The 72,089-nt window shown below is 27.7% G+C and overlaps 1 long non-coding RNA gene across 4 annotated transcripts; it reads right to left on the minus strand.

Moving 5' to 3' along the window:
- Positions 1–6,782: 6,782 nt before the first annotated feature.
- Positions 6,783–11,075, minus strand: LOC127278995 (uncharacterized). Of its 4 annotated transcripts, none has more exons than XR_007842577.1 (4): positions 9,784–11,075; positions 8,617–9,018; positions 7,489–8,157; positions 6,783–7,335 (listed from the first exon to the last, which is right to left on the minus strand). It is a non-coding gene; the product is annotated as an uncharacterized LOC127278995 (long non-coding RNA). The 4 variants fall into 4 exon arrangements; XR_007842576.1 differs by having other exon boundaries at positions 6,783–7,238; positions 7,393–8,157; XR_007842574.1 differs by having other exon boundaries at positions 6,783–8,157.
- Between the last annotated feature and the right edge of the window lie 61,014 nt (positions 11,076–72,089).

The raw sequence follows: 72,089 nt of genomic DNA on the forward strand, positions 1-72,089 counted from the left end.
TTTTTCGTACTCTCATATATCAGACTTATTATTTTTTTAACAAGATTTAATTCATTATTTGTAGATACGCTTTCAACATTTATTTTGTCAGTAAATTCTTCATTACAATAAACACCATCATCTTCGATTTGTTCTGAATTTTTATTTTCTTCATTGTCCTCTTCTTCTTCATCATATTCTTCTTTTTCTTCTTCTTCGTATTCTGGAATGCAGCGATCAAACTTTTTCACATAAGTTACTGGATTTCGGGATAATGCATCCGCATTAACATTCATTTTTCCTGCCTTGTATAATATCTCGAAATCGTATTCTGCTAATTTTAATTTCCATCTTGTTACGCGAGAACAAGGATCGCTTGATTTTTGAAACCATAATAATGGTTTATGATCTGTAACAATTTTAAATCTCCTACCATAGAGAAAATGTCTAAAATGTAAAACACAATATACAATTGCGAGGGCCTCTTTATTATAAGTGTCATATTTTACTTCATGTTCGTTTAAAGATCTTGACGCATAAGCAATGGGCTTATCTTTACCAATTTCGCCTTGTGATAATATGCCGCCAATAGCATACCCAGATGCATCAGTTGTAAGTATAAAAGGTTTTTCAAAATCTGGTCTTTGTAGGAGTGGTTCTTCGCAAAGTTCATTTTTTAAAATTTCGAAAGCTACTTGTTGTTTATCTGTCCATTGAAAAGTTACGTCCTTTTTCAAAAGTTGTGTTAAAGGTCCAGATTTTTTAGAAAAATTATTAATGAATCTTCGATAATAACCGGCAAGACCTAAGAATTGTTTTATATTTTTTACGTTTTTGGGAACTGGAAAATTTTTAACAGCAATTATCTTTTTCGGATCAGGTCGGACTCCATTTTTATCAATTATGTGTCCAAGATAAACTACTTCGGGTCTGAGAAATTCGCATTTATCTGGTTGTAATTTTAAATTCGCGTTACATAAACGAGACATAAAATTATCAAATTTTTGTTGATGTTCTTCAAGAGAATTTGCAAAAATTACTACGTCATCGAGATATACAAATAGATCTGTACCTATAAGACCGGATAGACAACAATTCATTAATCTTTGAAAACAACTTGGCGCGTTCTTTAAACCGAAAGGCATACGGTCAAATTCATAGTGACCATATGGGGTTGAGAAGGCTGTTTTGTGAGAATCTTTTGGACTCATTTTAATTTGATGAAAACCGGAAGCTAAGTCAAACACAGAGAAGTATTGCGCATTTCCAAGGGTCTCGAGCACTTCGTTTATATTCGGTAGCGGAAAAAAGTCGGTTATTGTTTTTTCATTTAATTTGCGAAAGTCTAATACCATTCGCCATTTTTTATTTCCATGACTGTCATTTTTTTTAGGCACGATCCATACTGGTGTATTATATGGGGATTGAGAAGGTTTGATTATTTTATTTTTTAAGAGTTCACTTGTTTGTCTTAAAAGTTCTTCTTTATGCACTGGGGGAAATCTGTATTGTCGCGTGAATACTGGTTCGTCATCTTTAGTAGGGATGTTATGTTGGAGAACATTGGTAGCTGTTAAATATTCACCTGGTAAATGAAATCTTTCACAATATTCCGCGATTAATGCTTCTACATGTTTTAATTCATCTGGTTTTAAATGATCTAAACGAAGTGAATCTAATATTTTTTCAATTCTTTCTTTACCCGTAATATTATAAAATCCAAATTGCTTATCGCACAAGGTTTCTGAATATACAAAATTGTCAAATAATTTTTCCGCGGTGTTATTTTCAATATTTATTTTATTATTTTTAATTTGATTTGTGTCAGATGAGTTATTAAAAACTTCGTCATATTCTTGTAAAATTACTTTCGGAATTTGTATTTTTACTGAATTTGATAGAGTATTTGCTGCTTTTACGTATGCTTTACCATTATTATTTGTGACTATAGCGTTTCCTATGTAAACTCCAGGTTCAGTATTTAAAAGTGGAACATATCCTTCTTTTAAATTAGAATTTTTAACAAATAAAAATATGTCAGATATTGATCGAGGTGGGAGAGTAATAAAATTTCTTGATGCGAAATAGAACATTTTTCCTTTGACTTCTAAACATTTTTCAGCATAATTAATTTTGACATTATTATCTGTAAAATATTCTGATCCTAAAACTCCATCTTCTTCTATGGGAACTTCATTAGGTATTATGTTAAAAGTTGTTGGATAACCAAAGATATTTAATTTTGTTTGACCTAGTGTGTGTACAGGGTGTTCATTAATACCTGTAAGTTGTATTTTTTTAAATTTATTTAAAGTCATTGTGGAATCAAGCATTTTTTCTTTTAAAAGATTTAATCCTGCTCCTGTATCAATCATTAAATGAAGTGGTTTAGAAATTGTATTAACATAAATAGATGGTATCATATTTCCTTTAGTACAATTGATTTGAATGGTTTCTAAATGTTCAGATATTTGCTTTTTAGGCACGCTTTTTCTGTTAGCACCTGTCCCATCGTACCCGACATGGGAAGGTATTATTCGTTTCCCTGGTTCATTAATGTGGATGATCGATTCTGTTGACCTTGATTATAATTATTATATTCTCTTTTTCTGCAATTTTTAATAACATGCCCACGATTTTTGCAATATTTACAAGTAACATTAAAAAATCTATTTTGTTGATTAGTACGAAAATCATTTTTATTTGGAAATTGTGAGTTTGTTCTATTATGTAAATTTTGGGGAAAACCCGAGAATCGTAATTGTAAAGGGGAATGCTTTTGTTCACTAAACGAGGGGGACATCCCTCTTCTTAGATAATAGACAGGTGGTCTCTGCTTCATGCGGAATACGGAGCGCTGGTACCTATGCTGTGTTGAGTATTGATTTTTTTCTGACCTACGACAAGTGCGTGAAGTATGTCCTTCTACATTACAATTTTGACATACTACTATATCTGTACTAGCAAATGTAATTTTTGCATTATTTGGCCTACAAGAATTTTCTTTTCTAAGCTCTACAACCGCATTTAATTTTCGTTCTGCCTCTAATGCTTTGTTTGTTGTTTCTTTTAAAGTTATGCAATCTGGAATTCGAATCTCTAATTCTGGACGTAGCCCTCGACGAAAACAGGATATTATATCTACTTCTAAATTTTTTAACATCGTTTCGGATAATTTACCGTCTTTACTCGATAATCTGTATGAGTCAAAAATCTGATCCGATAATTCTTTTACTCGATTCGCATACGATATGACACTTTCATTTTCCTTCATAAAAATATTTCCTAACTCTCCTTGCAATTGATAGATACTTTTATTTGGTAAATATATCTTCTTTAAATGAGCTTCTAACTCCAAAATTGTTTTAAAAATATTTCCCGATATTGATTTTCTAACTTCTCCTATTAACTTTCCACGAATTAATTTTACTAAATTTTCCTCCACTTGGGGTGAATCTGGCAACATTAATTTTGCTTCATGGCAACCTTCTATAAATGAAACTACTGGAATATTTTTTCCATCGAACACAGGCACTAATTCTAACGCGTCGCGAAGAGATACTTGTTGATTATTTGGGAGAGACATTTTTACTGATTTCTCTAATATTGAAATAAAAGATTCTTTGTTTGGTGTAGATGAATGTTTTGATTTTAGTTCAAGAAGATTATTTTCAAAAGCATTAAATGTTTGTTCACTCTCTATTTCTGTGCTAATTTTTAAAGTACTATCGTTTTCGGAAATTTTTGAATCGAATGATTGAGTTTTAATAGGGGGAGAATGAACAACTTTTGGACGAGTTTCTAAATTTCCGGCTTTAGTATGACTTCTAAGACAACGATCAGGTGTTGGGTTAAAAATGGGATCATTTTTCTCAGACATAAAGTTTAATTAGAATTTTGCATATTTGAATTAATCACAAATATTTGACTGCTTTCACTTTTGGATCGACTTTCACTTATAGAATTATCACTTGTGTTTTATGTAAGTAGGAATTAAAGGAATTTTGGAATTGTTGGTTCAAGAATTTTTTCTTCTCTCTCATAAGGTATTTAAGAAAAATATGAATTTAATTTCTTTTTCATGATCACAAGGGAAAATGCACTAAAAATTATAAATTTTAAATTTATATTCTCTTTCTTGTTCACAGCGGTCGATGCACCAAAAATTATATTTTGAGTGCATAAATTTTTAAATTTATATTCTCTTTCCTGTTCACAGCGGCCGATGCACCAAAAATTATATTTCCTCTGTTACGTCTCAGAAATAGAGAAATAACTAACGAAATAATATTTTATTTTATTTATGGCCGCTCGGTGATTCAGTAAATTCCTGTTTCATTTACAGAGCAGAAGACTCTGAGCTAAGGGTACAGGAAAGAAAGAGAATAGAGATTTTTAATGTTAATGTTATACTTTATTTATGACAAACACTTAGGGTAAAATTGTTTTTAAGAGAGAGAGAATCTTGAAGCAACCAATCCAAGGAAAAAAGAGTTCAGCATTCCACTGAAACAAGGAATTCAAATGGTTACTACAGATTTATGAGAATGTAGGAAAAGTGGGGGTGTAAATATAAAACACTTACCTTTAAAATTAGAAGTAAGATATATGAATAGGACCACTGTGGTGTCTTCTGATTTGGCAGGTAAAAGGGCTGGTACCAGTAGATTTTATACGTCTCAGGAAGGTTGACGGGCCCAGGTAATGACCACAGGTCCGGAGTTCGGAATTGCCGTGACGAAGACCCACAATGAGATTCCTCCACAAAAAGGAAAGATGGTTATTTTCCAATTATATGGAAAATCACAGGTCCTTAGGTTGATGAGTGCTCCTTTTTGTGTAGAATTTTACGGCACTTGACTAGAATAGAAATCGTCCAAATGACTGGATTCCGTAAAAAGCACTATGAACTGGCACTGATATCCAAAATGACGAGTAGAAATAACGTAGATGAGGTGAAGTTTCGAACTGACGGTATCGGTGGTAATTTCTGAACTGAACTCTCCGTAAAAAAGTAGCCCTTTTATATCAAGTTTTTCATAAGGGAGACTATATGATTCCATTGGCTTGCATTGCTAAGACTATCTCTTTCTTTTTTATTATCCACAACGAGGGTTTTTGTGATTAAATTACAGAATTTAGAAAGAGCACACCACTGCGATGAAATCGCAGGTGTAAGCGAGAAACACTACAGGGGTGGTATATCTGATTATATTATAGAATTTAGAAAGAGAAAGTCTACGTGGTGAATCGTAGCTGTTAGAAAGGGACACTCATTTATGCCCTTTTAAGGTAATACTGAGTTTCTCGCTTCTAATTGTATATTTTTAGAAATACAATATGTGAACGTAGAACGATACAAAACGCAAGGGTCTTTATACATAAAAGAAAAGATGTTTGGCCACGCGACAAAGGGGCGGGAGTTTACAATTAAGTGAAAGGTATTTTAGATGCGTAACAAAAACACGGGTGTTAGTCGCAGAGACATTCAGCTTAGTATTGATTTAAAAAAAAAAAGAATTCTTACAATTTTGAATATAAAAGTTACGGTGACGTGACACTAAGGTGTCAAAATTAAAAAGCTCCAATTTCAATGTTATCGAATTTTATAAAATAGAATTTATATTGAATTAAATTTTCATATTTCAGAATTTTTATTTAACTCAATTCATAGTTAAAGAAACTTTTATATAAATATATTTCTATAGGGTCAGTTGGGGTAAATGGGGACAAAATCGCTATTTTTCACAAATTACGTAAGTTTCTTCCTTTAAAAGGTAATATTTGCGGGGTTTTTTTTTTAAGTTGTTATTTACATTCCCAGGATTAATTTTATGCAGCAGAAAAAAATTTAGATACAGTTTAAACGCATGAAACTGACTGTTCCCATTTACCCCAAAATTTTGAAAATTTCATAAAATTTGGGGTAAATGGGGACAGCATAGTTTCTAAGAAAGTTTTAAGAAAAAAGTTTCCTTAAGTATATTACTGTATATTAAGGGATGAAAAAACTTGAAAAAAATTTGTAGTAGATATAATAGTTGAACCAATTGAAATTTTTAAACTTTTTTTTATTTCAGTATTTTCTCTCGCATTTCAAAGAAAACAGACTTAAAAATCATACTAAATTTTTTTCTTATTCCTCATGACACCCATAACAGAAATTCACATGATTTTTGTTAATTTGGTTAATAATGACAAGCTGTCCCCATTTACCCCAAAAATTTGAAAACTCAGGGTAAATGTGGACAGCTTGTCATTATTAACTAAATTGACAAAAATTAAAATTTCAAGTGAATTTCTGTTATGGGAGTCATAAGGAATAAGAAAAAAATTTGATATGATTTTTAAGTCTGTTTTCTTTGAAATGCTCGACAAAATACTGAAAGAGTTAGACTTTGATTTTCAAGTTTTTATATATGCATTGAGTGATAACCGAGGGGGAATTTACTCAGGTAGTCAAGTGTAAACTCTTCCTGTAATACTTGTGTAATATCGTGTAATACCGTGTAATAATGCGTTATTACGGTACTGTAATATCTGTCTGTAATATCTCTGTAATAATGTGTAATACTAATATAAATTCTACTTTATAAAATTCGGTAGCATAGAAATTCAAGTCTATTAATTTGGAAACCGTAGAAATTCCAAAAAATTCAAATTGGGGAATATTCATGCGTCATATTCGTTTTCCTAAAAAATGTTAAAGGAAAAAAAAGATGCGCCTATTTATTTCCTACCCTTATTGTAGGTTTGACTGGCTTCAGAGCGTACAGTCGAGAGTAGCGCGAGTTATTAGGTCGGTGAAGTTCACATCGATTATGATCATCGAAAATTTAAAATCCAAGTTACTCTATAAACACAACAAAAACGTACAAATAACTTCAAAAAAAGAATATACATAACAAAAAAATTCAGTTCAACCCCAATTTCATTTAAAAACCACCCCTAGTATAACCCCCTATAATGACACATTGAAAAAAAATTCACCAAAAATTCAATTTTTCTTAGGCTCAAAATTTTTTTTCATATTCTCGCACTAAACACACCTACAAGTGTTGAAAAAAATTGACACCCCAAAAAAAGTGGGGGAAAGTCCCCAAAACCTACCCTAAAGACCCCATCTTTAATAAAAAAATTCCCAAAAAATTCATTTTTTCATAGGCTCAAAATGTTTTTTCATATTCTCGCACTAAACACACCTACAAGTGTTGAAAAAAATTGACACCCCAAAAAAAGTGGGGGAAAGTCCCCAAAACCTACCCTAAAGACCTCATCTTTAATAAAAAAATTCCCAAAAAATTCATTTTTTCTTAGGCTCAAAATTTTTTTTTCATATTCTCGCACTAAACACACCTACAAGTGTTAAAAAAAATTGACACCTCAAAAAAAGTGGGGGAAAGTCCCCAAAACCTACCCTAAAGACCCCATCTTTAATAAAAAAATTCCCAAAAAATTCATTTTTTCTTAGGCTCAAAATTTTTTTTCATATTCTCGCACTAAACACACCTACAAGTGTTGAAAAAAATTGACACCCCAAAAAAAGTGGGGGAAAGTCCCCAAAACCTACCCTAAAGACCCCATCTTTAATAAAAAAATTCCCAAAAAATTCAATTTTTCTTAGGCTCAAAATGTTATTTCATATTCTCGCACTAAACACACCTACAAGTGTTGAAAAAAATTGACACCCCAAAAAAAGTGGGGGAAAGTCCCCAAAACCTACCCTAAAGACCCCATCTTTAATAAAAAAATTCCCAAAAAATTCATTTTTTCTTAGGCTCAAAATTTTTTTTCATATTCTCGCACTAAACACACCTACAAGTGTTAAAAAAAATTGACACCTCAAAAAAAGTGGGGGAAAGTCCCCAAAACCTACCCTAAAGACCCCATCTTTAATAAAAAAATTCCCAAAAAATTCATTTTTTCTTAGGCTCAAAATTTTTTTTCATATTCTCGCACTAAACACACCTACAAGTGTTGAAAAAAATTGACACCCCAAAAAAAGTGGGGGAAAGTCCCCAAAACCTACCCTAAAGACCCCATCTTTAATAAAAAAATTCCCAAAAAATTCATTTTTTCTTAGGCTCAAAATTTTTTTTCATATTCTCGCACTAAACACACCTACAAGTGTTGAAAAAAATTGACACCCCAAAAAAAGTGGGGGAAAGTCCCCAAAACCTACCCTAAAGACCCCATCTTTAATAAAAAAATTCCCAAAAAATTCAATTTTTCTTAGGCTCAAAATGTTATTTCATATTCTCGCACTAAACACACCTACAAGTGTTGAAAAAAATTGACACCCCAAAAAAAGTGGGGGAAAGTCCCCAAAACCTACCCTAAAGACCCCATCTTTAATAAAAAAATTCCCAAAAAATTCAATTTTTCTTAGGCTCAAAATGTTATTTCATATTCTCGCACTAAACACACCTACAAGTGTTGAAAAAAATTGACACCCCAAAAAAAGTGGGGGAAAGTCCCCAAAACCTACCCTAAAGACCCCATCTTTAATAAAAAAATTCCCAAAAAATTCATTTTTTCTTAGGCTCAAAATTTTTTTTCATATTCTCGCACTAAACACACCTACAAGTGTTAAAAAAAATTGACACCTCAAAAAAAGTGGGGGAAAGTCCCCAAAACCTACCCTAAAGACCCCATCTTTAATAAAAAAATTCCCAAAAAATTCATTTTTTCTTAGGCTCAAAATTTTTTTTCATATTCTCGCACTAAACACACCTACAAGTGTTGAAAAAAATTGACACCCCAAAAAAAGTGGGGGAAAGTCCCCAAAACCTACCCTAAAGACCCCATCTTTAATAAAAAAATTCCCAAAAAATTCAATTTTTCTTAGGCTCAAAATTTTTTTTCATATTCTCGCACTAAACACACCTACAAGTGTTGAAAAAAATTGACACCCCAAAAAAAGTGGGGGAAAGTCCCCAAAACCTACCCTAAAGACCCCATCTTTAATAAAAAAATTCCCAAAAAATTCAATTTTTCTTAGGCTCAAAATGTTATTTCATATTCTCGCACTAAACACACCTACAAGTGTTGAAAAAAATTGACACCCCAAAAAAAGTGGGGGAAAGTCCCCAAAACCTACCCTAAAGACCCCATCTTTAATAAAAAAATTCCCAAAAAATTCAATTTTTCTTAGGCTCAAAATGTTTTTTCATATTCTCGCACTAAACACACCTACAAGTGTTGAAAAAAATTGACACCCCAAAAAAAGTGGGGGAAAGTCCCCAAAACCTACCCTAAAGACCCCATCTTTAATAAAAAAATTCCCAAAAAATTCATTTTTTCTTAGGCTCAAAATTTTTTTTCATATTCTCGCACTAAACACACCTACAAGTGTTGAAAAAAATTGACACCCCAAAAAAAGTGGGGGAAAGTCCCCAAAACCTACCCTAAAGACCCCATCTTTAATAAAAAAATTCCCAAAAAATTCAATTTTTCTTAGGCTCAAAATTTTTTTTCATATTCTCGCACTAAACACACCTACAAGTGTTGAAAAAAATTGACACCCCAAAAAAAGTGGGGGAAAGTCCCCAAAACCTACCCTAAAGACCCCATCTTTAATAAAAAAATTCCCAAAAAATTCAATTTTTCTTAGGCTCAAAATGTTTTTTCATATTCTCGCACTAAACACACCTACAAGTGTTGAAAAAAATTGACACCCCAAAAAAAGTGGGGGAAAGTCCCCAAAACCTACCCTAAAGACCCCATCTTTAATAAAAAAATTCCCAAAAAATTCAATTTTTCTTAGGCTCAAAATTTTATTTCAAATTCTAGCACAAAACACACCTACAAGTGTTGAAAAAAATTAGCACCCCAAAAAAAGTGGGGGAAAGCCCCCAAAACCTACCCTAAAGTCCCCATCTTTGATAAAAAAAAATTCAATTTTTCTTAGGCTCTCAATTTTATTTCAAATTCTTGCACTAAACACACCTAAAAGTGTTAAAAAAAATTGACACCCCCTAACAAGTTGTGGAAAGACTCCAAAAAATTAAAAAATTTCAAATAGAAAATTTATTTCTCGAAAACTAAATGAGAGACCAAAAATTTTATTCTTATTTTGACTTCCTATTTATAGTACACTCAGAAAAAAATTCGTTTAAAGCAACCAAATTTTGGTGAAATCAACAAAAGAAATGCATTGATATACAGTTAACCAAACATGTGATTCCATAAACCAAACGTTTATTTAGTTCAATTAAATTTTTTCTTTGTTCAAAAAATTTATTAAAATAATCTAAACAGTTATTTAGATCAAATAAATATTTATTTGAATTGAACAAATTTTGTTTGAACCAACCAAAAAATTGGGTAAATTTAAAAAAATGGTACATTTGGTTCAAATATATTTTTTTTCTGAGTGTAGATAACTTTAATAAAATGTAAACATCCAAGCCATGTGGGAAATTTGTCTTGTTCACACCCAAATTTTACGTAGCTGAAGTACGCAACGTTTATGACAAACGAAATAATTTGTTAAAATAAAAAATTCTTTAAATTTTTGTCTGAAAAATATTTCTTGTAGTTTTCATTAATCAACAAATTATAAAAAATATTTGTCAAGCAAAAAATTATAGAATTTTACATTTTTAAAAATGGTTTATCATAAACGTTGCGTAGTTCAGCTTTTGTCAAAAGTTGAAAAACGTGAAAAATTTCTATTAAAAAATTTATTTCTCGTAAAGAAAAAGCGAGACTAAATTTTCTGTTTGTTGATTTTACATTCTGGCAATAATTGACAATTGCCAAAATAGTTTGTATATGCAAGCAGTCGGGGAAGTTTGTCGAAGTTGAAAGTTTAAAATTTAGCAAAAAATCACAAAAATTTTATTTGTTTGTGAATATGATGTTTTTTTAAAATGTTTATTTACTAATTGAAACTAAAAACATCATTTTCTATGTGGAAATTTGTAGCCGCGTAGAGAATAAATGTTAAAATCTTTTCAAACAACAGGCGTGATTAGCCTTGAATTTGACTATAGTGTGAAGGCATGAATAGTGAGGATAGAGCCGATCGTGGATATTCGGTTGCGTTCGTCTTTGGTCGGCTCTTTGCTTTACGTTATCCCCACCGCGCCGCTCACTCCACAGACCCCGGCGAAAGTCTATGACTGCTTGGAAATCTGATGTTGCCTTTTTCGTCGTATTTTTTCTCTCTCCACTCGGACCCAATTTAAACGCGGTTGGGTGAAAAAGTGAAGATTCAACGAAGCTGAATTACGCAACGTTTAAATAAAATAAACGATTTTTAAAGAAATAATTTTTCAATTGAAATATTCTTAAAAAATTTTTTTTATAATATGTTGATTAATAAAAACTAAAAAAAATTTTTTAAGTAAAAATTTCTAGATTATTTTAATATATTTTAATAGTAATAATAATAATCTTAATAGGCTGAAGATCGCAATATTTATGATAAACGTTTTTTAAAGAAATAATTTTTTAAAATAAAAATTTTTAAATTTTTACTTTAAAAATTTCTTTGTAGTTTTTATTAATCAACATATTATAAAAAAAAATTTTTTAGAATTTTTCAATTAAAAATTATTTCTTTAAAAATCGTTTATCTTATATAAACGTTGCGTAATTCAGCTTCGTTGAATCTTCACTTTTTCACCCAAGCGCGTTTAAATTGGGTCCGAGTGGAGAGAGAAAAAATACGACGAAAAAGGCAAAATCAGATTTCCAAGCAGTTATAGACTTTCGCCGGGGTCTGTGGAGTGAGCGGAGCGGTGGGGATAACGTAAAGCAAAGAGCCGACCAAAGACGAACGCAGCCGAATATCCACGTTCGTCTCTATCCTCACTATTCTTGCCTCCACACCTTGCTCCACACAATAGTCAAATTCATGGCTAATCACGCCTGATTTTTGAAAGATTTTAACATTTATTCTCTACGCGGCTACAAATTTCCACACAGACAAAATGATGTTTTTAGATTCAATTAGTAAATAAACATTTTAAAAAAACATCATATTCACAAACAAATAAAATTTTTGTGATTTTTTGCTAAATTTTAAATTTTCAGCTTCGACAAACTTTCCCGACTGCTTAAATATGCAAACTATTTTGGCAATCATCAATTATTGTCAGAATGTAAAATCAAAAAACAACAAACAAAAAAATTTAAAAATTTTTTCAAAAAAATACTTTTTGCCAAAATTTTAAGCCTCGCCCGATCGTGGACAAACAATTTTTACAATATTTTTGAAATTTTTAAAAAATGTTTCAATTTTGAATTTTTTAAAATATTTTTGATTTTTAATACTTCATACTTTTATGTATTTTGATGAGCTAATTACGCATATTATAATAATACCCCAAAAATTTGATTTTTATAGCAAAAAACCAGAAAAAAATACTAAATGGTTTTTTTTGTTTATTGGATAAAATATGCAAAATTATAAAAAACTACATAAAATATAAAATTTTAAGCATGAGAAAAATTGAATTTTTTGGGAATTTTTTTATCAAAGATGGGGTGTTTAGGGTAGGTTTTGGGGACTTTCCCCCACTTTTTTTGGGGTGTCAATTTTTTTCAACACTTGTAGGTGTGTTTAGTGCGAGAATATGAAAAAAAATTTTGAGCCTAAGAAAAATTGAATTTTTTGGGAATTTTTTTATTAAAGATGGGGTCTTTAGGGTAGGTTTTGGGGACTTTCCCCCACTTTTTTTGGGGTGTCAATTTTTTTCAACACTTGTAGGTGTGTTTAGTGCGAGAATATGAAAAAAAATTTTGAGCCTAAGAAAAATTGAATTTTTTGGGAATTTTTTTATTAAAGATGGGGTCTTTAGGGTAGGTTTTGGGGACTTTCCCCCACTTTTTTGGGGGTGTCAATTTTTTTCAACACTTGTAGGTGTGTTTAGTGCGAGAATATGAAAAAAAATTTTGAGCCTAAGAAAAATTGAATTTTTTGGGAATTTTTTTATTAAAGATGGGGTCTTTAGGGTAGGTTTTGGGGACTTTCCCCCACTTTTTTTGGGTTGTCAATTTTTTTCAACACTTGTAGGTGTGTTTTGTGCGAGAATATGAAAAAAAATTTTGAGCCTAAGAAAAATTGAATTTTTTGGGAATTTTTTTATTAAAGATGGGGTCTTTAGGGTAGGTTTTGGGGACTTTCCCCCACTTTTTTTGGGGTGTCAATTTTTTTCAACACTTGTAGGTGTGTTTAGTGCGAGAATATGAAAAAAAATTTTGAGCCTAAGAAAAATTGAATTTTTTGGGAATTTTTTTATTAAAGATGGGGTCTTTAGGGTAGGTTTTGGGGACTTTCCCCCATTTTTTTTGGGGTGTCAATTTTTTTCAACACTTGTAGGTGTGTTTAGTGCGAGAATATGAAAAAAAATTTTGAGCCTAAGAAAAATTGAATTTTTTGGGAATTTTTTTATTAAAGATGGGGTCTTTAGGGTAGGTTTTGGGGACTTTCCCCCACTTTTTTTGGGGTGTCAATTTTTTTCAACACTTGTAGGTGTGTTTAGTGCGAGAATATGAAAAAAAATTTTGAGCCTAAGAAAAATTGAATTTTTTGGGAATTTTTTTATTAAAGATGGGGTCTTTAGGGTAGGTTTTGGGGACTTTCCCCCACTTTTTTTGGGTTGTCAATTTTTTTCAACACTTGTAGGTGTGTTTTGTGCGAGAATATGAAAAAAAATTTTGAGCCTAAGAAAAATTGAATTTTTTGGGAATTTTTTTATTAAAGATGGGGTCTTTAGGGTAGGTTTTGGGGACTTTCCCCCACTTTTTTTGGGGTGTCAATTTTTTTCAACACTTGTAGGTGTGTTTAGTGCGAGAATATGAAAAAAAATTTTGAGCCTAAGAAAAATTGAATTTTTTGGGAATTTTTTTATTAAAGATGGGGTCTTTAGGGTAGGTTTTGGGGACTTTCCCCCATTTTTTTTGGGGTGTCAATTTTTTTCAACACTTGTAGGTGTGTTTAGTGCGAGAATATGAAAAAAAATTTTGAGCCTAAGAAAAATTGAATTTTTTGGGAATTTTTTTATTAAAGATGGGGTCTTTAGGGTAGGTTTTGGGGACTTTCCCCCACTTTTTTTGGGGTGTCAATTTTTTTCAACACTTGTAGGTGTGTTTAGTGCGAGAATATGAAAAAAAATTTTGAGCCTAAGAAAAATTGAATTTTTTGGGAATTTTTTTTATTAAAGATGGGGTCTTTAGGGTAGGTTTTGGGGACTTTCCCCCACTTTTTTTGGGGTGTCAATTTTTTTCAACACTTGTAGGTGTGTTTAGTGCGAGAATATGAAATAAAATTTTGAGCCTAAGAAAAATTGAATTTTTGGTGAATTTTTTTTCAATGTGTCATTATAGGGGGTTATACTAGGGGTGGTTTTTAAATGAAATTGGGGTTGAACTGAATTTTTTTGTTATGTATATTCTTTTTTTGAAGTTATTTGTACGTTTTTGTTGTGTTTATGGAGTAACTTGGATTTTAAATTTTCGATGATCATAATCGATGTGAACTTCACCGACCTGAGTTATTATATCCAGGTGCTCATTTGAGGTTATGTAGCATCAAGAGATAATTTTTTTTAAATCAGAATTGACCCAGTACATCAGGTTTTTGAGATATTCTAACCTATAAGTGCAAAAGAAACGTTTTTTGATCATCAGGGTGTCTAACAAGGATTGAGAAAAAAATTCCCTGACTTTTCCCTGACTCCTCCTTGAAATTTTTTGATTTTTCCCTGACTTTTTAATAACCTTATTTCTGCTTTCTTTGGACAAAAATATGGTTACTGACATATTTAACAATAAATTAATATCTAATGGTAGTAACAAATGGTAATAAAAAAAAACCATTCAAGTTTTTTTAGATTAAAAAATTTTTAAATTCAGAAAAAATTTTTATTTTTGTAGAAATTTACAGAAATTTTCCTGACTTTGAATGAAATTTTCTGAAATTCCCTGACTTTTCCTTGACATTTCCCTGACCAACAAAATTCCCTGATGTTTCCCTGACCATTAGACACCCTGATCATATTTGAGGTCATGTAATATCAAAAGATAATTTTTTTTAAAAAAAGATTGTTACAGCATCTGAAAGTACCATTATTACCCTTTAAAATCCATTTTGAAACTTTAAAAAATCTTTATTTGCCTCTGAGTTACAGTCATTTGAATTTTTTGAAGTAGTATCTGATATACATGAATACTAAAGCATTCACCACTCAGAAAATTCAAATAACGATAACTCAGAGCCAAATAAAGATTTTTTTTAAGTTTCAAAATGCATTTTAAAGCGTAAGAATAGTACTTTTTAAGGTCCGTTAACCTGGCTTGTCCACATTGTCCGATCTGGATAAAACCTATTTGAAAATTAAGGGCTAATTTAAGGCTAATTTAATGCCCTAATGCCGAATTTAATGCTCGGCATTTTCTTTAAAAAACTTGTGGACAAGCTAGCTTAACATTAAGGTGGCTTGTCCACACAATGAAGGAGCACTCGTAGGAAGGTCTACTATGGGTCAAAATTTAGGGCTTTTTTAAGGCTCTTGAAAGCTCTATTGTAGAATTTAATGCCGGCATTATTTCGCGAATGATTTGCAAAAATGCAATTTTTACGTTATCTCAGTTTGTCCACATCATGAAGGAACACTCGTAGGAAGGTCTACTATAGGTCAAAATTTAGGGCTTTTTTAAGGCTCCTCAATGCTCTATTGCCGAATTTAATGCCGGCATTATTTCACGAATTATTTGCAAAAATTTAAGTTTTACGTTATCTCAGTTTGTCCACATCATGAAGGAACACTCGTAGGAAGGTCTACTATAGGTCAAAATTTAGGGCTTTTTTAAGGCTCTTGAATGCTGTGTTGTGGAATTTAATGCCGGCATTATTTCGCGAAATATTTGCAAAAATTCAATTTTTACGTTATCTCAGTTTGTCCACATCATGAAGGAACACTCGTAGGAAGGTCTACTATAGGTCAAAATTTAGGGCTTTTTTAAGGCTCTTGAATGCTGTGTTGTGGAATTTAATGCCGGCATTATTTCGCGAAATATTTGCAAAAATTCAACTTTTACTGGATAAGTTTGCCCATTTCTGCTGCTACTCAGCCACTAGTCAAACCCTAAATAGCGTCGCTCGTCTGAAAAGTCTAGCCAAAAAGGTCGTTAATCCTAGAAGTACCACTTCCACGAAAAAAGTTTTTATATATGCTAACATTTAGGGCTCAATTAGGGCTAATTTAGTACCTCATGCAAAAATTTAGGGCCCTTTACCTATTTAAAGTAACCCTTCGTACTGCTAGCTTGACGTCAAGCTGGATCTGAATTAGTAGTTTTCTACTAATGAAAGAGTGCGTATTCGTTTTTTAATTGAATTAGTAAGAGTTATGACTAATTTGTAGTAAAAAAAACTACTAATTGCTAGTAGAAAACTACTAATTTATGGAGTAAGTCGTATTTTTTACTATTTCAAATTAGTAAGCCGATTTACGCTATGAATTAGTAGTTTTTTTTACTAAAAATTTAGTAAAAACTGTTACTAATTCAATTGGTAAACGAATACGCACTCTTTCATTAGTAGAAAACTACTAATTTAGATTTAGAGAGTAGGGTTCTCAACTAAGACTATTTAAATTTTTCAAAAACCACCCCTAAGTTCAAAAAAACATCTCCAATTATTAAAACTTGATTTAACCTAACAATAATCATATAGGACATAGGAGCTAAATTAGTGTTCTTCAATAGCACTAAATTGACTTTTTAAAAATGCACTCCCAAGCACCCCAACCATGTAACTGATAGAAAACCAAACACAAAACCTACCCTCAAATAATTCAAACTTAATATTTTCAAAAACAAGTACTTATGAATTTAGGGCTAATTTAGGGTTCTTAAATAGCACTAAATTAGATGTTCAAAAATGATCCACCAATTTCAAAAACTACCCCTGAGTACTTCAAACTCAGTTTTTACAAAAAACAAGTACTTTGGAATATAGGGCTAATTTAAGGCTCATTATTATAGCACTAAATTGCATTTTCAAAAACGATCCACCAACTTCAAAAACTTCGCCTCAGTAGTTCAAAAATTTCTTTTACATTTTTTTATCGAAAATAACGATTTTTAATAAACAAATTAATTTTTTTAAACTATGAAAGCTATTATTTTTACTTTTTTTTATTTTTACATACCTGAAAATAGTAAGAATATTTTGCAAAAAAAAATTTCGAGTAGTCATCCAAAAAGGGTAATCAGGTTATCAGTAAAACATTTTACAAAGTATTTTAGTAGTATTTCCATGTATGTAAATATACAAAAAGTAAAACAACGGGTCTAAAGTTAAAAAAAATTATTTGTTTATAAAAAAATCGTTATTTTCTATAAAAAAATTCAAAACTAAATTTTTGAACTAGTCGGGGGTACACGGAGAAAAATGGAAAAACGAATAAAGTAACTTTTACTACTTTAAAAGTAAAATTGGACCTGTCCGAAGTTTCTGCGCATCTTTGGCAACTTTTACTCGAAAAATAGTAAAATTGACTATTTCTGTAGTAAATTTTACTGTTTCCGTAGTAATTTTTACTATTTCTGAAGTAAATTTTACTACTTTTGGAGTAAAAGTTGCCAGAGATGCGCAGAAACTTCGGACAGGTCCAATTTTACTTTTAAAGTAGTAAAAGTTACTTTTTCTTTTTTTCCGTGTAGTTTTTAGGATTGGCAGATCATTTTTAAACAGCCAATACAGTGCTATTTACGAGCAATAAATAAGCAAGTAATTCTTAAGTGCTTATTTTTAAAAAAAATCGTTTAGACTTGCTAAGATAGTGTTAAATTTGGCATAAAAGCATTTTAGAGTTTTAAATAAGCCCTAAATTTTGACACCTAGAAGACCTTCCTAAGAGTATTCCTTCAATGTATGGACAAACTAATATAGCGATAAATTTGAATTTTTGCAATAATTTCGAGAAATTATGCCGGCACTAAATTTTGCAGTAGAGAAATAAGGAGCCTTCAAAAAGCCCTAAATTTTGACCTACAGTAGACTTTCCTGTGAGTGCTCCTTCATTGTGTGGACAAACTAATATCAAGTAAAAATTAAATTTTTGGAAATATTTGGCGAAATTATGCAGGCATTAAATTCGTCAATAGAGCATTGAGGAGCCTTAAAAAAGCCCTAAATTTTGATCCATAGTAGACCTTTCTACGAGTGTTCCTTCATGATGTGGACAAATTGAGATAACGTAAAAATTGAATTTTTGCAAATCATTCGCGAAATAATGCCGGCTTTAAATTCTACAATAGAGCATTCAAGAGCCTTAAAAAAGCCCTAAATTTTGACCCATAGTAGACCTTCCTACGACTAATCCTTTGTTTTTGGACAAACTGTTGTAATGTAAAACTTGAATTTTTTCAAATAATTCGTGAAATAATGCCGGCATTAAATTCGGCAATAGAGCATTGAGGAGCCTTAAAAAAGCCCTAAATTTTGACCTATAGTAGACCTTCCTACGAGTGTTCCTTCATGATGTGGACAAACTGAGATAACGTAAAAATTGAATTTTTGCAAATATTTCGCGAAATAATGCCGGCATTAAATTCCACAACACAGCATTCAAGAGCCTTAAAAAAGCCCTAAATTTTGACCTATAGTAGACCTTCCTACGAGTGTTCCTTCATGATGTGGACAAACTGAGATAACGTAAAAATTGAATTTTTGCAAATATTTCGCGAAATAATGCCGGCATTAAATTCTACAATAGAGCATTCAAGAGCCTTAAAAAAGCCCTAAATTTTGACCTATAGTAGACCTTCCTACGAGTGTTCCTTCATGATGTGGACAAACTGAGATAACGTAAAAATTGAATTTTTGCAAATCATTCGCGAAATAATGCCGGCATTAAATTCTACAATAGAGCTTTCAAGAGCCTTAAAAAAGCCCTAAATTTTGACCCATAGTAGACCTTCCTACGAGTGCTCCTTCATTGTGTGGACAAGCCACCTTAATGTTAAGCTAGCTTGTCCACAAGTTTTTTAAAGAAAATGCCGAGCATTAAATTCGGCATTAGGGCATTAAATTAGCCTTAAATTAGCCCTTAATTTTCAAATAGGTTTTATCCAGATCGGACAATGTGGACAAGCCAGGTTAACGGACCTTACTTTTTAGATGCTCTAACGACATTTTTGAAAAAAAAATTATATGTTAATGTTCCACGTCAAAAAACGTCTTCTCTACACATTTAGGTTAGAATATCTCGAAAACCTGACGTCATTTCTGAGGTCAAATTCGGATTTAGCACATCAAAATACTTCGGAAAAGTATAGTCTGATACTTGGTTCTGAAGGTGGACAAAATTTTTGTCAACCTGTGTGTTTAGTTTGGCTGTATGATATTAAAGAATGTGAAAAGAAAAAAATAATATTTATTTCCTTTTCATGATTTTAATAGTGAGCGAGAAAGGGAGAGTGATTTGAATGTCTTCTTCAATCGTTCTCTATAATAGTTGTGACGATTCACAAGAGATATAATAACAAACGATTATGTCTCTCGATAATTTATGTGCATCGCTCGCATTTTTTAAGAAAATGATTAGTCATAGAGTTATAAGTGGTAAGTGACACTAGAAAATGTTTATTACAATTGCAAACGTTTGCACGTGTCGAACATTCACTGAAAACTTATGTACGAAGATGTATCAAATACAAAGATTATTATCGTTTCACTATATATATATATATATATATATATATATGAAGAAAAAAATATGTTTGCGTTATAAAGACAATTTATATCAACTTTATCTGAATAAAAAGATCTAAAACCCATAAAGCAGAAGGTAATATGTTCAATTGTGCTTGGAACCATTTTTGATTTTATAAAATCAAAATGATTTCTAAGGTTAAAAGAAAATAAAAAAAGAGTTACCATTTTCATTTTTAAATATTAATTAACTATTACAGTTTTTATTTTAAAGAGGAAAATTATGTTGTGATTGGTCAATTTTGGAATTCGCGCCGTAAAAAGTCGACCAAATGACAGTTCTGTTACATGTCAGGTCGGTTAAGTGACAATTTTGTTAAATCTTTTGTTGGTTAAATGACAATTCCGTTATAGACGTTTCGGTTAAATATTTTAAAGTTTGGTACTAAGAGGTTACGACATACCAAAATGCTATTTTTCATCTGTTAAATGTTATTTTTTTTACTATAAATATGCTGAACATTTAATATTAATTTATTTCAGGATACAGAAAGCAATATTTTTTTTATAATGAAATTTGAAATTAAAAAAGTAGTAAACAAATTTCTCGTTTATTTGAACGTTCAGAACCTAAGACCCATAGTTTAATGAACATAATAATAATAATTATTGTAATATTCCTTTATATCATTTTCTGTTAAACCACGATGACTAGGAATTAGTTTCTAAAGTTCGTTGATATTTGTATTTTAAGTGTACTAAATATAAGGTTCTTTCAGAGTTTAAGAAAGAGAGAAAAAAAAAGAAACAAATTCATTCATTCAAGTGTTTCTGAGAGAGGTTCATTCATTATATGTACTAAGAAAAAGATGATGAAACGATTTCTATTTATAGAGCACAATATTGTAAACACACGATATTTCCGTAAAATTAAATATATTTCCTTGTAGGACAATGTCATTTAAAACGAATTATATATCTGTAACGTTTATGTATATGTATATATTTCTATATGAGTGTGACGCTTCTCTTTTCGCATATGTACGTATATAATACAAAAATATTATAAACCAATGACTCTCTTCAGTTCGTTCGTTTCAATTTACAAGCAGCCAACTTTATTAACACCTTTGGATATTATTCTCTAGCCCATCATTTAAATAATATGTTGTTTCAAAAAAGTATAAAAAAAAAGATTGCCATCAGCTAATTCCTTTTCTTTTTTTCTGTTTTTGAAGACGTTTATAACATTTAAATCATTACATAGACTGACAAAATTTTGCCTTACTTCAGAACCAAGAATCAAACTATACTTTTTTGAAGCATTTTGATCTCAGAATTGACATTAGGTTTTCGAGATTTTCTAACCTAAAAGTGCAGAAAAGACAATTTTTGACCTATTTGAGGTCGTGGAACATTAACATATAATTTTTTTTCAAAAAGCTCGTTAGAGCATCTAAAAGTACTATTCTTACCTTTTGAAATTCATTTTAAAACTTTAAAAAAATTTTATTTGCCTCTGAGTTATCGTTATTTGAATTTTCTGAGTGGTGAATGCTTCAGTATTCATGTATCAGATAATACTTCAAAAAATTCAAATGACTATAATTCAGAGGTAAATAAAGATTTTTTAAAGTTTTAGATTTGATTTTAAAGGGTAAGAATAGTACTTTTAGATGCTGCAACGACCTTTTAGAAAAAAAATTATATGTTAATGTTACACGACCTCAAATATGATCAAAAAACGTCTTTTCTGCATTTTTAGATTAGAATATCTCGAAAACCTGTCGTCAATTCTGAGGTAAGAATTGGATTCATCAAGTCAAAATATTTCGAAAAAGTATAGTCTGGTTCTTGGTTCTGAAGTAAGCCAAAATTTTATGCCTGTTATTGGTGACACCAAGTGATCATTAATAATAATATAATATTTATCTATTTATAGTAATTTAGAATATTGAAAAATTTATCTATTTTACAATATTATTATTATATTCCAACAAAAAATGTAGTTCATTATACTATATTTGTAATCGTTTATTTATATTATCATTTTGAAAAACAAAAGAAAAATTGTATGTAAAAAAATATTTGGAAATTCCTCTCGCGCTGTTTTACTTTTCGAATTTCTAAAATTACATTACGACAGTCAATGTCATTGATTTCGTAGCTAAGGCTTTTATACTTGTGTCAATCACGGAAAATAAATCACGTTCACTATACTGTGAATTTTGTATATTTTTACGCAACGAAAAAATGAATAGCTGCGTCAAAAAAAAAAAAACAGTACTTAATAAATAAATAATAATTCTCCAATTATTTATAAAATAGAAAAAATAGAGTAGAAAAAGGAAAACAAAAAAATATTTTAATTGCCAAAAATAAAATATTCCATTGCTTTGAATGTTCAAGAAAAAAAAAACTTCAGGTTAATTATTATCTTATCAGAGTTTCATTATTATCAGTGAAATCCCGAAACTTGTGTACGTCAAAAATAGATTATTATTTTGCGTTTACTGCTGTTAATATGGGCAAATGGTAATTCCAATCAGTAATAACAGCAGGTTCTAAACTCTGTCGCACTTGTTTCGTTATTCCAAGAGAGAGATTAAGAATAAGAAAATAGCCGTGTGCTTATTTTAGCATCACACGTGCCATTTTTTTTTACAGTGCGGCTACTCATACTTATAAACACTCTCTTATATTGCTTTATGTAAAAATAAACGATATAAGAGAAACATTTATTAATATATTCTCGATAATTTTTTTTTTGTTTTTTTTTAATGAACAATTTATTCTACATTCTTAATAATTTTTTCTTTAATGAACAATTTTATTTATAAAGATAGTTTTCTTAAATTTTTCATTAGAAAATAAAATATATATGAGGGGTTCCATGCTCAAATTTATTTTATACCCTTCAAAAAAGAGCTTCATGATTTTTTTTTTTTAATTTTTTATCAAGTCATTTACGTGATATAAATTTTTCAAAATTGGAGAATTTTAATGATTTTTTATTTTTGAATGCTCATAACATGCAAAAAATGATAAAATTAAAATTAACTATATTTTTTTTGTAATTTAAAAGTTAAAATCTTGTTTTTAAAACTGCTTGTACCCTTCGATTTTTTTTTAAATTTACAACAAAACTACATATTCCTTTAATAAAAATTTTAAGCCTAGTCCGGTAGTGGAAAAACAATTTTTTTAATAAATTTTGAAAATTTAAAATAGTTTTTAAAATAAGTACGGTATTTTTTTGGACGCATGATTATGTTCTAAAATCAATATTTAAAATTTTCATTTTATGAAATTTCATTTGATATAATTATTTTTGAGCCGAATTTTTATTTGTTCGAATTAGTATATTGCAGATTTTTCATCAAACCGATTTTCTAAATTACAGAATATTTTTTTGTTCGAATTTTTATTTGTCAGAATTTTTATATTTGTTCGAATTTTCATTTAACATAAAATAGACATTTTAAAGAATTTTTATTGGGTAGAATTTCATTGCATAGAATTTTCTTTCAGATAAACTTTAATTTGTTCAAATTATTATTGGATATAATTTCCATATAATCGATTTTTCATACTACAGAAATTTTACTTAACCGAAAAATCATTTAACAGAATTTCTAATTGTTAGAATTTTTATTTGTCCTAAATTGCAAATGGCCGAACAAAAAATCGATAGAAAGATTTCGACGCGATTTTTAAAAGTAACCAATCACAATTTTATGGATGTTGTTCGGCCATTTGCAATTTCGAACAAATGAAAATTCTATCAATTATAAATTCTGTTAAATGATTTTTCGGTTAAGTAAAAATTCTGTAGTATGAAAAATCGGTTATATGGCAATTATATCAAATAATATTTCGAACAAATGAAAATTCATCTGAAAGAATAAAATGAAAATTCTATGCAATGAAATTCTACCTAATAAAAATTCTTTAAAATGCCTATTATGTTAAATGAAAATTCGAGCAAATAAAAATTGTGTGAAGTGAATTTTCGGTTATAAGTATAAAAATTGTGTAATATAGAAAATCATTTTGATGAAAAGTCTGCAAATACTAATTCGAACAAATAAAAATTCGGCTTAAAAATAATTATTATGACAAAAAAAATTTCATAAAATGAAAATTCTAACTAATGATTTTTAGAACATAATGATGCGTCATCCATACAAAATAGTAAGAAAAGTTTGAGCTAAATCGAAAAGGTCAGATGTAGTTGACCGATTTCAATTTTCTTTAATGCAAATTAATAGTAATTAAATATCTTATAAAAAAATATTTATAAATTTTTTTAATCAGTTTAGAATCTATTTATGAATTTGTCTGGAATTAGGTACTCATTATTTTTAACAAAATTTTAGAAAATGATTGGACTGTTTCTGTAAATTACGTCATAAAAAACGTTTTTACTTTTAATTTTTTTTTGAAAATTCATTTTTTACACTATTTCATTCCAAGCAAATCGAGGCGCAAAAAGTGATGATCTGCAACTTATTTTTTTCATAAGAAATTATATTTTGATGTACAGAAAAAAAAATTGGAAGTAAATTTGTTTTTTTATGACGTAATTTACAGAAACAGTCCAATCATTTTCTAAAATTTTGTTAAAAATAATGAGAAATTTCATACAAATTCATAATAAATAGCTCCTAAACCGTAATTCTAATTAAAAAAATGTTATAAATACTTTTTATAAGAAATTTAATTACCAATAATTAAATTTAATAATTTTTTTTCAATACACAAAAATTTGAAATTTAGCTATATCTTGAAAACTGTTCTACTTTCTTAATATCTGATTTCATATTCGGATTAAGGAGCAAATTTTTAAATAAAAAATGACAATGAAATGCCATGCTGCAGATCGAAATCTTTATGAACTAATGTTATATAAAATAAATTAAAATTTTTTTTTTTAATCTCAATAAATGAATAATAAGGAATTGAAAAAATAATTTTTGATTTATAAATGAATATTATAATTTAACATCTTTGGTTATTATTTGTAAGATTTTAAGAGAATTTAAGTAAGAAGGCAAGAGAGCAACACATAACGGGCGTATTTGCAGCGGCGGACGTGAATCGAGATAACGCATTAAAATAATACAGCAGCATGATAACATGTATTTATAATATCTATACACGGTTGTACTCCGAACGATATTTACAGAAATCACACAATATTGTATGTATGACTCTTTAAGTGGCATTTGGAAAGGAAAATTTTTTTATGTTACACTCAGAGAAAAGTTTTTTTTCAACCAATTATAACATTTTTTTTTTTTGTATTAACACAATTTTTTTGGTTATTTCAAACAAAATTTGTTTGATTCAAATAAATATAAACGTTTGGTTTATTTTAATAAATTTTTCTACTGAAGAGAATCAATTTTATTTATTGTATATAGCAATTACATTTATTTGGTTAGTTCAACCAAAATTTGATTATTTTAAACAAATTTTCTGAGTGTAGTTTTCGAATCTAAAGGAGGCATTATTGAAAAATAATAAAAATTTGTTTTAAAAAAACTACTTTATATTATTCTATTTCTCATTAATCAATTTTATATTGTCAAAACAGAATTTGCAAAAAAAAAAAAAAATTTAATTCTATTTTGTCTAAAAAATTAAATGAGATTCTTATATAGAGTTTTAAAAGAAGATAATAATAATGAACATCTGGATATAATTATTTTTGCAGCTGTCGAAGAAAATGACAAAAGTTATTTTTACTTTCTTTCAGAATATCAAAACAAATCAAGTTTATAATAAAATAATAAATACTAGCATATTTGATTTATATTGAAACAAATTTTTAAAACAAAAATTTATGAGGCTTTTTTTGAAAATTATTATCATTAAAGATTAACATTTTTATCAAATTTCGATATAAAATTAAAAAATGTATCTGAAGTTCTGAACGTTCAAATTAACGAAAAAAAAAAACTGGAAAATAATAAAAATGTTTGCCAATAAATTTTTCATTTAAAAATTATTAATTGAGTAATGTTAAAAAAAATTTTTCCACCAAAAATTATAATAATTTGCTTAGAAAAATATTTTGGGACGCATATTTATGTTCTAAAAATCATTAGTTAGAATTTTCATTTTATGGAATTTCTTTTGTCAATTATTTTTGAGCCGAATTTTTATTTGCTCGAATTTTCATTTAACATAAAATAGGCATTTTAAAGAATTTTTATTGGGTAGAATTTAATTGCAAAGAATTTTCTTTCAGATGAATTTTCATTTGTTCAAATTATTATATGATATAATTTCCATATAACCGATTTTCCATACTACAGAATTTTTACTTAACCGAAAAATCATTTAACAGAATTTCTAATTGATCGAATTTTCATTTGTTCGAAATTGCAAATGGCCGAACAACATCCATAAAATTGTCATTGGTTGATTTTAAAAATCGCACCAAAATCTTTCTGTCGATTGTTTGTTCGGCCATTTGCAATTTCGGACAAATGAAAAGTCTATCAATTAGAAATTCTGTTAAATGATTTTTCGGTTAAGTAAAAATTCTACAGTATGAAAAATCGGTTGTATATGGAAATTATATCAAATAAATGATGCTGAAGTCCGCAACGTTTTTATAAACGAAAACGAAAAAATAATTAGACAATATCTATTAATTTGGGTTAAAATTAAAGTTATTCGTGGGGAACTGGTTTTTATAAAAGTATTAATTTCTTGAAAGTTTGTGCAAATCAAAATTAGAGATAAATTGACATGAAAAAATAATTCTATTTTAATTTTTCGTTTTTAAAAACGTTGCGGACTTCAGCCTCATATCAAATAATAATTTGAACAAATGAAAATTTATCTGAAAGAAAATTCTATCCAATGAAATTGTACCCAATAAAAATGCTTTAAAATGCCTATTATGTTAAACGAATATTCGTGCAAATAAAAATTCTGTGAAATGAATTTTCGGTTATACAAAAGTTCTGTAATATAGAAAATCGTTTTGATGAAAATTATGCAAAATACTAATTCGAATAAATATAAATTCGGCTCAAAAACAGTTCTGACAATTGAAATTCCATAAAATGAAAATTCTAACTATTGATTTTTAGAACATAATCGTGCCTCCCGTGAAATTTTATAATTTTTATATACCTATCTAGTTTTTTTAATATACAAAAAGATGTCAAAAATGTATACAAAAGATCATGGAGAGAAATAGATGGTAAGAACTTATGATCTTAAGATGGTAAAAAGTAAATGTTATCCGCTACTATCATTATGCTAAAAATTTGATGATCAAAAATTTTTCCATAGAATTTGCAAGAAAAAAATCAAATTTTTTAAAACAAATAAATGAAAACAATGAAGAAATTTATAATGTCTAAATTCATTAATATTTTTATAAAATTATAATTATTTTAATTAATTACAATTTTATAAAAGATTTTATGCAAAAAGAGCAATTACATTTTTTTACGTATATTTTCAAACATGCAAACGCTTTCTGTTACATTTTGAACATTATAAAGGTATATATATTTTCTCATATATATATATATATATATATATATATATATATATATATATACATATAAATGAAAAATTAATTTTCATGAGAATTCGCGTGTATATATTTTGATTGAAATATGTCGGGATATAACAACTCTTGTTAAATTATTGTTATTATATACAATATGTATTACATTGTAAATATATATTCCTGTTATAAGTATATACGCAATTAAAGGGAATCAATTTCTAATTTGCATACAAGTATGTTAATAGTAATTACCTAAACAACATGGCAATGTAGCTTTAGCAAAAAGATTGTGAATATTGAGATGCTATCTCGTAAACATTCTGCTGCCAATCTGTACTCTTCGCCGATTCTGCCTGAGTGTCTAACGACCACCTGTAAATCAGAAGAGAGAAAAAAAGTTAATTTCAAATTCATATACGTAATTAGGTAAAAAGAGACCATTTCAATATTCATATAAACTTAAAAATATAACCTACAATTATATTTGTTTTTCTTATATATACGATAGCCTACAAATGCAACTTTGATTATATTTTTCTATCATAAAGATTAGATTTTAAGGTTATTTTTAACGTGCAAGAAGTTAGCAACGTCATTTTATTTTTTCAAAAAAAAAAAAAAATAATAATAATTTTAAGAATATTACACATCGAATATAAGTATAAAATATTCTAAAATAGATGTTAAGCATATATTCTAAATTTTAGAACGTTCTTTCGAATATATTAAATTATAAAATTGAATTTTAAAAATTCGCATTATAATTTAATATGATTAATATATTATAGTTCGGCATTCGAATATAGCTACTGTGAAAAAAAATGAAATCAGTGACATAAGTCAATGATGCAAGGACTTGAAGAGAGATGACGTCGATTACGCCACAAAGAGCAAACTCAGTGTATCTAACATCATATATTACAAGATGCTTAAGGCTGTTTTGACAAATGTCTCACCCACCCTCTCTTTCACGCAACACAAAACATCATAAACTCTCTCTCTCTCTCTCAAAAAAAAAAAAAAAAAAAAAATTAATAAAGATCCACTAAAAAAACAAGTCTCAAAATTTCTCAAATGTATCATCTAAAATTAAAAATTTAATTTTCAATAATAACATTTTCAAAAAGGACAAAAATCAATGTATCAATGTTCTATCGTTTTTTTTTTTTACAAAATAAATCAAAATAAATTTCTGAAAATATTAGATATTTATTTATTAAAGTAATAACAAAAAGATATAATTTTAAATTATGAAATATCAAAGTAAAATTTATTTATGAATGAGGAATTATTATTAGTCTCTGGGTATAGAGAAAATTTTCCTCATTTGACTTCAAGTATGAAATTAAAAAAAAATGAAGACACATTGTTTTGCTGAATACATGACATTATCTAGATCCTTTGTTGATAGATATCACTAATCAAATCTCATTTATCGTTTATTGCAAGTCAATAGCTCACTTCATACCTTAATACATTGTAACCTATAAAGATATTTGAAGGTATCAAGATGCATAAAAATAAATACATATATCTGATCTTTCGATTCTGCAATTGATTTCAAAGATTATAATGTATATGCTTCAATTATTGCGCAGACTATCCTTAAAGATTATATGCAGTGTATATATATGTATATGTAATATTGTCAACGGTCATATACATTTCATTACATCATTTACACGTCATTTTTAATTTAAAAGAAACTGCTATAGTTTAAACTTAACTCGAAACAAAAGACTATAATAAATTGTAATACACAATTAGATTTTCAACTCTTAGTAATTAAAAAAATAGAAAATCGGACTTACACTCGCATTAAAATCGAGAGTTCCGAAGCTGTCACTTTTTAATTATCGAATTGCACATTGTCTTTGATTTTCTGTTATTTTCATTTTCAAATTAAATAGTGAAATGGTCTCCGCAATTGTACTATTAACAAAATATCTGAAAATAATTCGTTCAATTTTGAGTCGATTCAATTCGGCCATGATTGATATAAATTGATTAAATTTTTTGCATCAAAAAATGAGACCGTTTCGTGTATCATTTCTAAAAATGATACACAAAACGATCTCTTTTTGATATAACTTATGTGCATCAAAACGTTGCAAAGATTTGATGCAATTTTTGCTCTCAATTTGATACTTTTAGGAAAACTGTGATACCAAAAATATCAAATTGATACAAATTTTTATATCAATATGATATTTTTGGTATCAATTTGATACTTTTAAATTAGTGTGTTGACAATGCTATAAAAATTGTTCCGAATCAAGTTCGCTATATTTATCCTGTAATTTTCACGTAAAAATACGTAAGTGTACCAAATTTGAGCTTTTTATTCTCAAAAGATGTGACCGTTAGGGGGGGAGTACATAGTTCGTAAAAACTCAAGGTTTTACCTTGACAACGCTACACGGAAAAAACAAACTAAATATTTTAGCACCAAACTGCTTTATCCTTTATTAGTATGCAATTTCGTTTACCTATTAAAGTATGAAATAATGCTTTTTTAGTTTAAAGTAAGTCCATACTAAATAAGTATAATGGTTATACTCTTATAGTAATAGTGACGTACTATAAAAGCATAAAATTGATGCCCGCGAAGTACGACATATAGTCTACCTATAATAGCAAGAGCTTCTTCCTTTTTGGTGGATAAATTCTTGCAACCTGCGTTTTGGCCTATATCGATATATCGATGGTTGGAAAGGGAGAGAGGCGTGGCCAAAACGCAGGTTGCAAGAATTTATCCACCAAAAAGGAAGAAGCTCTTGCTATTATAGGTAGACTATATGTCGTACTTCGCGGGCATCAATTTTATGCTTTTAAAGTACGTCACTATTACTATACACTGAGAGAAATGGATAGTAAGAATTTGATAGTAAAAAGAAAGATTGTACAAGGTACTATCATTGTGTTACTGACAAGAATCTACTATCAACATTTTACTATCCAAGATGTTACCCAAAGACGTAAAATATGTTAGCTTTTGGATTTTAGTCACTACTATCAAATATTGTAAAAATTAAATGTGAGCGCATGCGCTGATTGTGGTGTATACTTCGCCTATTCAATTGCGGTCCTTGTGTTTTCACGCACGTGTTTATATATAGTGAAAAAAGTTGTGAATAAAAAAATGGACGAGTTTATTAAAAATTTATTAATGTCGTGGAATATGGAATCTTTGATTCCATCTTTTGGAGGTACTTAGGTTTATTATTTTGATTGAATTAGCGAAAACTGAAGTGTGAACGTGTTTATAACCTCAAAACAATTTTGCGTTGTTTAGACGGTGAAATTGATGAAGAATCGTTTTACTTACTGAACAATGATACAATATCACTCATTATACCAAAACCAGAACCTCGCTTAAAATTTTTTAAAAAATTTCAAGATTACAAAAATCAAGTAAGTTTTTTTTTCGTTTGTATAAATGTACATGTGTTTATTGAAATTTTTTTTTGGAAAAAAAATTTTTTCATATTTTTTCTTACTTTTTTAAACTTAAAAATTAGTAAAATAATACAAATTCAATTGACTCTGTGAAAAAAATATACCGTTTGATAAATATATTTGTTTAAGCAAGTCCTTTTTATAGACGGAGTGAAAAAATAGACATACTCTTTTTTATGTAAAAAGTTTAAAGTTTAAATTCTTATCGAAATGTCTTATTAAAATAAAATGAAATTATTTAAGTTTACAAAAAAAGCGAGGTTAGGTTCGTGTATATTTGCCACTCGAGAACGTAAAGAGATCGTATAAAATTTTTAACATCAAAGATTGTAAATTGTACAATCAAATTTCTATAATAATCTGATAGTAAATACTACAATATATATCGCTGTCTGTATATTTAGCACTAAATATGGTTGCCCTTAACATCATTATGTTACCCAGTAGCATAAATTTCTCTCCGTGTATAAGAGTATAACCATTATACTTATTTAGTATGGACTTACTTTAAACTAAAAAAGCATTATTTCATACTTTAATAGGTAAACGAAATTGCATACTAATAAAGGATAAAGCAGTTTGGTGCTAAAATAGTTTGTTTTTTCCGTGTATGATAATCAATTCCGATCAGGTTCGCTATATTTTTCCTGTAATCTACACGCGAAAATGCATATGTGTACCAAATTTCAGTCCTTCAGATAAATTCGTGTGGCCGCTAGAGGCTAGGGTACACGATTTAAAAAAAAACCGATATTAATAGGGTTCCGAACCGAGTACGGAATCCTAAAAATAATAACCTACACGGAAATAAATGCTATCGAAATTTCAGCCATAAACTTATGGTTGAGATTTCTGGTTGAATTGGTTATACAGTCTGTCAAATTGGCAGGTAAGTTAGGTTATATTAGCCATGTGAAGTCTGATTCAGACATCTTGCTCTTTGGAAGTACTATTCGTTTGGTTGGATTATCCAAACTGTATGGCAGTAACAGTGCCATGTTAATTCAGTTATACGAAATGACAGAAACAGCAAGAATTATGTCAGTAATTAAGAAAAATTTCTTTCAATGTAACCTTCTAAAATTACCTTCTAGAATTAGTCAAGTTCTACTTAGCAGAAATTTTGAAAGAACTTGTTACTTGTCACAAATTTTTTGGATATACAGAAGTTAGGTTAGTTTTCCAAAATTCAAATTGGTTTGAAAATCGTTACTCGGCGGTTTTCGGGGTCTTTGATCCAGTTTAAAAGTTTATTATACTGTCACTTTCTAAATTTGAAATATATGACAAGTATACCATTAATTTCAATGAACGTATTTATTTTTAAGAATTTCTACAATTTTTCTCACTATTTTTGTATTGAAACAAAAAATTTTGAATTTTTTGATAGTATAGGGCAAAAAAAAAACCTCCTCGATACACAGTTTCGTATAAAATAGTTATTTATGATACGAGTGCGTAAAGTGAATCACTTTACACACCGTTTTAAAAAAAGATTCTTTACACACACTTTTCGGTGTGTAAAATTTAACTTTAGAGGTTAGTGTTGCAAAAATTAATTATCTAGTTAGAAATTTAAAGAATTGTTAATTTTCAAAAGTATTTTTTTTGTACCACTGAGGGTCTTTAAACTTGAGGAAAATATTATTTTGTTAGTTTTTCTTCGAGTTCGTGATAACAATAATCAGTGTGTCTATATATGTGTGTGTGTGTGTGTGCTCGTCTGGACCGATGGATTGTTTTATTTAACCACCTGGACAAATGAGTGAGTTGCTCCGAAGTTGGCTGCTACCCAAGATTCTAAGCTAGAACGTTTGTAGCATACAAGAATTCTTTAATGGTTCAACAACTATATACTCACACGATAGAGTACCCCGACATTCTCTCACGAGCTTTTCTAATGTGTTCATCAAACTTATTATCATGATTTTATTCGCGAGAGAGGGCAGAGCAATATGCGCACACAGATTATGTTTTCAAAATCAGATTATATATACGCTCATCTTATTATAGAGTATATTATTTCTTAGAATACACTCATTGTTAGTCATCTCATATTTATAACATTTGGAAACTTGAATGCCATGGCAAATAATTTTTGCAAATTAAGAATTAGCAAATAAACAATATTATTATTATTATTAATAGGTATGTCGACAGAGGTTTTTAAAAAAGGTAAATTTTTAATTGCTAGAAAAGCTTTTGACAATTACTGTCAATGATCAACGATGCCAAGTTTACGAGTTAAAATTTACATTACAAATATTATAATCATGATAATTTTAATTGAATCTCGTCACAATAGTATTCTAGAATATTATTTTTAATCATATTAGGTCTGTAATAGTATAGTCAACAATTAAAATTTTGTACACACATTTTTAGCAAAAAGCATAAATATAAAATGAATTGATATAGAATAACTTTAGGTTATGTTTTAGCTTGATTAAATGTTCCCTATTGGGGCGCCATAGGCCCCAAAGCCTCCACTGTTTCGCTTTGGCGTCCGTCCGTCCTACAAACCGGAAGTCAACTGCACGACATCTGAAATGTGACACTGTTACATTTTGCATCCTCCACCCATATATTAACGTTTTGGCGTCTGTTTGTTCGTTGTAAAAATCCTCCTACAGAACAAAATCGGAAGTCAATTGCAGGACTTCTGAAATGTGATACTGTCACATTACGGATCATCAACCCATATATTAACGTTTTAGCATAATAATTTAATTATAAATTATTTATTATATACAAATATCTTTTGATCTGAATTTAAAAAGCCACGAAACCCTAGATGTAGGCGCTTTACGTCTGCTTCTTCTTCTGACTTTTAATTATGTAAAAAAGCTGTATCTGCGCAGACGCCGAATATATCTACTGTCTCTAACCTCTCTGAAGATTAAATTTATCCACACGGTGAAAACGGGCTCTAAGGTACCTTTTCTCACACGTTGGGCTTGAATTAAATGGGATTTTCCTGTCGATTCAAATACTGGGGATACAAAATCATCAAGTGTAACTAAATATTATGTAAATACAAGTGTATACTTTAAATGTGATGTGTAAATCTTGTGTTCTTTCCAAATAGTTTGAAATTCAAAATGAACTATTTCCTAAAATTCAAGAAACTAGTTCCAGTAACAATTTCTGCATGGGTAAATGGAAAAAGTCAATTATATATATATAAAAAAAAAATTGGTTTACATTAACATCTGTGTGACGCTCTCAAGATTTAATATCAACACACTACTTGTGGCGACTCATTGTCAGAGTATTATAGTAGCGAGAGAGTACCTTATATACATGGCCTCCATTTGGCTTTGGCTTGCCAGCTCTTTGGAGTGGCAGACTTGCTGGCAGCAGTCACTTTATATACATGTGCACCAATACACATACACATAGACATTTCACTTCATTGGTCGTTTGCACTTGCAACTATATTTCTCTTTCTGTGTGAGTGTACATGTAGGCTGTAGTATTACACGCACGAAACTCGCACTCACATGTACTCTAAAGTCGCATATAAACTTAAGTAGTACCTGATATGCATGAATTACTTGTTCTTTTGAACTCTCTGTACATGTCTGAAATAATTGTTCACTTGAGATATATATATATATACAGAGAGAGAGGGGGGGAGGGGGACTTTTTAATTTTTTTTGTAGAGTTTGCCTGTAACCAGTTTGACGATGTAGAATTTGCAAATTTTTTATTATTTTGTATATAATATACATTTCTCTTTTATTTTGATATAAATTTCTTATTGACTTCTCAGTTGAAATAAATCTGTTTATTGAAACATTAAGATTAAGATTATTTATTAATCTAGTTTAAACTAACTATAACTTCTTTTCAATTATACTATATAATGTATTACGTTCCTTACTCACATATATATAGTATGTGGGCGTCCGCATGAAAAGGAGCCACTATTGGACTTATATCTGTATGAGCATATTATTAATTAAATTTCAAACATTTTGAATGTGTCTAAAAATGGAAACGAAAAATTTGTTTATTTATTTTTAACTTCAAATTTTATTATAAAATATTATTGTTTTCTGTATATCCACAAATAAATTAATAATTTCATGTGGGTCAGAATTTTTCAAACGAATTAAATAAAATTCCAAATAGTAATTAATTTTCAATTTTTAACCGTTTTTGTTTTACTTCTATACTGTAATTAAAATAAGTTTCTCAAAATTTTGTTCATTTGAATGTTCAGAAATTTAAACACGCACATCATTTTAAAAGTTCTTTGAACCCTCTATATAGGTGAAAAATTTGCGAAATTACAAACAAAAAATTTCCTCTTTGATCGTATACAAATAATAACAAAATTAAAATAATAATTAATATATGAGAAAAAAAAATTATTTCACCAAAAATATTAAAAAAGATTTTATTCAATATTGTACATGTATAATAAAGCAATAAGAAAATCAATAATGGAAAATTTTTAATTTTTATTTATGACACAAAAATAGCCTCCTCACTATACATAACTTGAAGAGATATGAAATAGGAATACACTTAAAAGTTATATCTTCTGATCATAAATATTGCTTTGGCAATATTTTTTGTTGTTAAAAAATACGTTTACAAAACTTCTCAGTAAATTATGAAATGCATATAATACAAATACAAGTATATATACACACCTCGAGCACTTAAATAAATTATATGCTATTTAATTAACTATCTGAATTAATTATTATTATCGCGGACATATAAGCTCTTTTATTTTTTTTATTAACAAACAGATAATAATTCATTGCAAAAAAATAAAAACTTAAATATTTGTAATAAATAAATAAAGTATATATTCATACTTTTTATATATATATTATAAGCGATAAAATGTTTAAAAAATATATATATATATATACTTATAACGAAAAAAAATTTATTTAAAAAAATTGTTTTTATTATGCATTCAATGCAACTTTAACGTTTTAGAAATATTTATTTCGACAGTAAAAATCATGAAACATTTTAGTTCTATTAAAAGCAGTAATATATAAATAGATTTTATATATAAGAAAAAGTATATAAATATTTCATTTATTGAAGAAAATCTAAAAATAGTTTAATAACATATATGAATGCTAATTTTATGTAGTTTTTATTACATTTATTTCTTATAAATCCTATATATGATAATGTTCCACTTTCTTTTTTTATATCTCATTTTGCTTAACAATCTTTGAATAATAATATTAAAATCAAATTTTTTTTATCAATGTATGTTTTAAACTTAACTAATTTTTTTTCAACTTTTTGTTTAAAAAAATAACAACTTTTTATAAACAAATTATTTTTTTTTTTTAATTTGGATACGATTTTAAAAAAAAAAATTCCTCTTAAATATTGTAGGGGAGACCGGGGCTGAAAGTGCCGATTTTAAAAAAACTAAATAAAATGCTAGTAAAATGAGAACTTTTTGTTTCAATCTATAGTCTATCTATTTTAAAATTTAATGTAGTTTTTAAATCCATTATTATTTTTTTGATAATTTTGAACAGTTTTTTTTTTTGTAAAAAATGATTTTGTGCAGCGAGACAAGACGGCACGTTGAAGTCCGCGCTGGGGACAGTTGTGCCGAAGCCGGGGTCGATTGTGCCGCTCAGATTTTTTAGTTGTTTCAGTTGAAGCAAATGATATTACGCAAATAATAATTATTCTCAAAAGGATCAGTTGGGGCAAATGGGGACATAATCGCTATTTTTCACAAATCACGTAAGTTTCTTCCTTTAAAAGGTAATGTGGCTGCAGTCACACACGTAGTTCTGATGCGGTGCAAAAGGTCTCTCAGTGTACTAATTAAAAAAATTTAGAATATTGTATACTTCATTTCAGAATACTTTTTTCTCGGTGATTAAACATATTTCTTCTTAATTCTAAATTATTGTATTTATTTTATATGAAAACTCAAACCCCGATTTACGCGAATTCGACTTACACGGTAGTCGCTCGATCCCACCTATCGCGTAAGTCCGGGGTATTACTGTATAATAGTTGAGCTAATTAAATTTTTTTTTTTTTTTATTTCAGTTATTTGTCTCGCATTTGAAAAAAACAGACTTAAATATCATACCAAATTTTTTTCTTATTCCTTATGACTCCCATAACATAAATTCACTTGAATTTTTGATTTTTGTTAATTTGGTTAATAATGACAAGCTGTCCCCATTTACCCCAAAAATTTTAAAACTCAGGGTAAATGGGGACAGCTTGTCAATATTAACCAAATTAACAAAAATCAAAAATTCTAGTGAATTTCTGTTATGGGAGTCATAAGGAATAAGAAAAAAATTTGGTATGATTTTTAAGTCTGTTTTTTTTTCAAATGCGAGACAAATAACTGAAACTGTTTGATTTTGATTTTCAAGTTTTTATGCATTGAGCGATAACTTTTTTTATCTTGCTGCCAATTGTCAAGATAAAAGCTTGGCAATACTCAGAACCTCTTGCAGATGATCTGACGTTAAAATATTGACGTTGAACTTAATTTTAAAACTGTAAATTAAGCTCCAAAACCTCGTGTCCCCATTTACCCCCTGTAAATGGGGTAAACTGACCCTATATGATTTACTATTATTTATTAATCATTTGTTATAAACTTTTAAAGGTTTTTAGGAACAATCTTAAGATTTCTAGATTTTAGTAAGTACAAATAAACATTTTCTGACTTATATTCTATAATTGCATAGTTAGTCAGTCACTTAAAATATAGTTTTCGTAATAAGTATTTTTATTATAAACATTCAAAGGATTTTTCCAACAATCGTAACATTTATAGATTTTTGTAAATAAATAAACATTTCTTCTCACTAATTTTACAATTACATACATAATTAGTCAGAGTTTTAAAATATTTTTTTAAATAATTATTTGTATCGTTAATTAATTGTATAAACTCTACTTTCTGATTAATAAATAATTTTTAAGACATGAATACTTATTCCGAATGCGATTTATTGAAATTACAGTTGACACACATATAACTGACCCTTTTTTTACCCTTTACACACTCTAAATGTGCCCAGTTTTTGCAAATTATGCATTGGATCAACTTTTCTCTTGATTTTGGGTTGAAATAACTATTCGAATAAACGAGGCAATAGTAGATTATGTTTATGTAGCGATTGACAGCGGCACAACCAGCCCCCCAAGCGAAAGGCACAAATTAACCTCGTTGCGTCGACGCTCACTTTTTATAAAATTTTAAAAAACTAAATAAATTAAATGTTAAGATCAATACACCATTGAATCCCTCGATAAATTTGGATCAATTTAAAAAAAATACGTATCGATATCTTTAAAAATGCAAAAAATAAACTAAAATATGCAAACATGAAAACTTGCACGTAAGTGTCGCCAAAGCACCAAATTACTAACAGCTAATTATTCCGTGAAGCAAACAAAATCAAAATAGTTGCCAAAGATGTGCATAAGTAAAACAATACTTCTCTCACTTCCACTTTTCAAAAAAAAAATTTGTTTTTGAGATACTCCTATCGGCACAACTTACCCCCGGCACTTTTAGCCCCGGTCTCCCCTATTTTTTTCAACAGTAAATTTAATAGGAATTAATTTGAAAATCGAATATACAAATTTTAGATAAAAAATGAGGGAAATAGTTTTGATCTTGTTGGAGAACGTAAAGAATGCAAAGAGCAATGAACCTTGTTAATAGAGAGGGAATGAGGGACTTGAGATTAAATTAAGTAGTTGCGCGTCGCACGATTTGACACAGCGAGAGGTGTTATGTACGCGAATAAAGAGAATGACATCAGAAATGGCTCGAGGTTGGTTTTTTATTTCCAACAGCTGACGCCTCTTTCAGTTATGAAAATAGTTTTGATAACAATATCACAATTTAACATCAGTTGAAAACAATCTCTAATTATAGAGCTTATTTACTTCAAAATGTATTTTCATTTCTAAAACATAACCTCTGTAAAATTATTTTTAGAAAATTAATTCAATCAATCAATTTATTCAGAATAGAATGTATATAGGGTCAGTTGGGATAAATGGGGGCAAAATCGCTATTTTTCACAACACTGAAAAAAATTTGCTTTGCATTAATGACTATTAACCATAGCAACTTTAAATCTAGTCAGCGTAACCAAGAATCCTAGTCAATTTAGTTATGTAGCTTGGTTAATATTGTTAAAGTCGATTTAGTAGAATTGACTCCTTGTTTACTAGTTATATTAACTAAGATGTTTGGTTAATATGACATGTATCTATAGTCAATTTTGCTAAAGTTTAATTAGTCAAAGTGATTCTAGCCAATGTAACTAAGATACCTGGTTATTCTGATAAGCTTCCCTAGTCATTCCGACTAATTGTCGAAATCAACTTTGACCAAGATTGCCTAGTGGGTTCCTCTCGTAAACAGGAAAATTAGTCAATTCCTGGCATACGGGGGTTAGGAATTTTTTTCAGTGAAATTACGTAAGTTTCTTTCTTTAAAATAAAAGGTAATATTTGCGGGTTTATTTTTTTTAAGTTTTTATTTACATTCCCAGGATTAATTTTATGCAGCAGAAAAAAATTTAGATACAGTTTAAACGCATGAAACTGACTGTTCCCATTTACCCCAAAATTTTGAAAATTTCATAAAATTTGGGGTAAATGGGGACAGCATAGTTTCTAAGAAAGTTTTAAGAAAAAAGTTTCCTTAAGTATATTACTGTATATTAAGGGATGAAAAAATTTGAAAAAAATTTGTAGTAGATATAATAGTTGAACCAATTGAAATTTTTAAACTTTTTTTTATTTCAGTATTTTCTCTCGCATTTCAAAGAAAACAGACTTAAAAATCATACTAAATTTTTTTCTTATTCCTCATGACACCCATAACAGAAATTCACTTGAATTTTTGTTAATTTGGTTAATAATGACAAGCTATCCCCATTTACCCCAAAAATTTGAAAACTCAGGGTAAATGGGGACAGCTTGTCATTATTAACCAAATTAACAAAAATCAAAAATTCAAGTGAATTTATGTTATGGGAGTCATAAGAAATAAGAACAAAATTTGATATGATTTTTAAGTCTGTTTTCTTTGAAATGCTCGACAAAATACTGAAAGAGTTAGACTTTGATTTTCAAGTTTTTATGCATTGAGTGATAACTGTTTTTATCTTGCTGCCAATTGTCAAGATAAAAACTTGGCAATACTCAAAATCTCTTGCAGGTGATTTGAGGTTAAAATATTGACGTTGAACTTAATTTTAAAACTGTAAATTAAGCTCCAAAACCTCTTGTCTCCATTTACCCCAACTGACCCTAAGATGTTAAATATATAATTACTATTTTCCAAATTAAATGCATCGATTAAAAAATATTTCTCTAAATTTGCGATAATTTTTTTTCACTTTTTTGTCATCTATATAGAAAAATATTTATCTTTCGAATTTTTCGCGTTCTCTCAGAAAGTATAAAGAAAATTGTATTGTCCCGTAGGAATAGACGAAGTAATGAAAAAGTTTGGTAACTTGTGAAACTTTCAATGGATAAGAGGGCCGCAGGGAAATTTCTATTTTTTTTCTTTTATTTTTTTTGAAAATTGTAAAGTGACGATCTTGACAAAGAGATACAGACACATATGCACTAACACACGTCGCATACATATACACGTTAAAAACAAAAACGTGTGAATTCAAATTTATTTTTGATCGAAAAATTAAAAATAGAAACTGAATATTTTTCATTAATCTCATTCTTTATTTATTTATATTTTAATAATATTAATTATTATATAATAATATAAATAAACACTAACGATTTAATAAAAAATATTAGATTTATATTTGAAATTTTTAATTCTAGAAACTTGTTCAAAAAGAAGTTAACGAGAGGAAACTTTTTTTGTTTCATAAACAAAAAACCAGAAAAATTCAGCAATATTTTAAAAGTTATACCGTAAGTTTTAGAAGCATTGGGTACATTTAAAAATATTTCCGAGCTTTATTCGGTTGGAAAATGACTAAAAGTCAACAGCTGCTGTTACACTACTGAGAACAATGTATTTGTGACTCGAGGGGGATGATGAATCTCTGAATACTGTCACTCTAAATTGTTTAAAATGAATTTTGAATTTTTGAAAAATGATAATCATTATTACTTAATATAAAAAATCATTGAAATGTTTAAAAAAATATATTTTTGCAATAATTAATAATAAATAATATATTTTCTTTGTTATTATTTAAAATATGACCATTTCAAAAACAGAATTATTTGTTTTTAAAAAAAGCACAAAAATTTCATCACTTTTAAAAGTTTGTGTAATAGCGATTTGAAAAGAAAGTTTGATTTTTTTAAAATGTGAGTAAATAAAGAAAATTTTAGATTAAAAAAGTTTTCCTTGTAAATCGACCATTGTCCTTCTAAAGTATATGAAGCATTCTACATAAAGCGTACAACCCCGATCTGTTTTTGTTTTTCTATTATACTTTTAAATATTATAATTTTATTAAAAATCTATTAAATAAAGGAAAATAGGTGCGTGAATTTTATAGTAAATTTAATGTCGTTTGACATCATGTTATTAACCCCTTTGTAGTATAGTAGAAAAATCGTTTGTGGGCCCAAATCAGTCCAAAAAAAAGTTTCCAATAAAATATATCATCGTATTAAAAGTTTTTCAAGCCCTGGCCCAACCTACACGACAAAATTTTTTTTTTTAAATGCCTGTAACTTTTACACTTTTGACCCAATCATTTTCTGATGTTCAGAAGAAACATTCCACTTTAGTGTATCTTTGCAACTATATACGAGAGAATTGAAAATTTACCCTAAAACGGAAGTTATGGGCACAAGTCAAAAACTGGCCCAACCATGCTGACTTTTCCCTATATTTTTTAATATAATATGCATCTTTTAAAGAAGTTCCTTTGAATTATTTTGATACCTAATAAAAGACCCTTAAATATAACAAAATTTTGTTTTAATATAGAAATAATTTTTTTTATCCACAGTTTATATTATAGAAGAAAAAAGATGTCTATATATATACACAAAAGAAACCGCCGCCTCTTTTGCATATTTAAAAATGATACCCGTTCCCATACATTAATAAATTTTCTTTGACTTTATTTTGTGTGTAAGATGCTACAGGTTGCTATATACAAAGATAAAAAAAGAAAAAAAAAAAAAAAAAAGATGAGAGTCGATTAAAAAGGCACCCAGTGGTCGATTTTCAACGAGCAGAGAAGAACGAGTTAGACGAACATACTCGACTCTCTCAAGTATGCCCCCCGTTGTTATTGTCTTTCTTTTTTCTTCCCTCTTTCCATCTCCTCCCCCTTGCCCATCGACAACATTCCCACCCTTTTGGGATGGCAGCAAAGTGCCATAATATTCTCCTACTGGTGCTATTTTCGTCGATCGCGCCTCTTGCGGGTCTCACCAGAGTCAAAAAGAAAGACCAAAAAAAAGCACACATAAGACTTGCAAACCAGAAATGCATTCATATATATATATATATATATATATATATATATATATATGAGAGAGAGAGAGAGAAGGGAGTCTTGTCGAGTATGTATATACTCGAAGAGTTGAATCGCTTGAAGCAATTCGCAATACCAAGTGCACTACATATGTACGGCGGTTTTCTCATGCAGCGTCACACTAACTTTGCCGGCGATATAAGGAGATCATAATTCACTCCGTTGTTACAGAGTTGTCGAGATAATTTCTGACCGAGATATGCAAATGTACCTTTGTACTTATATATACGAAAGATTTCTCAGCAGAGTGCTGAGGATTAAGGCTTTAACGATCATCTCGATTGGACTCTCTCACATTTAAAGCGAAACGTGGTGGGTGGCAAAAATTGTCTTCAATATTTTTTATTCAAGGCTATATATATATATATATATATATATTTATATTACACTATCAGAAAACTAAATAAAATTACATACTCTTGTTAAAACACAATTTATTCTTGAATTTTTTAAATATATTACTATTATTATTATTACGCTTATAATTACACAGCTGCACAACAGAAATTCATTTGCTAAGCTTTAGGTCATATACCATGACTGCTTTATGTTTTTGGAGTCAATACAGGTATTTGACATAACCTCAAAAAACCTCAAAATTCGTCATCAAAATTTTAAAATTAAGAAAAATTCGGATCTATAACTCCTACTATGACTACTTTATATTTTTGGCGTTACACTGAAAAAAAAATTCTGGTTAGGCTATATTTAACATTACTTTCTAGTTATGTTAACCAGGATTCTAGTTGAATTAACTAGAATTCTCGTTAAAATAACCAGAATTCTGGTTAACCTAACCAGAATCAAAATGTTAAATATACCCTAACTAAAATTCTGGTTATTCTATCTAGAATTCTGGTTATTCTAACTAGAATTTTTTTTCAGTGTACTCAAGTCGAATCTGAAGTCTATTTAACTCCATCACGAGAAGCTATGGAAACAAACTCAAAAAATCCCAAAACTTGACATTATAAAAAGTGAAATATTTCAAGAGCAAATAAAGTTAGAGTGAATTTGAAATTATCAGCTTAAAGATGGTTAAATTCCGCATCCAATGAGCCCTATATGAAGCATTTTGGATTAATAGATTTTAATTAATTAATTAATTAACTAGCAGTCATTGATAATTATTTATTAACAATCTGTTAATTCAAAATACTTCACACATAGCTCATTAGATGCGGAATTTCATAAGCTTTGAAATATTAATCTCAGAGTTACCTTAAACTTATTCCTTATTTGTCAAATATTTCATTTTTTAATAATTTTTGTTAATAAATTTATTTATATCTGGAAAACAAAAAAAAGGACATTTCCAAAATTTTTTTACTAAAAGTACATATTTTAAGCTTTATTTCAAAAAAAATTCAAAAAAAAATGCCGATTTTGAGATATACAGTCAAAAATATTTTTAATTTTCAAAAAAACGGGTAAAATTTTGAATTTTTTCAAAAATTTTTAAAACCATTCGAAAGAGAAGAAAAAACCTTTCGAAAACATATATGTCAAAATTTTTTTCATTTCAGTATATAATAGCTACCATTATTAGAAAAACTCAATGTTGACGCTTGACTGTTAACTACAACCCCCTCCCCCCTCTACAGTTTTTAATAAAACTTAATAATATTTGGTGGGTGAAGTACTCACCCATAGTACTAAATTTAGGAAAAATTTTAGCCCGATCCAAAAACTTTTTTTTTATATCGGTTCACTTCAGGAATTTTCCCCCATATATAAAATATTATTAACAATAAATAATTAAAATAATAATTCTCATTTATATTAATTAAATTATTTTATTTTTAATAAATTATTTTACAAAAAATAATTTGTGTTGTAAATTTTTTTATTTTTTTAAATTCATAATATTTAATTTTTTTTACTTTGCACTTATACTTAATTTAATAATTATTTAATAATTGATATTACACATGAACAAATATTGTACTTATAACACTTAAAACTAAGAACGAAAAATCTCGCACGCATGGGGGATCGAACCCTAAACCCTTAGAACGCAAGTCAGATACGCATACCGCACAGCCGCGCTGGCTTGAAGTGCTGACTTGAAGTAGTTCACCTAATACAAAAGTTTTGATTTCAAAGTTTGTATTATCTATTGATCACGAAAATAAAATGAATTTATTCTTAAATTTTTTAAACTCACAAAATTTTTTCAATTTCTACAAAGATTTAATGAAATAAAACTGGATATCAATTTCAGTTAAATATTTTTAATAAATTATTTTTACCGTAAATAATATTAAAACAGACAAAAATGATTGATGAATTACATAATTAAAAATAAGTTAATAAAAGAAGACTGTAAAATATGAATGGTGAAAATTTTTTTAAATTTAATATTTAATTATTAATAATATTTAAAAATTACAGTGAAAAAATTACATTTGCTTTATTTTTAAAACTATTAGAAAAAAATTCTCAACTTATTGTTATTGTATGCATGATAAATAACTTAATGCACATATTTCAATGAGTACTAAAATAACTAAAAAAACATAAATATATTTTATATAGGTATATAATAATACATTACAATTACATCCAAAATTTTGAGGGAAAGTATTCGAAAGAAATTAATATACATTTTTTTAAATAAAAAATCATCGTTTCCTACCTATTGAAATAATTTAAATACTTTTTCATTTAATGTTTTTTATCATCTACATAGTACTGATTCGGTGTGAATGACAGTGTACTGCCAGTACTGGTTTTAATATTTTTTTACCTCCGACATAGTACTGATTCGGTGTATTAGTCAGTACACTGCCAGTACTGAAAGTCAATACCGACAGCCAGTATTGGATCAGTACCATGCCGGTGTTTAATTACGGCGAGCTACGGATATTTCTACTTCCAAGTAGAAATGTGCCACTGGCATAGTACTGACCCAACACTGCCAGTCAGTATAACGGTACTGACTGCCGTACTGGGCCAGTAGTGGACCAACCCTGGCTGGTAACGCTGTCCAGTACTGATTTTGTCCCGCTCACCAGTACTAACGTAGTACTAGAATAATACTGGCATAATACTGGCAAAGTACTCATCCGGACTTAAAATCTCACTTTTTTACAAAATGCTAAAACACGCTTTCCAATGCAAATTTCATCCTTATTAGCTTATTACTCCCATTTTTACCACGAACAGGTAATGTGAAGCCAATAATAGTTAATGTTATTTAAAATATATAAAATATTATTAACAATAAATAATTAAAATAATAATTATCATTTATATTAATTAAATTATTTTATTTTTAATAAATTATTTTACAAAAAATAATTTGTGTTGTAAATTTTTTTATTTTTTTAAATTCATAATATTTAATTTTTTTTACTTTGCACTTATACTTAATTTAATAATTATTTAATAATTGATATTACACATGAACAAATATTGTACTTATAACACTTAAAACAAAGAACGAAAAATCTCGCACGCATGGGGGATCGAACCCTAAACCCTTAGAACGCAAGTCAGATACGCATACCGCACAGCCGCGCTGGCTTGAAGTGCTGACTTGAAGTAGTTCACCTAATACAAAAGTTTTGATTTCAAAGTTTGTATTATCTATTGATCACGAAAATAAAATGAATTTATTCTTAAATTTTTTAAACTCATAAAATTTTTTCAATTTTTACAAAGATTTAATGAAATAAAACTGGATATCAATTTCAGTTAAATATTTTTAATAAATTATTTTTACCGTAAATAATATTAAAACAGACAAAAATGATTGATGAATTACATAATTAAAAATAAGTTAATAAAAGACGACTGTAAAATATGAATGGTGAAAAATATTTTAAATTTAATATTTAATTATTAATAATATTTAAAAATTACAGTGAAAAAATTACATTTGCTTTATTTTTAAAACTATTAGAAAAAAATTCTCAACTTATTGTTATTGTATGCATGATAAATAACTTAATGCACATATTTCAATGAGTACTAAAATAACTAAAAAAACATAAATATATTTTATATAGGTATATAATAATACATTACAATTACATCCAAAATTTTGAGGGAAAGTATTCGAAAGAAATTAATATACATTTTTTTAAATAAAAAATCATCGTTTCCTACCTATTGAAATAATTTAAATACTTTTTCATTTAATGTTTTTTATCATCTACATAGTACTGATTCGGTGTGAATGACAGTGTACTGCCAGTACTGGTTTTAATATTTTTTTACCTCCGACATAGTACTGATTCGGTGTATTAGTCAGTACACTGCCAGTACTGAAAGTCAATACCGACAGCCAGTATTGGATCAGTACCATGCCGGTGTTTAATTACGGCGAGCTACGGATATTTCTACTTGGGTTGTGTAAACAACTTTAAAAAACACCCCCGAAAAAGATGTCACATTTTGGACTTTTCACTGTAAATTGCACATATAGTAATTTACATTCCCAACTCTGCTTTTGTGTCGTCTACAGTTTAATATTTATTTTTTATTCGATTGTTTATTTTATACAATTTTTCTTCTATTTCACACTTGAAAATCAAAATAATATTATTCTCGATATAGTAAAATTAAGAAATCAATTCATAAACTTTTCACTAACTGCATACCGTTCATGACAGTTGTACTTTGATACCAATTTTGAGAAATCAAAAAATAATCCCAATTTCCCGAATCATTTCTTAAAAAAATGATCCAAATAATGAGAACCAATGTTTAATTAAAAATCGGTATTTAAAAAAATCAGAATTCTTTCAAAATTCAGCTAAATAGATATCCTATACTTTTAACATTATGAACTTTGAGACGAAAATAAAAATGTCAAAATTCAAATTCAAATAAAAAACGAGAACCTTAAATAAATGAATGAACATTTAAAAATTAATGAACCCGGATAAATACAAGCTGTATATGGTAAAAAAAAATGCAAAAAAAACAGACAGTACCGTCTCTATTGACATTCGAAAACCATTAAGTTTAGCAGCATTTAACATGTGAAGAAAAATGTATCTAGTATATATATATATATATAAAGGTCAATGAATTTTTGTATCTTAGCGGACCAGCACTTTATTATAAATTCAAAAAAATTAAAATAACAAAATTTCGACTGATATTTGCGTGATGCGCGTGTCGCCAAGAGAATAACGTTCACTATTTAATGCTTACTTATACCGACGTTCCACTATGTTGAGTCATTATTCAACCACCGTTACTATTTGCGTAGTCTATTTATAGAATACAATTTAACAGAAAATCTTCAAGTTTTACTTATGGATATACGATTCTTAGAGATAAAAATCAAATCACATATTACATATACACTCTAAATATAAATTAATTTTCAAATTTTAACTAATTTAAATGAATAAGTGTGATATTTCACAAGAAATTTGTTGAAATTTACTAATAGGTTAGGTATTTTCTAAAAAAAATTTATTATTTAATTAATTCAGATCTTATCTATCTCTTTCAGTTTGAATTGTTTTTTTCGTAAAAATTTTAAAACGTATATATGATTTTCTCATTTTTACTACTCTCTAAATCTAAATTAGTAAAAAATGTTTACTAATTTGAATTAGTGACTCACTTTTTGCTTCTGAATTAGTAAAATTTTACTAATTATTAGTAACTTTTACTAACAATTAGTAAAATTTAACTAATTCTAAAGCAAAAAGTGAGTCAGTAATTTAAATTAGTAAACATTTTTACTAATTCAGATTTAGAGTAGTATACTAATTATTTAAAATATTACCAATATATTAAAGGAATTTAATTTAATTATTTTATATATATACATATATTAACTGCGTACAAATATTTATAATTTCCTTATTATTAACATAGCTTGAAACAAAAGAGTCGTAGAGCATTTTATATTTAATCGCGCAATTTCCAGAAAATGTTAAAAATATATTCTTACGCTAAATATAAATAAAAAAAAACAATCGATAACCGGTTTTAATGATGACATAAATTAGTAATTACATAACAAAATGTTTATAAATAATTTTATTTATAGTTTTATTTATTTAACTATTGTAATAATAAAAAAAGAGGTATAAGTAATATTGAAAAAAAAGATTATAAGAAAATTAAATTCTTTCTGCACTTGTGATATATATATTATGTATATTAATGGAATTAAAAATAACTTTCTGCATTTATTTTTAGAATATAAAATGCACAACTCATTTAAAATAATAATAATAATAAATAAATGTTATATTTAAAGGCTTTGTCATAATAATTACAGGGTGTCAGAACAAAAATAAAAATATCAACAAGCCAAGTTTATCGTGCGACCTAAAGATAAGACTTCTATATTTGAGGTCCATTGTTTTCGCAACAGACACGAATGGTGTATAGTGTGTTATCGCAAAAATATTTCGTGCATTCACACATTAAGTGTGATACGTACTTCTTCTTTTAAGAAGTATACAATATAATTTGTATTGTGAAGTATACTACTCCTCTCATCAACCCCCTCTCTTTCTCACAATATTCGAGAATTTAAGAACGTTTATATTGGGACAAAGCAGAACTTTAAAAAAATGGGACGCATGAATATTCCCAAATTAGACATGCCAGAATTTTTATGGTGTCGAATTACAAAATATATTATACAATTTACATTTAGTAAAATTTTTTAAAAAAATAGACTTTACAATTAGCCCAATTTAAAAATCGAAAAATTTCTATTTAAAAAAATTCTAATTTTGTAGAATTTTTATTTAACTAAAATTTGATAAATATAATATATTGAATTTTCAAATAATACAATAATACAAAGAATTTTTATTTAATATAGAATTGTAATTTAACAGAAATTCTACTTAGCTAATTTTTTAAGACAAATATTTTCTACTTCACCGATACTTCATTTGACAGAAGTTTCACTTATCCAAATTTTCATTCGATAGTATTCTTAAAATGTTGAATTTCCATTTGATCGAACTTTCACATATCCCATCATACACTTTGCAAAAACATTTAAGTGGGAGTTTTAAAATCAACCAATCAAAAATTATCAAGAAAATTGTGATTGGTTGATTTTAAAAATCCCGCTGAAATGTTTCAGCCAAGTGTATGATGGGATATGTGAAAGTTCGATCAAATGGAAATTCGACATTTTAAGAATTCTATCGAATGAAAATTCGGATAAGAGCAATTCCATGGGATTTGATCACAAGAATTTTTAATGATTGGAGCAATTTTATTGAAACCTTGTGAATATGTTCCTTCATTTGTACAGAATGAAAGCCCACAAACAATTTTTCGAGATATCTCTAATTAAAAATTTATGTCATTTAAAAAAAAAAAAAAAAAAAATGTAACATTTTTTCTTGTTATCCAAATGAAGATCAATTTTTTTCAAACTTCTCACAAAAAGATGCTATTTTTAGAAAAAAATAGTTCATGAAAAAAAAATTTTGAATTCATTTTTTAAAAAAACTACCTCTTCGATTTCAAAAAATTTTTTTCTACTTATTGCCTATGATGTTAAGAATAACTTCTCTAATTTTCATAATGGGACAGCAAGAACTTTGCGAGAAAAAAATTAAAACGTCCCGTGCGGCGGGGCGAGACGCGCGCATCTTAGTTTTCACGTCCATTATATATAGTATGGAAACTTGCAAACATCTCGAAAAGTACGAATTTTCGCAAAAAATGTTCAAGACAAAAGTTGTTCCAAACAAAAAGATCTACATCTTTGAAATCAAAAAATTGGGCCATACAATGGAAATAGTTGTTTTCTTAAATGAGACCACTAATTTTCAGTATCAAATTCGTAATTCCTATGAAATTCTGCGTTCAGACATGTTGTATAAGTGCCCAAAATATTAGTCCCAATGTCTGGGATTGGGCCCAACATTTTTTGACAAACAAATAGATTTAAAAAAATCTCATCTTTGGGGGGCCAATGTGAGACCCACAGAAAAAAATTAGTTTCCATCCATTTCGTAACCATTATGAAATTCTGGGCTTAGACTTGTGGTACAAATTCCAAAAATATTGGGCCCAATCCCAGACATTTGGCCCAATATTTTTGGCATTTGTACTACAAGTCTTAACCCAGAATTTCATACACGGAGAGACCGCCGGTTAGAAAAATTACTAAAAAAATTTACAAGTAGCGGAAATAAGGTTACATTGTCAAACATTGCTGTAGGAAATCGAAAATTCTACTAGCAGCATACTTAATAAAACTGTAGACTATAGTAATTTCTATTCCAATTTGTGTGCAATTTTACTATTCGCGATGAGCACGACCTATAGAGGCGCTGTAATCATGAACATGTGATGAGATCACGTGGTCTGGAAGAAGTCTCTTCTCAAATATTTCAATGTGTCACATTTAATAAGTGTCGTTAAATGTTTTGTTATTTATTTTATACTTGATTGTTTGTGATATTTTAAGTAATACGCAAATTCTCTTTAATTTTTAATGTTAACAGTTTGTGAATTTATAAAAAGAAACCTAACAAACATCCAAAGAGAGATTATTTTTAGGTTATGTTGTGTCAGGTATTTTTAATATTTGTTTGAAGTTTACTATTTTAATAAAGTATTAAAATCTAAAATAATTAATTGAACAATTTTAATTAAAAATTATATTTTATCTTAAATATAGAGTTAACAACTACTTTTTTTTACTTGTCATGAATTTGTCAATCAGATATTTTTATACAAACAAATTTATAACTCAATATATAAATTATCTACTATTTGTATTAAAATTTTGATGCAAACAGTATTAATAATGACAATAATATTTAATTGTTTTTATATTTAAATTTAAATATGTAAGCGTTGAAATGTGACATAACCTAAAAATTACTCTAAACATATCTAAATTTTAATTATTTAATTGACAGATAATGTTTCAATTTTTATTATTTATGAAATTTTAACATTAATTCTAAATCATTTACCTGGATTTATTAAATGACACTAGTTATTATTCCTTAAATACAGTAGACTCTCACAAACTGTCACTCCCGCAAATTGTCCACATTCAGAAACTGTCTCTGACCGACATTCAGAAACTGTCCCGCTCCCCACTTTTCGTTTTCCCTTTCCTTGGCCAAAAGTGCGAGCTGCCAGAGCCGAAACGGAGTAAAAATTCAAGGGGGATCTCTGTCTTAGAAAATTTTATTTAAAACTTATATATTTAATATACATATATTAATAATATTAATATAAATATTAAAATATTATTTATTTCATGTACATTAATAATAATAATATTTAATTTATTTAACATTTTTAATTTGAATGATATATAATTTTTTTTAAACATTAAAGAGGTTCAACCCATTAACACAACGTCAAGCTAAAAAATTGTTAACAGAACTAAAATTTTATTTTTCTTAACTTATGAACAAAATATTTTTAAAAAAATTCAACGTACAGAATTGTAAAAAATCTTTTAAAGGGTCATATCAGCTATTGTTTGTAAGAATTCAATAAAAATTATATGTAATTGTTCACCTACTTTGAACAATAAATATAAAATGTCAAATAATTATTATATAACAACAAATTTTTGGGCAAAATAATGTATTTTGGAAGTTCTACAACTGAATCTTTTAAAATTTGTTAAAATTATTTTATTTATAGTTTTATGTATATTGTATATTTACCTATGTTTCGAAACATTTTATTAGAACCTTTGTATCTATAGAACGCAAATAGACAAGATACGATCCTGCAATTCCCACTACCTACTTTTGTAGGCGTGGCATAACGGAAGGGACAGTTACTGAATGTCGAAAATTTCACTTGGGACAGTTTGTGAGAGTCTACTGTATATTGTTTATAAAACAGATTCATGTGCAAAACATAAATAGAGACTTCTTCCAGAGCTTCGTCAAAAAACCGCCAGGTTTCGCATGGTTCGTGCTCATCGCGAATAGTATACAGGTTTTATTAAGTATGCTGCTAATAGAATTTTCGATTTCCTACAGCAATATATGACAAAGTAACCTTATTTCCGCTTCTTGTAAATCTTTTTAGTAATTTTTCCAACCGGCGGACTCTCCGTGTAACGATTACCGCACGGGACGTTTTAATTTTTTTCTCGCAAAGTTCTTGCTGTCCCAGGGACGCATGAATATTCCCTTCATTAGACTTGACGGAATTTTTGTAGTGTCAAATTAAAAATTATCAAATTTACATTTAGTAAAATTTAAAAAAAGAGATTTTATAATGAGCCCAATTTTAATAACAACAAATTTTTATTTAACAAAATTCTGATTTTGTAGAATTTTTATTTAACTGAATTAAGATAATGCAGAGTTTCTAATATATCGAATTTTCAAATAACACAATTTCCATTCAACAAAATTGATATGTAAAAAAAGTTTTCATAAAAAAAAGTTTTTATTTATTAGAATTGTACTTTTGTCGAATTTCTATTTATCCGACTATTCAATTATAAAGTATTTTCATTTACAGAATTTCCAACTAAAAGAATTTTTATATACCAAAATTCTCATTAAACAAAAGTTTTATTCAAAAAATGTCTATACAACCTAATTTTTATTTAAGAGTATTGTCATTTAACAGAAATTCTTTTTAGCCAAATTTTTGAGACAGAGAATTTCTAATTCACCAATACTTTATTTGACCGAAGTTTCACTTATCCGAATTTTCATTAGACAGAAATGTTAAAATGGCGAATTTTCATGTGATCGAACTTTTATATATCAGATTATCCACTTGGTATACAAATTTCAGCCGGAGTTTTAAATTCAACCAATCAAAATTTTCTTAATAATTTTTGATTGGTTGATTTTAAAACTCCCGCTGAAATTTATATATCAAGTGGACAATCTGATATATGAAAGTTCTATCAAATAGAAATTCGACATTTTAACATTTCTGTCTAATGAAAATTCGGATAAGTGAAACTTCGGTCAAATAAAGTATTGGTGAATTAGAAATTCTCTGTCTCAAAAATTTGACTAAAAAGAATTTCTGTTAAATGACAATACTATTAAATAAAAATTAGGTTGTATAGACATTTTTTTAATAAAACTTTTGTTAAATGAGAATTTTGGTATATAAAAATTCATTTAGTTGGAAATTCTGTAAATAAAAATACTTTTTAATTGAATATTTGGATAAATAGAAATTCGACAAAAGAACCTGATAAATAAAAACTTTTTTTTATGAAAATTTTTCTATATATCAATTTTGTTAAATGGAAATTGAATTATTTGAAAATTCGATATATTAGAAAATCTGCTTTATCTATAAGTTAAGTTAAATAGAAATTCTACAAAATCAGAATTTTGTTAAATAGAAATTTTTCATTATTAAAATTGGGCTTATTATAAAATCTCTTTTTTAAAATTCTACTGAATGTAAATTTGATAATTTTTAATTTGACACCACAAAAATTCCGTCAAGTCTAATCAAGGGAATATTCATGCGTCCCCTGTCCCATTATGAAAAGTAGAGAAGTTATTCTTAACATTATAGGCAATAAGTAGAAATAAAATTTTTGAAATCGAAGAGGTAGTTTTTTCAAAAAATGAATTCAAAATTTTTTTTTGCATTTTTTCATGAACTATTTTTTCATTTTTAAATTTTTTAAATTTTTAAATAAATATATTTTCATTGATTCATTTATTAATTATATTGTCTTTCATTATTTCATTTAAGTTATTTTAAAAAATTTTGCACTGTTAAGTACTGGGTTAGTATTTTTTGCCACATGTTATATGAGCTCTAAGTTTGACAAAAACTTTCATTTAGTCGATTTAACACGACACGAAAACATTTCTTTATTTCAAAAGTGTCGGGTCCGGACACATGAGACAAAAGTTTTGAACGTTCAAATGAACGAAATTTTTTTTGCAACTTCTTTAAGTACTAATTTTATTACAAAATATTTGTTTTAATTATCTAAAAAGAAGTTATTAATTTAATAATTGTTTTATTTATTGTTTTATTTTATATTGTCATCATAATTTTTAATAATTTATAGATCGAAAAAAATATTTCGTTCATTTGAACGTTCAGAACTTTTGGCTCATCCGGACACGGAACATTATTCGACGAGAAAATGTGTCGTATCAGGACACAACACATTAGTCAATGGGGAAATGTGTTGTGTACAGAATAGAAATCGAAACGACACGAATGATTCGGGCAGGTCCCTGAGAATAAAAATAATTCTACAAAATAACCGTCTTAGAAAAAACTATCCATAAAGAGTTTGCTTATCAGCATACATTGTAAAAAATTTTGGGAATTATCAACAACTTTTTTTGGTGAATATTTTATATTTTTGGGGAAAATGTTTTACCTCAAAAAATTAGTGATTATTTTTCTAAATTTTGGTGAAAATTCCCTAAAATTCTAATGTATATATTTTCCTTAAAAAAAGTTGGTGAAAATTTCTCAAAATTCCAATGAATATATTTTTCCCCAAAAAACAAGTGGTGAATATTCCTCAATTTTTTTGAAATCCTTCTTCAAAAAAATTAAACTTTAAACTTACTTATGTCACAAAAAGTTATTTGTAACTTGTAATATAATTTATTCATTTCATAGATAAGTTAATTATAAATTAACTAAATAAGTATTTTTAAGTAGACAAAAATTTATATTTCTAAAGAATTAAATTAAAATTTAATCAATATTTGTTTAACAGATCTTATTTTATTTATTATATAACATAAGTCACAACTATTTTCATTAAATATAATTAATGATTTATAGTTAATTACTTACATTAATTAATAGATTTGTTTATTTATTTAACTTTAATTCAATGTTTTTGACATTAGAACCTCAAAAAAATTGTTTTGTTTTATTATTAGTCACCAAAGAATAAAAATATTCTACATTCAAGTGGAATACTTTTGTTTTAAGAGGAAAAATTGAGAGGATATTAGAAGAGGATTTTTCCTCTAAATATGAGATTACTTTTTTCAGGGTGCATGAATTAAATTTTTAAATTCTTATTTCAATTTTTTAAACTATTGATAGTATTGATGTTAATTTTTGGAAATATTCATTAATATTTGTGGAATATTCCCTAAAATTTCAGGGAAAAGTTTCCCCAGAAAATGTTAGGGAATTTTAACCAAAAAATTTTTTACATCAGCATCAGGTGTGTACAATACTTTTATTTCCCGTAAAGATCTTTATTGAAAATGGCGGAGAACGTGGAAATCAATTCCCGAATTTTATATTACGATGTGTATAAAAACAATCGGTAATTTCTGGTGTAAAAATATATATTTATTTTAAGAAAAGTTATAAAAAAAAAAAAAAAAAAAATGAATCGTGAACTTTGTACCTCTGTTTAATTACGTCGGCGGAAATCATTTTATTTTTGATAGAAACAAAAAAAAAAGTAAATATACACACACTAAAAATAAAACGATCTCTCAATTATAAGCATAAAATGACTAAAAGCCACACTCAAGAATCTACCAAGAAGACAAAAAAAAAAAATTCATTAGTCAGACTTTAATTCATTAGTTAAATTTTTTCAACACTTATCTTGTTTATAAAGTTTCATCATATGATATTATTTTTGTAAATTGGGATTGCATTTAATATTTATTTTTAACAACTTTTCCATTGCCAATGTTTTTAGTTATTATATATTATTTTACTACAGTATTTATTATATTTTACTTTGTTTTTTTATTGGAAACTAAATTCGATTATTGTTTTTTCTTTATTCTTTATTAAAAATGACTTTTTATTATATTTGCATTTATATTTTATATTATAAATAAGAATGTTATTTTATAATAATAGTATTGTTATTTAGTAATGTTATTTTTATTTATTTTCAATAATAATACTTGAATAAATTCAAATATATGAATTTAATAAATATACATAGATTCATTACAAAATTACTCGTAAGTAGTTGTGTTCATAGTCAACTTGTAACTCCTTTGGAATTTAAGATTAAACATAACCTAAATTAGATTTTAAATGTAAAACGATAAGACACATTAATGCTTTACACAAATAATAATTGGAGTTGGCTCGAATGTATTTTTGAATAATTTGAAATTCGATTCTTGATATTATACCAACTTAAATACAAATATTCAACGTTCTAAAAATAGAATACTTTTTAACAATGTTAATCCGAAACAATACACACTACATACATGTATATGTAAAAAAGAAATCATTTTTCAAATAATCAAGAGATTTTCGTCTTTTTTATTTTAATTTTAAATCTTGAAATATTTTAATTTTTAAATTACAAACGATAAACACACAGCAAATGATTATTATCTAAACTGAAAATAATTTTTTTATTTCCTCATATGAAAAAGAAAAAAGAATCAACAATGAGTTTAAAAAAAAATGAATATGAGAGTTATATTTATCAAATAGGATTAGAAATACAATTTACATTTTAAAAAACTAAAGGAAAAAATGTATATTAATATAATATAAATAAAGACTCTTTTTTTGTAAATTTTTAAAAGATTATGATACTTATCGTAAGTACTAATAATAATAAAAATAATAATTTATGTAATTAAATTGAACTTTTAAAATTCAATTCCTAAAATAGACTAACACAATATTATGTATTGAAAAGATGTTTCTCGAATTAAAAAAAAAAAGTAACAAAGGAAAATAAATTCTGCAACACTTGTGATAAAATCTCGTAGAATTCGAACTCGTGTAATATTTAAATGCTATAAAAGTACCTGATATTCGTGGCCGTATCCAGCATGGTAATCCCAATCAAGAGGTGTTTTTTAGTGCACTAGTACGTCATTTAAAATAACAATAAATAAAAAAAAAAAAGAAACATAAAAGTCGCAAATGGTGAAAAGCAACTATTTCAACGTAAACACGTCGTCGAAGCACCAAAGATCACACACGCGTTTTTTTTTTTTTCCTTTATTATTCGCCGAGTAGCGAAGGCGGAAGAAGGGACTGTGACAGAAGAGTAAAAGACGAAGAAGAAAGACGCCTTTCGCGGCGTGATAGCGCGACGCACTTCTCTTTCCTTTCCGGTGTAAACGACACTATGCGAAAGAGGAAGATTTCAACGAATCGCAACAGACAACCGCGCACAATCCCAAGCGAGTTTCATCTACAATATATATATATATATATATAATCACACTCTCTCGAATTTAAATCAACAAAAGATTTTTTTTTTTTTAATAATACAACAAGCACGTTTGGAGACAGAAAAAAACAACAAAACTTGTGGTGTAATGATTATTAAAAAAAAACAAACTCGCGTGATTGTCGATTTTATACCGGGGATATTAGAAACGATTTTTTTTTTCACTGCGACAAACAAATGCAACCATGCTTTAAGAGACACCGCAACATACTGAAGAAGCACATGATTTCGTCAAGGTTAGTTTACGATCCTGTCGCCAGAGTGCACAACTACTCACAATGTGTGTTCGGTTTGGTTCGGTTCAAACTTCGTTTCTTTCGTGTGTATGTGTTATGTAGTTGTTAATGTATATATGTACACGTATAAAAATACAATGAATAATTTTAAATTCGCATTTTTTAATTGGGAAAAAAGAATTAAATTAATTTTTTGGAAACTTTTTAAGGGTTTTTCAGTATTAAGACAATAGAATTGCAAGTGTTATTTATATTTTAAACACTATCAATATTTTAATCTACAGGGTGTTCCAAAAGTATGGAAACTTGCAAATATCTCGAAAAGTACGAATTTTTGTAAAAAATGTTCAAGATTAAAGTTGTTCCAAACAAAAAGATGTACATCTTTGAAACCAAAAAATTGGGCCCGGAGCCCAATGTTGGGCCCTATAATGAAAAAAGTGGTTTTCTTAAATGAGACCACTAATTTTCAGTATCAAATTCGTAATCCCCATGAAATTCTGCGTTCAGACATGGGGTATAAGTGCCCAAAATATTGGGCCCAATCCAAGATATTGGGTGCAAAATTTATCTACAGATAAATAATAATATAATAATAATAATAATATAAATAAATAATATAAATATTAATAATATTAATAATATAATAATATCTCGGAGGGATTTTGAGATCACAGGATTAGAAATTGGAAGCTAATTTTCCAATTGTACACAAAGCCCAATGTGAGGCCCAGATTAAAAAAAATTAGTTGTTTAAATTTTTAGTATTCATTTTAGAATCGTTATGAAATTCTGGATTTAGACTTGTAGTACAAAAGCCAAAAATATTGGGCCCAATTTCTGGGATTGGGCTCAATATTTTTTGACAAATAAATAAATTTATAAAATCGCATTTTTGGAGTTTTTGGGGTCACAGGATTAGAAATTCAAAGCTACATTTCAAATTGTGCACAAAGCCAAATTTAAGATTCCGCAGCCCAATGTGAGACCTAAAGTAAAAAATTAGTTTCCTTCCATTTCGTAATCGTTATGAAATTCTGGGCTTAGACTTGTGGTAAATTTAAGACAACTAATTCTTTTTACTGTAGGCCTCACATTGACCCGCGCGGAATCTTACATTGGGCTCTATGCCCAATTGGAAAATAAGCTTCCAATTTCTAATCCTGTGATCTCAAAATCCCTCCGAGATGCGATTTTTTAAAATTTATTTATGTGTAAATAAATTTTGGACCCAATATTTTGGGCACTTATACCACATGTCTGAACGCAGAATTTCATGGGGATTACGAATTTGATACTGAAAATTAGTGGTCTTAGGGGGCGTTCATAAACTACGTAGCATGTTTAGGGGGAGGGGGGTTAAGCGAAATTCTACCTTAGTCTACGTGGGGGGAGGGGGGGGGTGTCGACTCTAACTACGTAATATATACTAAAATTAATTTCTTTGCTTTTTAAAAATTGCGAGGGAGTTCAAACTTCTAATAAAAAAGACAGAGGGACTTACACGACTGGTTAGTTTCACCGTTTACCGAAGATCTCTAAAAAAAAAATTTTCAGAAAATTTTTAAAAAATGTTATCTTTGTATTAAAAGATTGCTTGTATTTGTTGATTTTAAACATTTCTATATATGTAAAGAATAAAATATTTTATTCAGATTATTTTACTGTTTTTAATTGACTTGTTTGTATAATATGCGAATATAATTAAAAACTAAAATTTTGGAAAATTTTCAACAGCCTTTTCTTGAAAACAAGATGGTAAAATGCTTTTTCCTTTATGGATAATTAATTATTGGCAAGATATACACAAGCTAAAACTTTTTTTGAGTTAAAATAATAAAAAAAATTTCATGTCAATAAATTAAATATGAGCACTTTTTTCACAAAAACTGTAACAGTACTTTCTCAGAAATTACAATCAAAAATGCAATTTCCATTTGGAAAATTAAAAAACGCTAAAAAATACACGACCTAAGATTTACCAATCACGAAAATAACAAAAAAAAATTTTATTAAATATTTAACATATTGATACTGCTTTACTGATTGTGACAGCCCTTTGGTAGATTATGTATTTCAGGTGGTTAGCAACAGCGCCAATCTCCTCCTTTCGGCAAAACTGCGAAACGTCTGGTGACATATATAACCTGCCAAACGGCTGTCATAATGAGTAAAATATGTTATGTTAAAATACTTTTTTTTTGTTATTTTCGTGATTGGTAAATCTTAGGTCGTGTATTTTTTAGCGTTTATTAATTTTCCAAATGGAAATTGCATTTTTGATTGTAATTTCTGAGAAAGTACTGTTACAGTTTTTGTGAAAAAAGTGCTCATATTTAATTTATTGACATGAAATTTTTTTTATTATTTTAACTCAAAAAAAGTTTTAGCTGGTGTATATCTTGCCAATAATCAATTATCCATAAAGGAAAAAGCATTTTACCTTCTTGTTTTCAAGAAAAGGCTGTTGAAAATTTTCCAAAATTTTAGTTTCAATGTAGATGACGCTGCCTCACTTGGACCTGGCCTTAACCTTGAATAGGTTTTTCAAAAATGAAGCAACATTCGGTTAAAGCTTTTGAAGGATCAACTCCTTTTGCAAACCATTGATGTTTCAGTCTTTATTACATCTAAAATATTCAATAAAATCTATTTTTGATTATGCCTAATTAAAAAAGAACTTTTTATTGAGGTAAAACGTAAAACTATCATTAAATATAACTTAAAAATTTTGGGAGCTTAGGTAACTTTTGTCACGGAGGGTCACATATATATATAAAATTTGTTTATCCATTTTCGCATATCTATAGTAAATCAATCAAATTCTTTACATTCTAATATTATAAGATAACTCACGGTATTCGAAGAACGCATTTATACTCAATTTTAGAAGTCCAAGATAAGAGTCATGTATATTATATATATATATATATATATATATATATATATATATATATATATATATATATATATATATATATATATATACATATATATATATTTATATATTTCAGATAAAATCCTATCATAAAATCGATAAAGCGTTGCACTAATCACATAGACATCAAGAACATTTAATTTATCGTAAAAAATATTTTTAATATTCCTAAAAATAAATACGAATATAGAATTGTCCAAATATTGCATTGTAAAAACATATATTTATTCGAAAGAAAATTCTAAAATCTACTTCAATGACGAAAAAATTTTACAACTTTTCAAATTTTTCTCGAATAAAATATAGAGTCATTGGATTTCAGAAATTCAAAATGGCGGATCCAATATGGTGGACAAATTTTTTCAATGCATCAAAGTTTCAAGTATATTTTAATAAATTCTTAAACAATTCGTTTATCATATATTACAAGGAGAAAAATAAGTTAAATATTATATATAATTTTTAGCTGCGTGATGGCTACTAATTATAGCTAACACAGCAAAAAATGTTAACTATATAAAAGATAATTATTAGTTGTATTAGCTAAAATATTTTCTATCCATATAATAGCAATTGGGATTAGCTAAGGTAGCTAAATTAATTAAGATGGTTAACATTTTTTTTCTACGTGTATATATACAAAAAAGTGTTAAATTTTTTGCGTGTAGTTTATAGTTTGTGTTATTTTAACACCACAGATGGTGTTGTTTTCATACAATGAATATTTACACCCTTTGGTGTTCAAATAGCACTAGATGAGTCATAGTTTAACACTGGATAGTGTTATTTTAAAAATAGATGTTATATTTTAACACTATAAATGTTATTTAACACCTAATTACCCTACATGGTTAAAATTTGTTGCATATTATTTTCAACATCACATTTGGTACTAAAATAACATCTATTTTTTAAATCTAATTTCTGATTCGTATTTAACAACCTTAAAAATAAGTGAAAACCAAATTTTAAATGTAAGTTCATTAAAATTTGTTAAAAATATTTAAGATGTGCTTGTATAGTTCTTAAAAACTTTTCAAAAAAAAGAATTGAAGGATATAAACAGTTTTAAAAATAAAGTATTAACCTTTAATTTGCAAAAAACCCAAGAAGCACGTAATATATCCTCAATATCAAGGTAATATTACACGTGAGATTCGTAATATAACGCTGTAATATTACAGTAATCTTACAGTGATCTTAAAATGTCCGCCACAAGGTAATATTACCGGGAATATTACTGTAATATTACTGGGAATATTACTGTAATATTAACGGTAATATTACAGTAATATTACAGACTGATTTGAGTTATTCATAAAGCATAAAAAACGTAAATATATTATAAGTCAATTTGGCTTGTTGGTAAAACTCTGGACTCGTGTGCTTTGAGTTCGGGGTTCGATTCCCTGGATGGGTAGATTTTTTCCGTAAAGAAATGTTCCCATAATATTACTGTAATATTCTCTTGTAATATTCCCTTAATATTACGGTATAATATTACTGCAATATTACTGTAATATTACCTTAATATTAGCGCGTAATATTACAGTAACATTACCGGTAATATTACCTTGAGGCGGACATTTTAAGATAACTGTAAGATTACTGTAATATTACAACGTTATATTACGAATCTTACATGTAATATTACCTTGATATTGAGGTTATATTACGTGCTTCTTGGTTATGTAGTAAATTATTTTTCTAGAATTTTCTGCATAAAATTTTCGAAAAGTTCACGTAAAACTTACAATTTTAAATAAAAAAAAAAATGAATTCTAGTCGATCTTACCAGAAATTAACCAGAAATATTGTCTAGACCTATTTGTTTTCAAAAGGTTTTTTTTCTGTTCTTTCGAATGTTGCAAAAATTTTTTAACAAGAAAAAATAGTCAATAAGGGTCAGACTATTATATTTCGACCAAATTCGTTGCGGCCAAATTTTAAAAAATATTGATACTTGCAGTACTGATTCTTTATGAAATGCAGAGAACGAAATAAAAAGAATTATTACAAAAATATCTTTATTTTTTTCAAAATATGAGTTTAAAATGGAGAAGGTCCGGAAAACTGTCACTTTTTTAGCAATTATAAAATATATATAAAAACATATAATAATTGTTAAAAAGGTAAAAAGAATTATTGTTTCTTCTTTACACGGAAAAAAATTTTCTGTAGAATTTACAGAAACTCCTGCGCCATCTACTGATGTTTCTCCAAATAGAGAAATATGTTGAATCATTGGCATTAAAATCTGTTAATTCTACAAGTTTGAGCTACAGTTCTTAAAAACTGTTGAGTGACCAAATTATGTATACTATATGGGGATAATATATATTTGGTAGAGTATTTCTTATAGGTTATATTCTCCTCCGAATACATTAAATTCGCGGAACATTATTATATAAATTAGTATAACTTCTATGTAAATAAATTCATCCTTCAATAATTTTCTAACAAAAAAAATGAGGAGCAAGTTTTCAAAACTTATGATAAATCCACTTTTTCTTATGTCGAGAAATTGAAACAAACGACTTTTCTCACTTAATCACTACAGTTAATTTTAAAATAAAAAATTTCTAATAATTTATTTCTATAATAATGTTTATATACTTAAGACGTTTCCTTTTTAATTAAACTTTCTTGACGACACTATGATAATAATAAAAACACTAAATTCGCCTTAACCTCTCGCACTCAATCGTACTCAGCCTTAGTCGAATCAGTGCATTGTTTTCGCACATGCTTTAAATCCTTACAGAAAATATCTGTAGAATTAACAGATTTAGGAACATGTAAAATCTCTAAATCGATGTTAAAGAATTACCAGAAAATTTTTTTCCGTGTAGAATGAATTGATTTATTATTTTCTAAAGATTAAATTAGTGAAAAAATTAAAATAATGGATAAAATATGTCTTTAAAGTTAGTCTGTCAAATAACCAAATTTTTCGATTTTTATCAGTTAATTATAATTAAGTGAAATTATTAAACTAAATTTGAACTTACCTAATATGAAGTAATAAATGGATAGGACATTCAAATTTTCTTGGCACTTTCTATATTTTCATACTAAATATAAAAGAAATATTGAGTTGAAAGTTCGCAATTTCTGCATTTTTACGAACTTTGCAACTGAATATCTCCGTTAAAGAAAAATAAAAAAAATTGGCACTTGCACAACAGCTAAATCGGATCGAAATCTACGCGCACCATAAATTCCGTTTTGGTCCCGAAACTATTTTAGGAGATATGTATAGGCGATTAAAAATTGCACATTATTTTCAGGTTAAAACTGTACTTGCTTCTAACTTGAAGTTGGTCTACTCTCAGCGATCGCGTTCAATGTTTACTCTCTTAATTTGAATCAGTGAAATTTCACTGGTGAAATAGCTAGAAGTCGGTTACTGAATCATTTAGTGAAATTTTCACTGAAAATCAGTCATATATCACTGATTTCCAGTGAAAATTTTACTAAATGAATCAGTCAATCTGTTTTACCCATTACACTGAAAGAAATGCTTTGGGGGGAACTGACAAATAAATATGGCTGAGGTTTTGTTTTCAACTGGCGATAAAATTAGGTTATGTTACCCACTTTTGAAAACTGGGTAACATAACCTAATTTTGAAATTGTTATAACTTACTTAAATGTTTATTTTAGTTAATTATTTTCATAATTTATTATAGAATAATTGATTGACATTCAAGATTGAATAATTGTCTTTTGAATCACTTTTTCTTTTTAATTTATAATATTTGTATCTAACAGAGATTTTACAAAAATCACAAATAATTTTGAAAAGTATTTTAATTTGCGTTGTGACTAAATTGTCATAATTTTTAGATTTATTTTTTCAGCTTTATTAATAATATTAGCAGATTATTATAGTTAATTATCGATTGCACAAGTGCAAGTGCCAATTTTTTTTATTTTTCTTTAACGGAGATATTCAGTTGCAAAGTTCGTAAAAATGCAGAAATTGCGAACTTTCAACTCAATATTTCGTTTATATTTAGTATGAAAATATAGAAAGTGCCAAGAAAATTTGAATGTCCTATCCATTTATTACTTCATATTAGGTAAGTTCAAATTTAGTTTAATAATTTCACTTAATTGTAATTAACTGATAAAAGTCGAAAAATTAGGTTATTTGACAGACTAACTTTAAAGACATATTTTATCCATTATTTTAATTTTTTCACTAATTTAATCATTAGAAAATAATAAATCAATTCATTCTACACGGAAAAAAATTTTCTGGTAATTCTTTAAAATCGATTTAGAGATTTTACATGTTCCTAAATCTGTTAATTCTACAGATATTTTCTGTAAGGATTTAACGCATGCGCGAAAACAATGCAGTGATTCGACTAAGGCTGAGTACGATTGAGTGCGAGAGGTTAAGGCGAATTTAGTGTTTTTATTATTATCATAGTGTCGTCAAGAATGTTTAATTAAAAAGGAAACGTCTTAAGTATATAAACATTATTATAGAAATAAATTATTAGAAATTTTTTATTTTAAAATTAACTGTAGTGATTAAGTGAGAAAAGTCGTTTGTTTCAATTTCTCGACATAAGAAAAAGTGGATTTATCATAAGTTTTGAAAACTTGCTCCTCATTTTTTTTGTTACAAAATTTTTGAAGGATGAATTTATTTACATAGAAGTTATACTAATTTATACAATAATGTTCCGCGAATTTAATGTATTCGGAGGAGAATATAACCTATAAGAAATACTCTACCAAATATATATTATCCCCATATAGTATACATAATTTGGTCACTCAACAGTTTTTAAGAACTGTAGCTCAAACTTGTAGAATTAACAGATTTTAATGCCAATGATTCAACATATTTCTCTATTTGGAGAAACATCAGTAGATGGCGCAGGAGTTTCTGTAAATTCTACAGAAAAATTTTTTCCGTGTAAACAAGAAACAATAATTCTTTTTACCTTTTTAACAATTATTATATGTTTTTATATATATTTTATAATTGCTAAAAAGGTGACAGTTTTCCGGACCTTCTCCATTTTAAACTCATATTTTGAAAAAAATAAAGATATTTTTGTAATAATTCTTTTTATTTCGTTCTCTGCATTTCATAAAGAATCAGTATTGCAAGTATCAATATTTTTTAAAATTTGGCCGCAACGAATTTGGTCGAAATATAATAGTCTGACCCTTATTGACTATTTTTTCTTGTTAAAAAAATTTTGCAACATTTGAAAGAACAGAAAAAAAACCTTTTGAAAACAAATAGGTCAAATTTTTTTTATCCTTTTATACAATAGTTAGGATTTTTCAAAAAATCGAATGTTAACATTTTTTGCTATTTGCGATCACTTCAGAAATTTTGCCTCCTATGTATACTATACATTATTTCTTTTTGTATACTTATGCAATATTACCTTATAACTTGTTAAATATAATTTTCCATAATTTGAAGAGATTTTTTGAAAAGTAAGTATTGTAGGTATTAATATCTTCTGCTATAAAGGATTGTATGTACTTTCATTTACACAGACAACAAAAGTGACGTCTTATTGTGGTCTACGTGGAGGAGTACACATACTGGTTATACTTGTTATCATCTGTTATCTTATCTTTTTCCCATTGTCAACAATACTTAAGAGAGAGACTTCATTTGTATGTGTATTAGACATTGTATACACAGAAAAAAAGCTGGACTCAAAGTGATCATCGTATATACAATACTAATTTTGAGCTGCAGCAAAAATGATACCGCTTATTATGTGTGTATATATATATAGCTCATTTTGGGGTTATGAAAAAAAAATTCAAAATTTTAGGTTAAGTCCCTACACAGAAAAAACCTTGTCTCATTTTGGTTGCAACTCAAAATGAGTAAATGCTAATAAACGACATAGAAAGTGGCGTCATCAAACTGGTTCATTTTTGTTACACATCAAAATGAGCCGCCTATACAACTCATTCTGAGTTTAGTTTTTTTCTGTGTAGTGAATTGACATAACAAGTATACAAGTGCCAAATATGTAACAAAAAAAATTGCCATTTGCAATTTCGGACAAATGAAAATTCTATCTATTAGAAATTCTGTAGTACGAAAAATCGATTATTTGTAAATAAAATCAAATAATAATTTGAACAAATGAAAATTCATCTGAAATAAAATTCTATGCAATTAAATTCTACCCAATAAAAATTCTTTAAAATGCCTATTATGTTAAATGAAAATTCGAGCAAATAATAATTCTGACAAATAAAAATTCTGTGAAGTAAATTTTCGGTTATATAAAAATTCTGTAATATTATAGAAAATCGTTTTGATGAAAATTCTGCAAAATACTAATTCGAAAAAATAAAAATTCGGCTCAAAAATAATTATGACAAATGAAATTCCATAAAATGAAAATTCTAACTAATGATTTTTGAAACATAATCATGAGTCCCTAATTTTCAAGAAATTTTTAATACCGAACAATTTCTTCTATGACATTGAAAATTATGAAACATTAATAATGAATTTAGAAATAATTAATTTATAATAATAACAATAATTATATTTTTAGAATGATTTGCATTTAATTTTCAGACAATACATTCAAAAGTTAGTGAACATATTTTGCATGTGCAATATAATTCATTGGTAAAATAGATAGTCAGCATGACGAGAAATAATACACAAATTCTATTTTAAGTTATACTTAAACGGTGTATGCTATTTTTTTTCTCAAATTTTTGAACCGCGAATAATAATTTCACGATATATGCGAGATAAAAATGGTTTTGGCTTATACTTAACACCTGTCCGAGTGATTATTATTTGAAGATTATTTCAAGCACGTTTCTAATTTTAGATGTCAGTACCTATATATAAGACGATTAAAAAAAGCACGAAACAAAAATTTATACGTGTTTGAAGAAAAAAAAAAATTGCGAATTTTCTGAGACGATGAGAAATATCTACAAGATAAACCTTGACATAAATAAATTCACATCCCCTTTATAAATGTCTTTTATATATATATATATATATATATATATATATATAATGATGATCATATAAAACAAAATTCAATGCTTTAAAATCTTTTTTGAATGTAAAAAAAAGTTATGAAAGATATTAAAATAATGTTACAAAAAAATTGAAGATTTTCTGTATATGAGAAATATATTTTTATACGTGAAAGAGAAAAACTATATATATATATATATATATACGACTTATATATATAATAAACGCGTGATAAGAGAAATTTTCTTCTATATAGCAATCTGAAAACCACGGATAATCATACTATACGTTATCATAAACACCTGTGACATAGCATTGTCGTCTGCGCACATGCGGTTACTTTACATAAGATATCCACATTTAGAACGAGCTGAAAATAAACATGTTGCGATTCAACCAAACGCTTTCGATTGCACGAGGTCCGACTCGCCATTTCATTTGACCCGATTTCATCGACTGAATTTTCACTTTTAAAAATTTCAGTTATTGCCTTCAATTTTAAAAATGTCAAGAAAGATATATTTTGTTTTATTTTAAGGGCATGTATAACATAATATCATATACTAATCGATTCAATATAAAAATTAATGTTCTTAGTATTTTTATTTGATAGAATTTAAATAAAATTTTTTTTAACCGAATTTTTATTTGTTGAAATTTTTTTTTATATATTACTGAATTTTTATATAATTGAACATTTACTTGAAAGAATTTGATCGAATTTTCATTTAACAGAAAGAATTTTTTACTTAACCGAAAATTCATTTAACAGAATTTCTATTTGATCGAATTTTTAATTGACAGAACCAATTTTAAAATTAACCAATCAAAATTTTCTGAGTAATTTCTGATTAGTTATAATTTTTAAAATTCGCGTTACTTTAGGTAACCGACATTGTCGCTTTGGTCGATATTTCAACAGTGAGAACGCACTAAAATCAGCCTAAGCGACAATGTCGGTTATCTAAGTTTTTACATCGTATAGCAGAGTTGAAGGCGCTTGCAGCGCCTTAATTCGATCAACTGAAAGTTTTGTCAAATAGAAATTTTGTGATGTGAATTTTTGTTAATATAAAAATTGTGTAACATATAAAATCTATTTAAAGGAAATTCTGACAAAAAATAATTCGAAAAAAACATAAATTCGACTAAAAGAAAATTCTATCTAATGAAATTTGGAATATTTAATTGCAAAGTTTAGTGAAAACTGTGTAAAGATTTAAATGTCCCGATTAAATAAATGTTGAGGAAAGTTTCGGTGCTGTGGGGGAAATATTTATTTTCTTCGAATAAATTTAATTTACGCTAAATTAAATTTTTTATTTGAAACAAATAAACAATGTGGGATAAAATTGTCATGGATAAGAAAACAATGTGGCTTTTTTATCCCACTTGATGAGGTAATATAAAATATTCTAACATAGGTCTCAAATATTTATTCTAAATTTCAGAATGTTTTTTTTTTTTTTTTTTTTGGTGTAGGATCTTAAGGTATATCGCAGAATACATTTTTATAAATAAGCCGCTTTTAAAAATGTCACATATAAAAGAACCCCGCACAAAATGTATAGAAAATAGATCCCTGTCGATTTTGATTAAACTTTGGGAAATTGTTGCTTTTGTAGTACCAAAGAAAAAAGTCTTATGATAAAATCCAAAAAAATGGACAGATTTTTTGTTAATTAATGTTTAAGTTGACAATTCACAGTGTAGAAGTCGGTGATGCTTATACAAGTGAACAAAACGAAAATAATTAAATTAAAATGCTTGATACTGCCATTTTGAATTTTTGAAATCTGACTGTACATTTGTTATCAGCGACTCCGAAAACTCCCGTGCAACAAGTATCAAGCATTTTAATTTAATTATTTTCGTTTTGTTCTCTTGTTAAGCATCACCGACTTTTACACTGTGAATTGTCAACTTAAACATTAATTAACAAAAAATCTGTCCATTTTTTTGCATTTTATCATAAGACTTTTTTCTTTGGTACTACAAAACCAACAATTTCCCAAAGCTTAATCAAAATCGACAGGGATCTATTTTCTGTACATTTTGTGCGGGGTTCTTTGATTTGAAAATTGAAATATTGAAATTGGAATATTGAAAATACAAAGTGGCTGTATTGGCGTATTGTATAATAATAAGGAAAAAAAGTTTATTTTTCTGTTGAATACCGTAAAGCCATTTCCTTATGTTTTTGCTATAAATTGTATTTAAAATTGATTACAATTGGTTGTCATTTAAAATTATGAAAATCAATTTGTACAGGTTAAAATTTTAACAATAATGTTATACCTGAACTGCGACATACCCTAAATTTGATATTTACATTTGATTTCTCAGTGATACTATAAGAACTAAAAAGATAATTACTTAAATATTAAGACATTAGATTTTAACACTAGAACTACCGAAGATCCTGCATACCTAGAACTAACTACCGGTACATTTTGTCCCATCATTCATTTATGTTTTTTTTTATTTTACAAGTTAGAAAAATAAAATGATACGTGATTTTCATAGGTTTTTTCACGTAGATTACGAATCTAAAGTCGGAAATACTAAAGCATTTTAATTTTTCACTAAAAAATAGTCTTAAAATAATAAATAAACCTTCAATAATAAATTATGTATATGAATACCCGGATCAAATAACTCGACCGACGCGACGCTCGGACACACGCTCTAATGGTAGTCGGGTAGCAGTGAGCCGCCCACAGGCTGTCACTGCTACTTGACTGGTAATAAAGCGTTCGTCCGAGCACCCACTTTTATGCTTTATTTCAGCTTTAAAATAAAGTTTAATACCTTTATTGCCAGGTAAAAATGTTAAATTTGTTAATAGAAATACTAAATTTCAGTTTAAATCAAATTTAAAGCAAAAAAATGTGTGAGCGACTTTACCCGCACTGAACGAAATAACCCCGTTTTACGGTATTAATATAGGCAATTACAATACAAAATAAACATAATTCCACATATATTATAATTGTTTATACTTTCTAACCCGTGGAGAAGTTTCCCTAAGTTTCCTTATCGAAAACTAAAATTTGGTAAGTTTCTGATAGTGAAAAATGCAAAATTCTGGTTAGGTCCTGACGTTTTTGGTGACGCTTGTTTTTCTCAAAAATTAGTTTAAAATGGTTAATAGTGAGAAGAATAACAAGAACCCTACGATTGCCCTTTGAGAACTTTCAATTTAACTTTTATTTAACTTTCAATTTTTGATTAATTATAATTTCAGGTTATATTACTATATTATTCTTTATAAAAAATATAATTAAACTGTAAAAACAAAATTTTTAGTTTATATAATTCATTAGAAAATATAATGAATTTATATTATTAAGAATGTGAAAATAATTTTAAATATGTAGCAATCAATTCGAAGATATTAAAAAATAAAAATGTCTTATTTAATAGTAAAATCTCCTTGAACTTTGAGAAATTATTTTGTATGATGTTTTTGTAATACAAAAATTAACTATAATAATCTTGGTATTCATTCATTCATTCATTCATTCATTCATTCCATCCGGACCCCTGCTGGGTTTTCGGTGACAGAGAAAAGAACAATTTATGGAGAGAGAAAGATATATCTTTATTTTGCAAATGAGGGTTCGCTTGACCTGCAATCTGTTAAGAAGGATTAATTAATAACTCTGAGGACCCAGGTAATTATTTCTTTCTCCCTTTATCACGTGAAAAAGCTATAAAGAAAGTGTAAAACTGAATAGGTAACGCATACCTTTCTTTCTTACACCAAGAAATATAACATAAGTACTTCTTTGTTTAACATTATGTTTCTCTATCTAGACGATGGAAATTTCATAAGAACATCATCGTCTAAAATCTTAATCTTCTTCCATTTTTGTTTTAAAAATAAAAAAATATTCATTTATACACTACCGTCCGAAATTGTGCGAACTCTGCTTTTTCAACAACTATAAAACTGTTCAAATCTTCAAAAATATTAAAACTAAAATTTTTTCCTCTTTATTTTATTAAAGCTAATAAAATTCTGAAAGAAATGACACCTTGACAAAGAGAATATGTTAATTTTTCAATTAGATATCTAAGAAAAACCCAATTTTCAATGTTTTTACTATTTTTTTTATTTCTCTGCAAAAATTAATATTTTTAAACGTTCTTAGGCTCATTGAAATCGTATTTTGTTATGCAATTCAAATTATATAAAACAATTCATGTACACATTCTTCCCTAGCGTATGCAAACCGTGAAAGTTGGCTCATAAAATGTCAAAAAATTTAAATTTAATTCTACAATAAAATATAATGTTTAAAAATCAAGTAAATATATCATTCTAAACTTCTCTGATTTATGTAAGTAAATTTAAGATTTATACATTTTACTGATCATTTTTTGTCATATAAATATTAATCACAATTTTTTGACATTTTCTGAGCCAACTTTCAGGGTTTGCATACGCTAGCGAAGAATGTGTACATGAATTGTTTTATATAATTTGAATTGCATAACAAAAAACGATTTCAATGAGCCTAAGAACGTTTAAAAATATTAATTTTTGCCAGAGAAATAAAAAAAATTGTAAAAACATTGAA

This window comes from Leptopilina boulardi, unplaced genomic scaffold (assembly GCF_019393585.1).
Source record: "Leptopilina boulardi isolate dan_hultmark-lab unplaced genomic scaffold, ZJU_Lbou_2.1 LbouV2_213, whole genome shotgun sequence".
Lineage (NCBI taxonomy): Eukaryota > Metazoa > Arthropoda > Insecta > Hymenoptera > Figitidae > Leptopilina > Leptopilina boulardi.